Below are 72,089 nucleotides of genomic sequence, written 5' to 3' on the forward strand. Positions count from 1 at the left end.
GGCTTTGATTAATGAAAGAGAAAGGGTAGAGCTCAAATGCTATGGGCAAGGAAAAAGCTAGTCCTTGGGTGATTTGGGAACATGTTTTAGTCACCTAACTTCAAGGTAACATAATTATAACTTCACCATATTGTAAAATATGTAAAATTAACTTCAATTCTACTAATCCACATTAAATTTCATTGTTCTAAAATTTGGAAATAATATTTCCAATCTTTATCTATCATCCTTCAATTTTTTGTAAAATTCCAGTTCGATCCGATTATCTGATTTTTTGTAAAATTCCAGTTCGATCCGATTATCTGATTTTCTTTTAGACTTTACTGTTTTATAGCTTTTAACAAAAAATTCATATCAAAATTTTGATTCCCACAAAAACGTCATTCCTGAGGTTGAACTATTCATTTACGAGGTCAAAATACCTAACTTTTAAAAATTACCCTTTTGGTCCCTAAACTTGTCAAACTTTCTATTTTGGCCATTAAACTTTCAAAATTTATGTTCTGGTCACTAACCAAAATTTGGGGTATTACAATTCTTCCCCCTTAACCTAATGTAGATAGATGAAAATATTTATGAGAACACAAGGTACGTGAGTAGAACATAAGGTGCACACAGGGCACATCACGGTGTCAATCTTAATTGAAACATATAATGCACTCCAAGTGCAATCATAACATGAGTACCAACGGTGCAGATCATAATATACACAAATGTACCATAACTTAACTGGAAAGTACTCAACTTAATGGCATGCCAAATGTACCTACAACTCTCAATGCAACATACAATGGGCTTATATATCATAATAGAATCATTAATTAATCAACGTTTGAAAATCATAAACCTTAAAAATTCATCATCATAAAATTATTACTTGGGAATTTCATACCCTAAATCACTCATAAAACTTATTGAAAATATTATAGAAATCATCCATAATTAAAAGTTATAAATCATATTTGAAAATAAAATGAGGTTGACTTATCACAAGTCATCCTCGATCATAATAATTAAATAAATAAATTGCACTGACATTATTACTTTTTATACAAGTAAAAATATAAGCATCACTAAACTTTAAGCTAGATTCTTTGCTTTTGATTCACTTCTATCACGAAATTTAGCACAATTTCATATTCTAGTTGTTTGCAATACCTTCAAAGAAATATTATTTTGTATTAATCTACACACTTAAATATTATTATTCTTTTACCACTGGAAACTATACTCGAATAAAAATCTAACCATATAAGGCACTTCTTTTAGTTCAACTTATACAATTTATAGTGATTTTTCAAAGTTAACTTATAGAAGCTGTTTTGAGCAGAATCTGCTGCCCTGTTTTCTGACCTATCCTCGATTAAAAATTCATATTTTTTTGTATACTCATTGAAATCGATATCCATTTATTTTAGACAAAACTAGTCTCATATAAAAATCCAACGGTACAAAAATCATCATCTAATCATTTCTATAGAATTTATGGTGAATTTCTAAACTTACTGTTCTGATCACAAATCTAGGCAGATTTCACCAATTTGCATTTTCAGATTGTTCACTAATTCTATTAGCTTACCAAATGCACATATATACATAAATAACAAAGTCACACAAAATTTGAAGTCGCTTTTTACCATAGCAACTCCGTCATTAATCGCAAGCCAATGTTTGCTCGATAACATAAATACAAATTAAATTTGCACTCACTTGGTGTCCTTAGCTTGTAAACCTTACTAGCACTTCATATTACGTCCTTAAGCTTCTATGTAGCTTTAACATTGTTTGATCATGATTTCAATCATAATCTAAATGAACACCATTTACAAAACATGTACATTTCGAACCATATGTTATAATCTTACTAACATAGGCACACAATAGAAAATAAATTTCTAAAAACCTTTCGATGCTCATTCTATACGAATTTCATCACATCATCAATGTTGACCTTAATACTTCAAATTGACCAATAAATCCCTTTTTATCCAAATTCACCCAAACTTCACATAATATTCTTCAACTTTCCATTTATGAATTCTTTTATAATTCATATCAACTTTCCATTTTATTCCAAATAGTCATTTTCCTTTTAGCTTCAATTCAAGTTTCAAACAACTTAATTAAAATTTCAGCATCTAATTTTCAGCCCAATACCTCAACATCTCCACTATTACCACTTAAGTCACTAACTTTCTCAATATTTTCCATTTAGCACTCATACTTCGCCAACTTTCCAAAATAGTTAAATTTCACATTCTAACATCAAATTCAATATTTTAACTTTCAATTCCAGCATAGTACATCATCTTTTTAACATTTTCACATAAACCCATAATTTTCCATAATTGTCGAATAGGTCCCCCAACTTTCATAAAATTAAAAAAAATGGTCAAATTAACTTTCTAAAGCTTGTAGAACCTTTCAAACATCATTTCTAAGCCAATGGAACTTTTTCACAATTTTCTCCCAATTAATTCCTTAGGGTCAAATATAATAGTGGTTAGGGTTCTTGATTTTCACTTTATTCAAACATGGATTCCACCTCTAAACAACATTTCAAGGCTTCTATAATCAAATCTCTAACATAATTTAACCAAATCACTATTTTATCAAAACCCTAGGTCACGACCAAATGGAATTTCACCCAATTTCAAGTAGTTTTAATCATCATACAAGCTTTAGAATTAATCTCCAACATAAAAAGCATAAAACTCTTTCATCAAATCCTCAAAATCAACAAATCCTACATAAACCCTAATTTCCAAACTCATCATATAAGCATGATCTCCATGTAATATTTATATCAAATGATGGAGAATCTCAAGGCGTTAATTCTCTATCTAATAGCTTAATCCAAAAATCAATCGAATAAGCTTAAAAATGGACTTGAAAATTCTTACCTTAATAGCCATGGTTGTTCACGTTTGGGGCTGGAAGAAGCTGAAATTTTATGATTTTTCTTCAATTAAAACATAATACACTTGGTTTAATCTAATATAAATGAATTTAAAATTTTATCTGTGTGAAATTATCATTTTACCCTTAATAAAATATGATAATTTCAACTCGACATTGGAATATATTCCATTTTAATATTCCAAAGTCAAATATGACCAAATAAAAATCAACTTTCCACCTTTGTCCTTGCAAATTTTAAAAAACTACAATTTAGTCACTAAATTCTCCAATTAGCTAAATATGTAAAATCGACTTCAATTCCAATGATCCACATTAAATTTCACTTTTCCAAAATTTGGAAATAATATTTCCAACCTTTATCTATCATTCTTCAAATTTTCTTAAAATTTTTAATCTGATTATCCGATTTTCTTTCAGACTTTACTACTTTATAGCTTTTATACAAATTCTGGATCAAAATTCTGATTCCCACAAAAACGTCATTCTTGAGGTTGAACTATTCATTTACGGGGTTAAAATACCTAACTTTTAAAAATGACCCTTTTGGTCTCTGAATTTTTCCAACTTTTTACTTTGGCCACTAAACTTTCAAAATTTATGTTTTGGTCACTAACCAAAATTTGGGGTATTACAATTCTTCCCCTTTAAGAAACATTCGTCCTTGAATTTTTAACACATATCTAATGTAGATAGATGAAAATACTATTTTTCATACCTTGTGCTCTTTTCTTTTTAAATCTAAACAAAATTTTTGTCCATCAACAGTTATCTTGAGATTATCTTAAATAATCTTTACCCAAAAAATTACATTCCATTGTAATTCATTCCCATCCCTTTCCCATTCCCACTAAGGGATGGAAATCGCTTACAACAATCCAGAAGACACTTAATGCTCTACTTTAACTTATTGACATGACATGCATTTAAACAAACTTGGTCATAACTCTTTTCATGCCTACCGCTAGTATCGACTCTTTCCTCGATACTACAGACATCCATTAACTCCGGGGTCTTTGGTTTCACCTTTTTCTACTTATCATGTCTTTTACAAGCACTTTTCATCATTTCTTTGAAGATCCTTTATTAAATCTAACAACATAGGTTTTAACTTTAATTCTGCAATCAAAGCATTGTCTTTCTTTAAAGACAATCACATATTCAAACTCTCATAACAGAAATGTCTTTCATCTTTATTGTATCATTTACCATATTAACCTTTCCTGGTGGTAATCGATAAGCACATCATCGTTCTTTAAGGAATTCAATCAATTCCTTTATTTTCAATTTTTCAAGTTAACACATACTTTTGTCTTTTGATATCAATATAAAATAACATCACTCACCGACGGTATATCTATGAAATCAACATAACTCATGCTAACTCAAGATCATGAGTCATATAATTTCTTCCTTGATTCTTAATTTCTATAAAGCATAAGTTATAACTTGTCCTTTTGTATAAACACATCCCAAATCATTACGAAACACATCATTATAGATCACATAGTCTTTTCTAGATTGGATTACATATCTTGAAATTTTCTTGTCACCTCTTAATCTAATTGAATAAGACATCTTTTCTCAATAGCTTGATCAGAGGGGAGACAATCATCGAAAAGTTTTTTTTACGAACCTTCAATAATAACCAACAAGTCCCAAGAATTTCTAATCTCAGAATCACTCTTTGGAATTTATCATTCGACTATGGTTTGTACTTTCCTAAAGTCTATTATTATCCCCTCAGATAAAAACACATACAATTCTTTCTCTCTAAGAGTTGTGAGAATCATGCAAAAATGTGCACCGTATTCTTCTTTAGTCTTAAAATAGACCATATTATCATCGATGACCACTACCATCAATTAGTCATAGTATAACTGAAATACTCAATTTATCAAAACCATAAACGTTGTAGGAACGTTCGTTAAATCAAACGGCTTTACCATAAACTTGTAGCATTCATATTGAGTCCTGAAAGCTTTCTTAGGATGTTCTTCTTCCTAAATCTTTAGCTGATAATATCTAGATCGGAGATTAAATCTTGGAAAACATCAATGCACCTTTTAACTGATTAAAAGATCATTAATCCTCGGAAAAAGATACTTATTTTGATTGATAATACCCCATTCATAATTGCATAGACTATCTTTCTTTTTCACAATTAACACTAGTACATCCTAAATAACACGCTTGATTCTGTAAGTACTCGATCTTAACAATTCTAATAATTACACCTTTAATTTTCTGGTCTCAATCAGAGTCATTCAATACGAAGCTATAGAAATAAATGCAGTACCTGGTAACATCTCTATTTTATATTTTATACCTTAATTTGGAGGTAATCCAAGTAACTCTTCTAGAAACATATCTGAATAGTCTTAAATATTTGGAATCTCTCTTGACCTAACCTTAAAATTCTACATATCCTTCACAATGATTAAGAAGACTTAACAACTTTATAACAACAACAACTTGACAGTTACTGCTAAAATCACAATGGTACGAAGAGAATTCAATATATTATGAAACAAAGTATTCAATATTATAAATTTAATTGAAGCAAAGTTATCGTAAATTAAATAAACTAACAGAAAGTTGCTTTCAACTAATGTTTCCTAAATAACAATAAGAGATTTCAAGGAATTGAAACAATGTTAGGGATTCCATACGCATAATTAAAATATGCATAATCACTAAAACTTATTCGTGGATTGAACTACCCTATATAAAAATTTGAATCAGCAGCATGCGATGAAATTAAAGCAAAGTAGAGAGAAATTTATCGCAAAGTGAAGGAAGATTATTGCATAGTTTTACTCGAAGTTTTAATCTCCTAAATTGTTAATCCTAAAACCAATTGATTCTCAATGATTTAATATGATTTGACGATGATACCACTTATTGGAATCAAACCATAATAAATATGAAAATTAACTAGGATCTAATCATGTCAAATTATCAAGAATAAAATATTAGATGCCGAAGTGTACCTAAATTAATTGATAGGTTGAAATCATTGAATATTTATTCAGTTGTAATCTTCCAAGAAGATAGAATTCTCTTGAATATAAACTCTATGATTAGATAAGAGAAAATACAATATTATATATTTCTTGGGGACCATAACCCCTTTATATAGTTGATTTAATTGTCGGTTATCGATTGTACTTATAACTCTGTCTCTCATCAAATTATAAATACAACTTTAATTGTATTTACATTTTTATTTCCATGATACTTTTAATATCTTATGATTTTATAACATAACTGATCACTTAATTTATGTCATATTTTATGATAACAATATAAATTATAAATTTGTGATCATAATTATGGATTTTAATCTAATTTAATCCAATAGTTAGGGACACAATAGAGTCCTTACCTATAAAGATATATAACAATTACGAGAGATCTCATTTTTCAAGTATTCAAGTGTTGTTAGCTAAGGGATCGATCTTTCGAGGGAAGAGATCAATTCTTTTTGAAAAAGGATCAATCATTCGCGAGAAGTAATCAATCTTTATGAGTAGTGGATCGGTCCAATGGTTATTATGATCATAAGGATCTATCTATTTGTGAAGATATCAATCATTTGAGCAAAAAATCTTAGAAAACTCAACTTTTAAAAACGATTGTGCAATTATTTAAAAAAAGTCTGATTAAGTTAAAAAAAAATATTTAAAATGCATTTTATAAGTTAATTTGTAATTTGAATTATTTTTAAAGAATTTTAATAAATTTGATTAAGTCCAAAATCAATTTTATAATTATTTATTATATTTGTATCTGTTCTAAATACTTTCAACCATTTGATAACGACCACTCAATCACCCTGCTATAGTTGGTAGTGCTCGAACCCGTGATCTCTAGGAACAACAACAATTTTATTAACCACTTAGGTAAGTTGGTTACAATGAGTTGCTTACAACGAGTTGAGTATATCAATCTCAATCAAAAGCTTTATATGTATAAGATTTTTTGTCTCAAATAATTTTTTAAAGATACATTTTCAATAAATAGTTAAATTATATTTTAAGATATTATTTAAAAAACAATATAAGAATACTCTATGACGATATTATTTATAGGTTTATAATTTGAGTAGTTAATCACTCAATTATATTCTCAATCTTATTTTGATCTTTGAAATTTAATTTTTTTAATTTAATCATTCAACTTTCAAATTATTTCTATTTTAATCATTCTGATTTATGTTATTAATATTTTTATATGATATGATATTTATATACCATGTAAGATTAAAAGTTAACTGATATGTGGTTAAGGAAATTTAACTATTTCGAGTTTAAATTTGATTTTTTTATATAATATTTTGTTCAACATATCATAAAATTAAATATTATTTAATGATTTTATTTTCAGATTGAGTTGATATCATTTGATTGAGTCCTACTAAACTTAGTGGTGTAAATAAATATAGATATAGATTATAAATTCAATAACAATGAAGTACAATGACCATATTATCCCCCTAAAGGGCACTTGTCAATGTTTTGATATTTAGCAAAGTTGTAAATACAATTGAAGAGTTAACATCTAACCATGGTTAAGATTCTCAACCAATTATAACGTTCCAAGCAAAGTAATAAACCCCAATTGACGAGTTAAAACTTAACCATGGTTAATATTTCAAACCAATTATTAAAATCAAAAAGATGGTTAGGGCTAACAAGAGAAAAATTGCAAACGAAAAAAAAACACAAAGAAGAGACCCGTACCCCTAAATCTCTATTTGTCAAGGTGAAAAATAAAAGCTTTTTTATGGCTTTTGGTTATTAGAGGAAGTGACTGTCCAGATTTTGGGTTTTCTTTTTAAAAGGATTTAATAGAGAAAAGAGTGGTATCAAGGGAAACGAAAATTGGCGATGGAGGTATGTCCATGCTGTCTCTCTGATACAAAAGAATGTCCAATCTACTAGCACTGTTTTTATTGTAAGGTATAAATTTCACTCTCTTCTTCATAAGTTAATCACTTTAAGTAGTAAAAATTCTGGGTCTTGATTGTTGAATCGCGATCCCTCTTTGTTTGGTTTGAATATATATATTTTGTTTGCATAGGCCGAGTTAGAAGCTTGATTAGAACTTAGATCCATGGATATTGCTTTCGTGTTTATTTGGATTAGTTTGATTCTTAAAACGTTTCTTTATTCCCACTCGATGCATCATTGTCTACGATAATTGCTGGATAATTCATGTAGGAGAAAGTTCTAATGTTTTTTTACCCTGTTGTTGCTTTGCATTTTAAATGTTCGATGAATTACGTGACTGTGCACTGTTTGCACTTCAATTTGCTTTCCCTTTTTCTGAAAAATCCCCCTTTTTAATGTTTTTCTGCAGTGTGTTTTCCGTTAAGCTTTGGACTTTTTCATTTTTTTAAAGTACGTGAAGAAATCAGAATTTGAGGACTTGACAAGTGTAGGGTGGCTGAGATATTTGAGATTTCTCCGCTGGCGACTCTTTCATTGTAGAGCGACACTGAGAAAGGGAAATGGAGTGCAATAAGGATGAGGCCACTAGAGCTAGAGAGCTTGCTGAGAAGAAATTCACTGCAAAGGATATTAACGGGGCAAAGAAATTCGCTTTGAAAGCCCAGAATTTGTATCCTGGTCTTGAGGGTATTCCCCACATGATAGCCACTCTCAATGTTTATATTGCGGCGGAGAACAAAATCAATGGGGAAGCTGATTGGTATGGCATACTCGATGTGAATCCACTAGCTGATGATGAAGCAGTGAGGAAACAATATAGGAAGCTGGCTCTAATGCTGCACCCCGACAAAAACAAGTCTATAGGAGCTGAAGGGGCGTTTAAACTTATTTCTGAGGCTTGGAGTTTGTTGTCTGATAAGGCTAGGAGAGTAGCATATGATAAGAGGAGGGGTGGGAAAGTAACGCAAACGGTTCCAGCACCTTGTGGGAACTCGAAGGCTTCAAAAGCGACAAATGGTTTTTACAATGCCGCCAAAACAAGCACTTCAAGTGTGAAAACTTCCAAGAGTAGTAACCCTCATGGGGGTCGGTCTTCAGCCCCTTCTGTCCGCTCGTCAAATACTGCTGGTCAGTCGTCAAACCCTGCATCTTTCCATACGGCAAAACCAAATACCTTCTGGACTATCTGTCATCGATGCAAGATGCATTATGAGTATCTTAGAGTGTATCTTAATCATAACCTTTTGTGCCCCAACTGCCATGAGCCATTTTTGGCTGTAGAAACCGCTCCCCCAACTACATCTACCCCAACCCCTTGGACATTCTCACAGCAGCGGCAGAATTCAAATAGTCAAGCAGGTAACAAAAGCTCAAGTAATATGGGAAGAAGCCATTCCTCCTCTTATAATGCTGCGGGATTCACCACTCACGATTCATATAATCAAAGCAACTTCCAATGGGGTCCCTTCTCTAAGACCGGTGGTACTTCAACTGCAGCTCAAGCAGCAAGTGTGGTTCAACAGGCATATGAGAAAGTGAGGAGAGAGCGGGAGGAAGCACAGGCAGCAACCAAAAGGGAAGAGGCCATGCGGAAAAAGCATCATGGCTCTAAAAGGGCAGGCAGTGCTTCAAGTGGATATACTAATGCTGCAAAGAGAAGGAGAGGCATGGAAGATGGTAGTGCTGGCGCCCATAGAACTAATATTACCAATCAAATGGGTGTAGGAAATGGTGGTCCAGCTAATCTATCAGGATCTAATTTAGGCAGTTTAGAAACGGGGATTAATGGAACCAATAAGTACAACAATACAAGAGATATGTCCCAGGTAGAAACTCAAAGTATGTTGATATATAAGGCTAAGAGAGAAATACAAAAGAAATTGAATGAATGGAATTCATCACCGGCAGATAAGACTAAATCCAAAGATGTTAGAGGCAATGGAAATGCAAATGAGAAAGAGGACAAATCTTTGGTAAACAATGATGCATGGAATCAGAAAAAGGCTGTTGGTTTAGATGCAGAAACCTTGGAAGCAATGTCCATAAATGTCCCGGATCCAGATTTTCATGATTTTGACAAGGATCGAACCGAAAGATCTTTTGAAAATAACCAGGTATGGGCTGCATATGATGACGATGATGGGATGCCTCGATATTATGCCATGATCCATAGTGTGATTTCTCAAGATCCATTCAAGATTAGGATCAGCTGGCTTAATTCAAAAACTAACAGTGAATTCAGTCCACTTGACTGGGTAGGTTCTGGTTTCTCAAAAACATGTGGGGAGTTTAGAATAGGTAGGCATGAGATTAACAGCTCGCTGAATTCTTTTTCACACAAAGTTAGGTGGACTAAGGGGATGCGTGGAGCCATTTGTATATATCCAAGAAAGGGTGACGTTTGGGCTATCTATAGGAACTGGTCTCCTGACTGGAATGAATTAACAACCAATGATGTAATACACAAGTATGATATGGTAGAAGTACTTGATGACTACAATGAAGAACTAGGTGTCACAGTTATTCCCCTTGTTAAGGTTGCTGGTTTCAAGACGGTCTTTCACCGTCATCTCGATCACAAAAAAATCAGGAGGATTCCTAGAGATGAGACGTTTTGTTTCTCTCATCAAGTTCCTTCATACTTGCTTACTGGTCAAGAAGCTTTCAATGCTCCAAAGGGTTGCCGGGAGCTAGACCCAGCTGCTACACCGGTGGAACTACTTCAGGTAATTATGGATGTTAAGGATGAAGAGATTCTGGAAAATGGTAAGACAATTAATGAAGAAAATGTTGTGGATGTCGAAAAAGCCAACGATGAAGAGATGGTTGACTGTGAAAAAGCAAAGAAAGAAGAGGACAGTGGTTCTAAAGCTGGTGAAGAAATAGAAGTTTTAGCCGATGTTGGAAATACTTGAGAAGAAGTTTATACAATGGAGCTATTTATACAATGGAGTTATTCTGAGCAAGGCTGATTAAGTGAGTTTAAAAGTAGCTGGTTTGATATGAACAAGATTATATGGACTGGCAGTATAACTGGGTGGAATGGATGTAACAGATTGGTCGTCGAATGTTGTACTACATGAGGCTTTTACCTTGCGATGATCTACAAGATGAAATTCAACGAGTAGCTGAACAAAGTTTTGGGGGCATCCTGTTCATCGTGAAAGCTCATTTTGGTGCTAGTTCTGCTAAATGGAACTTTTCCGGGTTTTGAAAGCAGCAAGCTACAGATGCTCTTTTTCATTCTTGTGACCCTTTTCTCTATCACAGCTCTTCAACATGCAGGTCGTTGGCACACCTACTGTTTCAATTTTAGTGTTTTCCCTTTTTCCTCAGTTCTCTATCCTTTAGCGTTTAACAGTTGAGAGTTCATGGTTTTTTATGCTTGGCTGTAGAGTTGTACCGTTAGCTGAGATTAGAGATTAAATAACAGTGCAGATTGTGTGTTGGTACAGTTAATGCTTGAATATATTTGTAGTGATGATTTACTTCTTCGCACTCCCATCTTTGTTTCCAATATTAGGCTTTGGATTTTGTGTTCTGTTGAGGGGATCCGCCTCCTGTGAGTTTTATGTTAGGCAGTCGATAACAGACCCCTCAATTGGTTTGATATTATGTTCTGAGTGTGTAGTGTTCGGGTTCTTTTTATTAAGTAGAGAGGTATTATATTTCCAAGCAAATGTCGGGATTCGAAATCACACAAGATGATTAATGAATCTGTGAATGTTTGGTTTTTACCTCCGACATTTCATTTTTTAGGGTACCCTTGGAGGTGTTGAACCATTCAAAAATTTTGTTGCAAGAAACATATCACATGGAATCAAAAATCTGAAAAGTAAACTATTTTTTTTTTGACAAAGCCAATAAAGCCCTTGTTAAAAACTTCTTCTAAACTAACAAAGCCGATAAAGCCCTTGTTAAAAACTTCTTCTAAACCTAACAAGGGGAAAATTTTCGAGGAATTTCGAACTTTCATGTAAAGTGTTTAAAGTATGACCTGTCAATTGATCGTAGAATTTCATAATTGATTAAATGTATCATTTTTCAATCGATTGTAGAACTTCATAATAGTTCAAATATTGTATTTTTGAAGTGTATGTACTTGATTTTAACCCTATAATTTTACCTATAATCTTATCTCTTGAACACCTTATTATCCTTTTTTTACTCTATTTTTTGCAAATAATTAATTGTATGAAGTTTGAGATTCATTGATAATAGTGTAAAGTTTAGATCTAGAGAGAATAAGAGTAAGAAACGTAGAAAAAGAAAGTTTATAATTTTATATTATATAAAATCTAATTGTTATAATTAATTAATTATATAATTTAATTGTTAAATTTTAAGGGTAAAGTACATAAATGGTCCCTTGACTATAGGACATTACTTTATTGAGTCCCCGGATTATTAAAAGTTTCAAAATGATCTCTCGACCATAGGTCGTTGCTTTGTTGAGTCCCTCAACTATTAAAAGTTACAAAATGATCATCCGATTGTTTATTATGTTCCAAACTCGTCCTTCTCCATTAAAAATTGACGACGGTCTGAGTTGGATTTTAACATGCAAATTGAGATATTATAATATCTTATCTTAGAAGCTCAAAAGATTAATGTATCTTAGTCAACATGTTAACGTCTAACTCAGACGATCGTCAAACTTTTAATAGGAAAGGACGAGTTTGAAACATAATGAATAGTCAGGTGACCATTTTGTAACTTTTAATAGTCTAGGAACTCAACAAAGCAATATCCTATAGTCAATGGACTATTTTATAAATTTTAATGATTGAGGGACTCAACAAATCAACATCTTATAGCCGAGGGACCATTTGTGTTCTTTACCCAAGTTTCAAAATATGTGGACCTTTTAATGAATAAATTATTATACATCGTACTTTATTTAAGATTTAACCTTTTATAGAAGATAAAATGGACAGAGAGAAGTCTTAAGGCGGAAACGTCTACGTATCCATTAAACCAATTAAACCGCGCCACGTGTATCAAAGAGTTTCGGGACCAATCAGAACGAAGCCGGTGACGCAACTTCCGCGTAACCTCCAACTATAACTTATTTATCAGTTTTCATCGCCATATAAAGCGGGTGAATCAGCTGACATTTTCTATCATATCCGGAGATTTCTCGAGAAACTGAGAGATCGAGAGAGAAAATAATTCGCAGGGAATTAGGATAGCTTTAAATTTTCCTGCGTGTTATCGCTCTCGATTCATCTCCGGTTACCTGATCTATTCGTCACCATGGTGAGTTATTAATTTTAAAGAATTGTTAATTTGTTTGTTTTATTCAACTGTTTTAAGATTTTGTTTTTCCTATTCGTTCCATCATTATTGTCTGTTAAATATTATTCTTGATCTGCTTGTATCTGAATCGTTCCGATCTACGTTTTTTTGTTTGTTGTATTCTGTTCATTTCGAACCTGCCTGAAAAATCGACTGTATATTTCTTAGAGATCATAGATCTAAATTTACCACATTTACATGCCGTACGATTTGATAGTTTACTGTTTCGAAATCATTTCGATTAACTTAAAGTTTTTTGGTGTAAAATTTAGTTGCATTTTCTCTTTGTCTGAATATTGTATAAATGTTTAGATCCATTGCGACATTAGGCCCGTGCAGACCCTAACCCTATAGTTCCAAAAGATGTTTATTTTGTATTTACCAATTTTAAACTGTGGCTTCTACTTTCTGGTTTGGGCAGACAACATCAAGGCGTCTTGCAGAGAGGAAGGTGGAGAAGTTCCAAAAGAACATAACAAAGAGAGGAGCTGTGGCTGAGACTACTACAAAGAAGGGGAATGATTATCCTGTCGGCCCCGTCCTGCTTGGGTTCTTCATTTTCGTCGTCATTGGATCCTGTAAGAATTCTTTGCCGTTGAATTTATGTATTCGATATCTCTCTAATATAACAAATAACAGCAGCGTACGAACTTTTTTATACTAGTACGTTCAGAACGTCCAAGATGAGTTCTTGATCTTCGTTGATTTGTGCCTGCGTTCCTACGAATTATGTGCACTGTGCCGTGCTTGATGAACTGATCGAGTTCTTTTCATTCACTGTAACAGCTCTCTTCCAGATTATCAGGACTGCGACCGGTGGAGGCATGGCATAAATCTGCACAAGCAAATGTTGAGAAATTGCAGAGACTGTGCTCCTTTTCTGTTAGTTTTGTAGGGAATTGACGATACATTTACTAGAAATATGTTTATGTTGTGAAGTGTTCGAAATTTGAATAAATTAAACTCCTCCCGTTCCGTGGCTTTTCATTCTTTATATGCTACTTTTTGCCTACTTCATTCATGTGTGAATAGGATGGACTAAAATTCTTAAGCATCTTATAACAGTTGGCTGCTCATAGTCTGAGTTAAGTTGATAAAACTTTAACTAGATTCTTGTCAGGTCTGATCGGGAAAAAATTATCCGGTATTAAGTCGCATTGGGTTGAATTGAATTTGAAAATATTTTTTCCGACAACGGGTGGTTTACCTGATCTTTGGACACTTTAAATAGCTGAGTCGCTTTTTGTGTGTTGCACGTTCCGATCTAGGCTTGTTGGACCCGTTTGTTGACTCTGTGTCGTTTCCTTTGTTGCTAGACTCCCCTAGTTGGGATCGACTTGTCTATTCTCTGGTTCGAGGGATGCAAGGAACCAATTAGTAGCAGTATGTATCCCTGTTATTGTCTATTTTGTTGATGATCAACAAAAGATTTCTAATTAGTATATTAATTCACCTTATTTAAGCAGTCCTTTGTTGTATGTAACCAATCGGTTCATTTGACTCGACCTCAAGTGTAACATGAGCAAACCTTCGTTTCCCGAGCAAGTCATTCGAATGTGCTTCCCCGTCAAATTCTAAGCATCATACGTTTGGCACTGTGTCAGCCTCCTTCCACAAGAGCGTCAACTTCTGCAGCTCCCATATGCACACACAAATTTAGAAATTTAAAAATAGTCTAAAATTTTGATACTCATTTTTTAAGATAAAATGAATATATAAATTTTTGTTTTCTTTTTTTCTCATTCCTTAAATATATTAAACCAAATTTATTAATTTTTTTAAAAATAATGGAAATGCATTCAGCTCCCTAAATTCTATGCATCGCCCCGGACTTGGCTCCCTAGAAGACTTAATGCATCGGCCCGATGCGTTGACGTCAAGAATTCCATCACACCATACATTTGTTGGAAGGGAATTGACAAGACGTTGAGTACTTGACATAAAATGAATGATACGGATTTTAAAATAGTCAAAGTCTCGTTTTCAATTTCAAAGTTCGTTTACAATTTCAAAGTTAAAGTTTGGTGCTGGACGGATTGCTTGGCAAAATGGCTAAGTAAATGATGTGGGATTTTTTTTTATTATAATTCAATACGGTTATTATTTTCTCATTTAGGGTGAATTGTATAGTATTAATTCAAAGACGTCAGGTGCTTCACGTGTCTTTAAGTTAAATATAAAGACTCCACAACTGCATGACTCCTTCAGAAAAATGAAGAAAATTTTACGACTGCCTAGTGTCTTTAGACAAATGGAGAAAACTTCAAGAATATACGGCGTCTTTAACGAATAAGAAGCCATAGTTTAGAAAAAAAATACAATGAATACCTTATATGTGAAAATCATTTTTTCCACAACTCTATATGGGCGAGGAAGCCAGATTGCTTAGTGTTTCCTTGGGACCGTAATATGAAACAACCAACTCTCACCAAAAGAAGCAAATATAAATAATATAACATCCATATTCTTGCATTTTAATTGTTTATTTCTTACTTATAATCCCATGCACTATTCATGATTACCGGTTTATCTCTGCAATTCCACAATCCATTATAAAGCAAAGGCCGTGCCACTAGTCTTTAAATTCATTCCCTGCAATTCTTCGTATCAACTATGCAAACTCCGATGCACCTTTCCGAAGATGACGATGAACATGTTTTCCATAGCAAATACCAACCGGTTTCAGTTCCGGATAACTTGACGTTGCCAGAATTTGTTCTACAGGATGCTGAGTTATACGCCGACAAGGTGATAGTAACGAATGGTCCAAACTATGAAAAGGTGATGAAATCAAATGCCTGCAGGCTCCTTAAAGACTATGAAATCTAACAATGGCAAACATTATACTATATTTGGCATTACAAGTGAAAGATCAAGAGCCACCTGTCGTCGTGCTAGGTGAGGAGCGGATTGAAGGCGCCACGAATTGGTACGAGCTGCTGGAAACAGGGGATCGTGCCGGTACAGGCACCTGGTTTACAAGTGATCTATGTGCCCTTCCATTCTCATCGGGCACCACAGGGATTTCAAAGGGTGTAATGCTAACTCATAGGAACTTAGTGGCAAACTTATGTTCTCTCTCTTCAGTGTCGGAACCGAAATTATCGGTGAAGTCACCACATTAGGCCTAATTTCGTTCTTCTACATGTACGGTATCGTTGGAATTTGTTGCGCCACACTTAGGAACAAAGGGAAAGTGGTGGTCATGAATAGGTTCAATCTCCGGACTTTCCTTAATGCACTGATCACACACGAGGTTACATTCGCCCCTACTGTGCCACCAATAATTCTGGCCCTTGTTAAGAACCCCATAGTCGATGAATTTGATCTCAGTAAGTCCAAGAGGTGAGACCAATGTTCCCTTTTAGTAGTTCATGATTTGGCTTTTATAGTATACTACATGCTTATATATATGTGTTTTAACATTGTTTGCTACAAGACATGTGGACTAACCGAGCATAGCTGCATCACACTCACCCATGGCAACCCCATGAAAGACAATCACACTGCAAAGAAAAGCTCAGTTGGGTTTATCCTTCCTAATCTCGAGCTCAAGTTCATCGATCCCGATTCCGGTCGATCTCTTCCAAAGAATACCCCGGGTGAATTGTGTGTTAGAAGCCAATGCATAATGCAAGGTGCAATAACATCATTTGAAAACAAATTCAATTGACACTTAAATTTACTCTTGATTTTTAAGCTTACAGGCTACTACAAGAACAACTAGGAGACTGATCGATCCATCGACGAGAATGGATGGCTACACACCGGTGACATTGCTTATATAGAAGAAGATAGAGATATCTTTATCGTCGATCGCATCAAAGAGTTAATCAAGTATAAGGGTTTTCAAGTTGCTCGGGCGGAGCTAGAGGCCATCCTCCTTACACGTGGATGCAGCTGTGGTGCCTTAAGTACAAGCTATTTTTCTCAACACTCGTATCCAAGACACAGAAATATGATCATATCCGTGTCTATCACATGTACTCACTCTCGATCAATGCAAGTTGCCCGACAAAGAAGCAGGGGAAATACCGGCAGCGTGCCTCGTGATAAACCCGGATTCGAAAGAAACCGAAAGGGACATCATGGACTATGTGGCCTCCAATGTGGCACACTACAAGAAAGTGAGGGTCCTGTAATTTGTGGACACCATCCCAAAATCACCATCGGGGAAGATCATGAGAAGGCTTTTGAAAGACAAGATGATGGAAAATATGGGCAAAAACATTTCCAACACCTAAATTCAACATTTGCCAAAAAAAACTATATAATATATTTCTAAACTTAATATTTACTCATTGCTAAGAAAAAAATATTTAGTCTCCTAATCATGATTTATAATAGCAAACTACATTATCATTAGCATCTGTTTCTGGTTGGCAAAATCATGATTAACATTCTAAAATAATAATATAAACAAGTGGATAAGTTGGTAGAGCACAAGACTCTTAATCTTGGGGTCGTGGGATCGAGTCCCAAAGGACATTTCATAATTCGGAGGTCTCCTACGGAAGCTGTTCTCAACCTGACATTGGGGGCAGCCTACTATCCTACCTCCTCTTATCTCATTACATATGGGAATAAGGGTCAGCTAATTTTATCTGTTTCTGCTTGGCAAAATCATGATTAACATTCTAAAATAATAATATAAACAAGTGGATAAGTGAATTAATTTAATGTTTTGATGCAAGTGTGATTATTATATTTATTATTAATTATTATAATCCAAAAACTGGAACTCAATTTATTTTTCTTAATTATTCTTATTGCTAGGTTGTGCCATGCATATAAAAACAAACGCAGAATAATTATTAATTAACTCCTAATTGTTCTTGAGTTTAATCACTTTTTATTAGTAATTGAATTTTGAATTTTTATTAATTCGATTTAATACAGTTTTAATCAAAATTTGCCAATTTAATTTTAGCTGTAAAAAGTAATTTTTTTTTATTAATCTCAAATTTCAAGTCTAACGTCTCCAGGGCCGGTTGGCTACCCCTTCCGTCCAAAAGAATAGCCTCAATTTTGTTCACTGTTTCTATTTTATTCCTTTTTTTTATTAATTTATACTTTATTTCCTAAAATAATAAAAAATAACAATATTAGTCTATTGCTATTTCAAAATAAGATTTATTTTAAAGTAGGTATATAAAATATATCATCAATTTATTTAAATATTTACATAAAATTAAAAGAGTTTTACACAATATAAATGAATTGTATCCCTTAAATAAACATATAATATAATAAATATTTACTTTTTATAGAAGAAACTAATTTTATTTAAAATAGGAAATATTTCAAATTACAATAAAGATTTATAATTACAATAAAGATTTACAATCACAATCGTAAATTAAGCACATAATTAGGAAAATTTTCTATAATCATTGAAACAAAACTAGTAACTTAAGATCACATAAGGATCATACAAGGAAATATTAAATCTAACCAAGAAGCTCGAGCAAAGATAGATATAAACAAATTTGATCGCATCGGTAAACGAACCACAAAAGGCAATCAAATTATTGAAAGACCACCGACAAACCGCAAATCATACTCGAGCGACGTGAAAAGCTATCCACGAACACAAATCGAGTATCCAAATCCAATCTGAGGTTTCAAAGCAGAGAATATCACAAGATATTAAATAAGCGTCATTTTGATTAATCGTGGTAATGTCAAATCAACTCTTAGAAAGAAATAAATAAAAACGGCCAAAGAATCGAAATAATATCAAAAAGTATAAAAACACGTGCCATAAAGGCATATGAAAACGTGCAACACATACAGACTTACTGAAAAAAAAAATAAAAAAAAATAAAATATTAATATGATATGATATAAAAAAGAAAACGAAAATAAAGAGTATCAGTGGTCGACAACCAACATTAAAATTAGTGTCACTCTATTAACAAAGATAAAAAAAATAGATGAACGACTCATGAACGAGAAAAAAATTAGATTTTTTGGGTTTTTCAAGATGTAATAACTTAATCTTGATTCTATTAAACATTTATTTTTAAATTAGGTTTTAAGACAAAAATAACATGACATGATACAAAAATCATGTAATAAAACATTTACTTTTTAATAAAATTTCCAAAATATTAATAAAAAATCATATTCTCATTAGTTTAAATAAATCATAATTTTTAAAATTATACTTCATATATCAGATTTTAATTTTGCATTTTATGTTTTAAACTCGAATTTATAAAATTACAAAAGAAAAATCGATGTTAATTTATTTTGTTTAGTTTTCTAAATAAAACGTCACGTGATATTTTATGAATACTTCCCATGGTATTTTCTGTTCATGCTACATTATTTTTGACACATGAATATTACAATAGATTAATTATGATAATTTTTAAATATACTAAAAACAGTAATAATGAGGTGAGAAAATACTTTTTTATCAAAATATCATTCATTAAAAAATATTTTTCATTTTGATATATATTTTCAATTATTTTTTATATTAATACATTTTTATATCACATAAGGCAAAGATAATTTTTACAGAAACTACTTTCAAGAAAATGTTTTTTTATACGAATTATATTTTGTTGATGTGACATATTTAGCAGATAACTTTTAGAATTAGTTTTATGTTCTAACATTTAATAAATATGTGTTTATAATTTTATATTTAAATATTTTAAAATTCTAATATCTAAATAGTATGTAATTTGAGTAATTAATGAGGATTTTCAAATTTCATATTATTTTTTAAATGATCTGTAGGGATTATAAGGTAATATTTGTTTCATTTATTTTGAGTAATCTAGGGTAATTAAAAGTGACATTATATATTCTATAGACTCTTAATCATTTAACAACGAACATTCAAATACCCTACAATTACTTAATTCGTACATTTTTTTGTTCATAATTTTAACCGATTTCTTTTTTTTCATTTTAATCTAACATATTTTTGTACTTCATTATTGGAGAAAAAAATTATCTATCTCCTTTTGTTAACCTAGATTTCCTTTCAATATTCTTGTGACGCCTTATTCTTTTGCTGCGTCACTAATCTTAATGTTAGTTACTAACCGCCTATGATTATTAGTTATATTATTATTTTATAATATGTCTTGTTTTTCCTTTTTTCTGATGTTTTTTTTTAATTTTAAATAAGAATTTATGCCGTTGTTGTTTTTTCTGCTCTTGTAGCATGTGTTTTCTATACTTTTATGGCATTATCCTTATGACTTTTGGTACGTTTTTCACATACATTTGCGGTTATTTTGGTACTCGTACAAAGACCCTTACAACATTTGTTTTTTGATTAGTTTATCGGTGGTTAAATTATCAGATTTCCTTTTTGATAAAATGTTGTTTTTTTATATAATCATAATTGTGTAGCGAACTAGTCTCTCAGATAGTTTATGTAACGACCCGAATTCTGGGTTAGTAGTTTGGGTCAACCCGAGACTCAAAGTTTGAGCCCAAAAGACCTTATATAATTATTGGACCAAGTTTAGTATTAGTGGGCTTGGTTTGGGCCTAAGAGTTTTAATGTTTGGGATGAGAATTTTATGAAATAAAAAGTAGAGGGACTAAAAGTGTAGTTTACCTATAATTCAAATCGAAAGCTAAAAACCCCTTCATTTTATATGATTTACGTGAACCATCTTCACCGTTTTTCTCACCAAAAACTCATCATCTTCTTCTTCATCATTTCTCTTTTCTTCTCTCTCCCAAGTGAAAATTTAAGGATTCAAGTTAGTTTACTTTAAACCAAGGTAAGAATGTTTCCCTTACCCTTCAAGCTTCAAATTAAGCTTCACATTGCAAGTTTTAGAATTAGTTTTCAAAAGTGGTAGTGAGAGGTTCATGAGAATCTATGATTTTTAGCTCATTTTTGGGTGGATTTGAGTTATAGGGAGTTTATTTAGATTGTATTCAACCCCTAGATGAATTAGTAATCATTTTTGCTCACTTTTGTTTAGTGAAAGAGGTAGGAGAAAGCTAAAGAGCAAGAGGTAAAGAAAAGTTGAACATTGGGCGAGTTGGGAGAGTTCTAACCATCAAAGAAGCAAGATAATGCATTCACAACTCTTCTATACCATTAGTGGGTTATTAAAAGTGCAAGATAGCATAATGGTTGAGATGAAAGCATGATGTGCATTCTCATGGTAGTTTTCATGTTTTAGAGTTTTAAACATGTTAAAACCTTATTTATGCTTCTTTGTAACTACACAATACGTTAATAATGATTGGGGACCTCATTAAGGTCTTTGGAATTGAGAAATAGGTTTATTTCGTGTTAAAACCATGCATTATCCAGTTGGGGTCTCAATACTGAAGGGTCAGTATCAAGATTGTTCTTCATTTATGTTGAAAACATTTTGATGTTTCGATATAACAAATTAAGTTAAATGAATTTTAAGATTTTAAAAAAGATTTTCTAAGTATATTCGATGTAATTATTCGAATATCAAAATATTACTCCAAGTCTTTCAAAGTTCATTTTAATCCTTACTAAAGTGTAAAATTGTGTTTTATACTTAAACTATTTTAAAACAATTTTACAAAGTATTTCGAGCCTTAATCGAGCCAAAAATATTTTTTTAAAGGGTTTCAAGAAAAATCAGATTGTCTAGGGGGTACAGATTCTCCCCCCTAGGGGGTACCGATTCCCCCTGTCTAACGGTCAAAAACATATTGCACTTAGGGAACCGATTCCCCATGAGGGGGTACAGATTCCCCCCACGCTTCAAGCTATTTTATTAATTGTTTCTCATCCCCAAATGGCTCCAAAACATCCCCAACGACTATATACAACTTCAAACACATTCCAAGTTATAAATACAAGCTAAGGACACTTGAAGAAGCAAGAGAACAACTATCCAAGCAATCAAACACAAGAGAAGAGTTTTTCAATCTTATTTCATCTTTCTCTTGTAAATATTTTGTTCTTGTGAGCTCAATCTTGTAAACACCTACCTTAGAGAGGTTTTCTTGTTTACATCTTTTATCCTTTTGTAAAGGGGAAAGGTTCTAGCTTAGCCCGTGTAAAAGCTAGGGAAAGGTTCTAGCTTAGCCTGGAAAAACTAGGGAGTTTGTAAGGTTACTATTTATCTTCAAAAGAAAGAACAAATTAGTGAAGTTGTTGGAAAATCCTTGGTGAGGAGCTAAGGTAGTGGACGCAGACTTTGTTTGAGAAAGTCGAACCACTATAAATCGCTGTGCAATTCTCTATCTTTCAATCTCCTTACTCCCTAAACACAAAACCGTTCCGACCCCTCTTTGCAAACCGTTCCGGTTATCGATTTGAGCTTCCGAAAATCCTAACAATTGATATCAGAGCCTAACTCGTTAAGAAGGTTTGACCACCTTGAGACAATCCTAGAAGAAGCTCTACCAATTCCCGACGCAACCGACAAAGAAATGACTTTTTCCTCCGGTGCTTATTATCTTGAAGAATATCCTATTATGGATTCACAATCGGTCAACAAGCCACCTTTCTTCAATGGAGAAAATTATGCACATTGGAAGAATAAGATAATGTACTTCATTCAATCATACAATCTAGGAGCTTAGTACTCAATCATGGACGGTTACTCCTCTCCACCCGGCAAGTACAACGATTGGAGTAGAGAAGAGCAGAAAAATTTTCAGCTTAATTATAAGGCTATACATATTCTATTTTGTGCTTTAGGCCTAAATGAATATGGAAGAGTCTCATCTTGTTCCAGTGCCAAAGAGATTTGGGATAAGCTCCAAGTCACTTATGAAGGAACCGACGAAGTGAGGGAATCAAAGAAAAGTCTTCTCAACCATAGCTACGAGAACTTCAAGATAAAACCCGATGAAGACATCAAAGCTATGACGGATAGATTTTCCATGATTGTCAACGGTCTCAAGGGATATGGAGAAGTAATCCCAAATGAGAAGCTTATGAGGAAGATGATTTACTCTCTTCCAAAGGAGTGGCAATCAAAGAAGAATGGCCATTATCGAAGCAAGAAACCTAAAGTCTCTCACTCTCGATGAGCTAATTGGTTCCCTTCTCACTCATGAGATGATGGTGAAGGAAGATGAAGAAAGGGAAGAGAAGAAAAACAAGAAGAAGTAGAAGAAGAAGAAGAATGAGAACGTAGGCATCAATGAAAGCTATCAAGATTCAAGTGATGAGGTGGATGATGAACAAAAAGAAGATATGGTCAAGCTCTTGAAGGAACTCACGAGATTCATGATTTCCAAGGAAGTGAAACATGAATCAACCAAGAAGAAGAGTCCCCCGGTATGTTTTGATTGTCAAAGAAAGGGGCATGTCATGTATGAATGTCCTCTTCTAAAGAAAAAGGGGAAGAAAGCATTTGTTGCATCTTGGAGTGATGAAGATGATTCCAATGATGAAGATGAAGTAGTCAACCTATGCCTCATGACCACTCAAGAAGAATTCGAGGTATCTTCTAACTCAAATAAATTTAATTCATTTGCTTTTGATGAGTTACAATATGCTTATAATAGGTTGTATTTGGGATTTGAGACCATGAATTCCAAATATACGAAATTAATTTCAAAACTCAAAAATAAAGATAATTTGATTTTGAAAGAAAAAGTTGATTTTGAAAATCAAAATGAAATTTTGAAAAATAATTTAGAGCTTTCAAAAATCAAAATAAATTATTTAGAAAAAGAAAATTTTGAGTTAGGTGTTAAGTTTGAAAGCTTAATAAAAGAAAAAAGAATTAATTTCTAAAAACAACCTATTATGTTTAAATATGGCAAAATGCTCACATTGCCATTATCATGGTCATATGGAACATACTTATCCTTTGAAGAAAGGAAAACATTTTAAAATTAGGCAAGTATGGGTTCCAAAAGGAACAAGGGGCATTGTAACTAACGTTCAAGGATCCAAAGCAATTTGGATACCAAAATCTACTTAAATGTCTCTTGTAGGTGTGTGGAAGTAATTGTGATGAAAATGATGATATTCAAGAAGCTCTAGCCACACATGAAAAAGGAATGAGTAACCTCTAAGCTTAATACTTTTAATTTTGGATTATTTGGTTGCTCATTTGATTTTAAGCATGCATGAGTTTTTGTTTTAAATGATTATGCATCATTGTTTTAATCTCATGTATGTTGAAAAGATGATTATGATGAACATTTTAAAGTTGTAATGATTTTTCATAATTTTTAGTTCATCATAATAAAATTTTGGTCAAAATTTGTTTTAATGCAAATGATATCTCTCTAACAATTGATATCAACTTTTCAAATACTTTGATTTTATAAATCTTTAAAATGTTTTGACCTAAATTTGATTGTTTATGCATGTGGTTTAAATAAAAATGATATCTCTCTAATAATTGATATCAAAATTTTTCAAATGCATAACATTTTTAGAAAATTTTATGCATATGATCTTAAATTCAACAATTGGTATTGCATAAAGTATTTTAGTCTTGGATATATTGAATTTCATATGCTACTAACATGTTTGTTATTTTTTGTTGAAATTCAATTTTGTTTAAGTGTCAAGATCCTAAAAGCAAAATTTTATATGGAATACATTTATTGAGGGGGAGCTTTGATTTTTTCAAATGATTTTTAAAATGTCAAATTTACTACTTACTCTCCAACGTTATTTTGAACTTCAAAGATTAGAGTCTTTTTTATTTAACAAAAAGGGGGAGAAGTGTTAAATAAGTGTTAAGGTGTTAAAGGGGAGAAGTGTTAAAGTAAGGGGGAGTAATTTCAAACTTTATTTCAAAATCTTAAAATTACTCAAATGTTTTGTTATATCAAAAAGGGTGAGATTGTTGAAAACATTTTGATGTTTCGATATAATAAATTAAGTTAAATGAATTTTAAGATTTTACAAAAGATTTTCTAAGTATATTCGATGTAATTATTCGAATATCAAAATATTACTCAAAGTCTTTCAAAGTGCATTTTAATCCTTACTAAAGTGTAAAATTGTGTTTTATACTTAAACTATTTTTAAAACAATTTTACAAAGTATTTCGAGCCTTAATCGAGCCAAAAATATTTTCTTTTTAAAATGTTTCAAGAAAAATCAAATTGTCCAGGGGGTACAGATTCCCCCCAGAGGGTACCGATTCCCCCCCCAGGGGTACCGATTCCCCCCTGTCTAACGGTCAAAAACAGATTGCACTTAGGGAACCGATTCCCCATGAGGGGGTACCGATTCCCCCCACGCTCCAAGTTGTTTTATTAATTGTTTCTCATCCCCAAATGGCTCCAAAACATCCCCAACGACTATATACGACTTCAAACACATTCCAAGTTATAAATACAAGCTAAGGACACTTGAAGAAGCAAGAGAACAATTATTCAAGTAATCAAACACAAAAGAAGAGTTTTTTAATCTTATTTCATCTTTCTCTTGTAAATATTTTGTTCTTGTGAGCTCAATCTTGTAAACACCTACCTTAGAGAGGTTTTCTTGTTTACATCTTTTATCATTTTGTAAAGGGGAAATATTCTAGCTTAGCCTGTGTAAAAGCTAGGGAAAGGTTCTAGTTTAGCCCGGAAAAACTAGGGAGTTTGTAAGGTTACTCTTTATCCTCAAAAGAAAGAACAAATTAGTGAATTTGTTGGAAAATCCTTGGTGAGGAGCTAAGCTAGTGGACGTAGACTTTGTTTGAGAAAGTCGAACCACTATAAATCGATGTGCAATTCTCTATCTTTCAATCTCTTTACTCCCTAAACACAAAACCGTTCCGACCCCTCTTTGCAAACAGTTCCGGTTGTCGATTTGAGCTTCCGAAAATCCTAACAATTTATGGGCAAATTCATAAATTCAAGAGTATTGATACCGGGGTCATTGTCTCGAGACTCCCAAGCTTGGTCTCGAGACCGAAATTCTAGTAGGCTTTTTTAGTATCAATACTTATATAGAGTATCGATACTGAGTCAAGGGTATCGATATTGAAGGACGGGTATCAATACCAACAGTCTGTTTTGGACAAGAAAGTATGATTTCAAGGGATTAGACTCTAGGTATCCCAACACTTGAGTATATCTTCAAATAAGACTACAAGTGAGAACATTAATGATGTTTAATCACATTTAGAAACAATATTAATTAGGTCGACATAAAACTAGCCTTGATTGATGCTCAGGAAACGATTAAGACACATGAGTTCTTTCAGCAAGATTATAGTGTCGAAGTATAGAATCGGTCCAGATATATCCTTAAGTAGTGCGCGAGGCGTAAGGTCCAACACTCAAGGAGTGAGCTAGTCGAGGGTGTTGACTGGTGTATGAATTTCGGGCAACATCATCGATAGACTAGAGGGGTGTGTGAGCTCCGAGATGCAGAACTCTCAGTCGCACCATAATGTCTACCATAGAGTAGAGAATGTAGTATATGAGTACTCAATATTGCAGTTTACCAGTTAGCTTAAGTATGATATGAACACTTTTAGTATGACTTAGTTGTTAGTGTGGCACTGGGCTAATTAGCTCAGCGTTTGGAATTTGTTTCCTTACACATGTTAGTCGAGGAGCTGTCAGATGACCCTTTTTGCCAACAGTTATCCAGACTATACTAGTGCAGAGTACGTCTCAAGTTCATATTTAGAGGGCATGTATATTTGTAAACCCCGTATTATATATTCGAGTCGTAACTTATTTTAAACGATGGTCTGTATTATTTGAATTATTATTTTTTTAGAGCTCCTAATGTAAACTATTCCATTTATATTTTGTTTGAATTATCTTAGCATGAGTATCTACAAAGAGCATTTTAAAATAAAGAAAAATTTAAAGAAAAAAAAATTGGTTAACCACTTCAGTGATTCTGTGTGGCGTCCTTATCGATCGATTGTGTGGCATACTGGTTTATGGTATTACAATTTAGTTCATTTATCACTTCGTAGAGTGTCTCGTTCAACAAATATAAAGAGTTTTATGAATGTTACTAGATTCTTTTGATGCTGGTCTTCATTATCAATGAAATATTTTATTTTACTTCATATCATTGAGTTTATTTTTGTATGAGTGTTTTTTGTGTGATAATTGTCCTTATTTTCTCTTTAGGTTTAGGCTCTCTATAATTTTAATTCATTAATTTATTGTTATTAATAAAATCCAGTCATTGTTCACGAAATAAATATGTGCTCGCACCTCCACAATAGAGGTACAAGTCACGTCGTTAAATAAGTGTCTCACGTAATAAGTCAGGGTTGACGTTAGATCAAGTCGAATCAAATTAAATTAAAAAAAATTAAGTTATTTAAGTTGATGAGTCTTATTTTATAACTCGAAATTAATTTAAAATTTTTTCGAGTCAAGTCGAGTCGGTTTTTCGAGTTCTATTTAAACTTAATTGTGAATATTTATAATATTATAATATTATTTGATTTCAATTTAAGTGACTTTTTATAACCATATATACTATATAAATATATTTCTTCATCTTTTTATATGTGATATACACATATTATACAAAGTCCAAGGACTCGACTCAAACTTAAAAATAAATCCACTAATTATTAAAATTTTCAAGTTATTCAAGTTGCATTTTACAACTCGATTTGAACTTGAAATTTTTTGAGTCGAGTCGAGTTTATGAAATTGTAACTCGAAGTCAATTCAAGTTGAGTTTTTTCAAGTCGAATAGAGTAAAAAAATTGATTTTTTGAGTCGAGTCGAGTTTTTTTTACCCTTAGTCTTTATTATACATGACAATAAAATTTTGAATCTAAAATATATATTATTTTTATACTAATTTTTATTATTTAAATGTATAAATTTGTTATATATTTTTATTAAAATTTAACTAATAATTATTCTAAAATATTTTTAAAATTTAATCTAATACAATCTTATCATCGTTTTGTTATATTACGATCAAATATTTGATTTATTTACCTTTTTTAAAAAATACATTAAGATTACATATATCACAATTTAAACTCTGTTAAAAAATTATTATTCCTAAGATAATGTAATAATAAAAGGGTTAATAGGTTTATACAAAAAAATAAAAAAGATAAAAGGGGAATTATTACTTTGAGAAAGGCCAGGCTTTTCATTTGTTTTGCCCCCACTCTCCATCTCTTTCGGTGTTTGTCCCCTGCATTTACAGTCTCTGAAAGGCTCTGACTCGGTCTCAGGCTCAGATTCAGCCGTGTGAGCTGTGCTCTTTCTCCTTTCCTTTTCAGCATCTTTAATTTTTCTCCTTCCCTTCTGACCCCCATCGGTAAGCAACAATCTCACTTCGCTTTCCCTTTTTTTCCCTATATATATTTTTTGCACTTTGTTTTCACTAAACGCCGTTAAACAAAAGAAGGAAAGATGAAATAGAGATTTCTTTTTTGATTAATAAAGAGAGCAATCATGAGGTGCTGGAGTTTCCAAAAACAGGGAAATTGTTTTTGTTTTTGCGGCTGAGATTGAAACATCATTTTCTTCATATGTTCTACTTTTATGTGAGCTTGTATCAACTTTAGAGAGAGAAAAAGGGTGGATTTTTGAAGTTTTTCCCGCTCTTGCTTCGTTTTTGTTCCTTCCCTTTTCTTGTTTTCTGGGGGAAATGGAAGAAAAATAGTAACTTTTTTTGGGGGGTTAAACTTAATAGGCATCTTTTATTCTCACCTTATATTTCTGGAATGAAACCTAAGTGGAGTTTATCAACTCTTTAAAAGGAATAACTATATGATAAATAATATGCAAAGGAGACCAAATTATGTTATTTGGTTCTAATGTTTCACTGTGGGGTTAAGTAAATAAAAAAGGGTTGTTGTGGTAGCTGTGAGGTGTTTGAATTTATGGCAGATTAGGGTTTCATTGAATTTTGCTTTGTGCAGTAGTTGATAGGTTGTTGTAGGTCACATCCAGGGACCTACTTTGTAAAGATTGCCCAGATAATTCAACGCGAATTATTGAATGAGTTCGAGTTGTCTTCGAGTAGCTCACTCGGTTAAAACGTGATATTTGTGGAATTTCGGTGGTCGATAGGCAAGTTAAATTATTCCTAGAGTTTTGGTAGTTGAATTTACTGCGGATGTTGGTGGTTTATGGATCAGTTCAGTAGTATGTTTTTACTCTCGGTTGATGTGATGCCATCCATACATTAGTACAAGAATCATATCGAGATTTCTTCAACAAAAAAAAGAATCATATCGAGAGATCGGTCGGCATTATGGTGTCTACATGTTTGTGTTAGCAATAATGTAGTAGAAGACAAGCTGTACTACTATTCTTATTCATTTTCCAATGTCTAATATATGACCTTTTTCTTTTTATCTTTGCTTAAGTTGTCTAGTCTACTTCTGAACGATCGAGATCGATATCTGCGTAGAAGTTTTGCTCTGCTTGAGGAATGATTGTTTGTTTAGTTGAACCTCTGTGCTATTCAAGTTTTGATTGTTTTGTTTGGTGGGTTTAACAATTTTCTAATTTGTACCACTCTAGGTTTGAGAAACAGAGAGGATTGGCTTTGATGCTGTGAGATTTAGAGGTACGTTTTGGACTCGTTATTGCAGGATTTGCTTTTCGGTTGTTTTACATGCTATGTATGATGTATCGATATAGTTTCCCAGAATAGTCTGCTTTATATATAAGGTTATTGAATTTAGCATGATTGAAATTCTTTTTGTTTCAATTCCTTTATGAATTGAGCAAGCCTCGAGGTTATATTTCAGAATTTGGTGACGAATTGCTTTGCTTTTATGTGAAGGATATTGTTCGAATTATTCTATGAGTTCTATGTCTCTGATGGAGTGGAACACTAAAACCCCGTTGCAATGGGAGTGGGAAAACCTAATGATGTTAAATGCGACACCGACTGAACTTCCAAGGAAGCTAATACCGGTGGAGTGGGATATTGATGGAGAGGAAGGAATGGACTCTGGATCTCTCTATTCTTCTGGTGCTGCTGCTGGAGGTAGTGGTGTTTCTGGCTCGGATTTGGGCCGTGCTTCTTCGTCTAAAAGTTTAAAATCGGCATCCATTAATTCTTCATCTTTTGGAGAGGTAAAAGCGACCAGATTTACTTTGGAGGCTTTTGAAGCTATCCCAGATAATGTTAGCAAAAAGAAAAAGGCCTCCAAGGTTGAGCACTCTGGTAGCTTCCCAATATTTGAAGCTTCAGTCGGCTCTGGTGAGCCATTACTCAGTTTAAAGCTCGGTAAGCAAACATACTCTGAGGACGTTTTTTCAGGTAGCAATGCGAAGCCTTCATCTTATTCTGCAACACATGCACCATCTCCTACCCCAGAAAAGAGATCCAAACTCAATTGTCAGCGTACACATCTTTGTTGCCAAGTTGAAGGCTGTAACCTCAACCTTTCTTCAGCTAAGGATTACCATCGGAAACACCGAATCTGTGAAAGTCATTCAAAGAGCCCTAAGGTCATTATAGGTGGTCTGGAACGTCGGTTCTGCCAGCAGTGTAGCAGGTAAATTTTGTTGATAGTAGTGATTTGATTCTTTATTGCTGAACTTGTCTCATTATGAATGTTGAAATCATAATTGGTATTCATGATGTCAAAGGTTCCATGGCCTGTCGGAGTTTGATGAAAAGAAGAGAAGCTGCCGCCGGCGTCTTTCTGACCACAATGCAAGGCGGCGCAAACCACAGACAGAAGCAGTCCACTTCAGTGCTGCAGGGCCTTTATCTGCAGAATATGGTACTGGTTTCATATTCAAATCTGATATGGTTTTTTATTAGATAATTTGGTTGAAAATAATTATGCCGATTATATCGTATGACTTAAGTTGTGTCGCTGACTGTGCAGATGGAAAACAACTGATTAGTTTTTCCTGGAATAAAGTGCCATTTATTCATAATGCTAGACCGAATGAAAATTTTATGTGGGAAGGAACATTCGACTCCCGGTCCTCTCAATTGAAAGGTTATGCAACTACGAAAGCCGGAAATGTCAATGTGCAGCTGCAACTGCCAGGCAATCAGCCACTGAATTCCATTGCAACACAATGTCATGATTCCACCGGCACCGCCGAGGTTCTCAACCAAGGTTTGTTTTGTTTTTCTTACCAGGAAAGGAGATTTCATCAAAATTGCTTTTAAATGACTAGTAACATAACAGCATGCCCTCGAGTTCGCGATGCTGCTCGTAGTTCAACTGATTTACAAGCTTATACAAGTTTTGTGAACTCTTGGTAGGTATAGAAGAATCCACATCTGCTTCGAATATGGGTACGACGCAAGATCTTCATCGTGCTCTCTCTCTTCTGTCAAATGAGCGCTGGACTTCCTGTGAGCCGCCGAAACGCGGTTCACTTTCCTACCCCATGCATGTTAATGGTACCAGCATGTCTCAGCCCACAACAAATGCAATTTCAGAGAGTTTCTCTTTCCCACATGCCTTGTCTGAAAACTGGCAGATGGAACAACAAAGGACGGCTCAACCCCTAGTGCAGACAAGCTTGCACGGCGATGGCGACAACCATTTTCAAGAGTTCCAGCTCCTTAGGGCTCCATATGATGGCTTTTATTCCCATCAGATTAATTAACTGCCACAGATTTCAAATCCCAAATTTCAACCGGGCAGGGCTCACGTGTAGAAGAAAAAGTCTTTGCTAGTGTAGGACATGCTATCCCCATATTTTGGAATTCTTGTTTCTATTTTATTTATATCTAAAGTCAAAATAACTCTAATTATTGCGTGCAAGAACGAATTGCTTTAATGTCATTTTGGAGTAGGGGACGGGGATGATTTAAGTTAAATATTGCTGCAAATGTTGAATACTTTGATCTTCCAAAAATGAATTAGTGCAACATTAGTTCTATCTGATTGGTTCCTTAAATACTACAAACATTTCCGTAATGTCACAAATAAACGTCAATTTTTGCTAAATTATGGTGACGCGTGAAAATATCATATTTGGTTATTGGGCGCCTAAATTTAAAACCGATAAAATCAAATGTCGAAAGAATTCATATTTCTAAGTGCTTTTGCATTGACATCACAAAATAAAATCCTTGAATGCAGGTTCTTTGAATTAAAGATTGCCAAGTGTATCGATCAATTACTGAAGAATATTGAATTAAAGATTACCAAGTGTATTCCTAGACTAAGGTGAGGAGCATTTGAATATAGATTCTTTGACATATATGCATGCTATGATCATGACTAATCAAAATCTTAATAGACATGCATATCAAGATCTTATCTGTCATTGTCATAAATATTCAGATCTCAAAGAATCCACATTCGAATAGCAACTCAGTTCAGGAATATACTTGATATGTGAATAGCCATTGAATGACGGATCTTACCTTGCAATGGATAAACACCATAATGACTAGTAGTATATAACTGATACAAGATTCATGACTCATCTACGAGACTCATATTTGTGAATTATCTCCTCTCAAAGAGCACGAGTTTCAAACAGAATATGCCAACTATTATAGGGAGGGGTCCTCAAACAAAACCCTACACAGCATACAAATCATACCAATGTCATGACCAACCAACCGACTGGGTATTCTAATTTCCCAGTGCCATATCACATGAATTTACGCTGGTCTTGTCCTCTTAGGACACTCATTGGTCCTTCGAGGCTGTCCCCGGAAAGTATGACTCTCCATATTCAAACCCTATAACTTCTATATATAGGAGTCCAATTTGTTACTATAACCATTCCATCTCGGTGGACTTGACTGGCAGCTAATTCAATCTAGAATGACCAAAAAATATTGAAATCGAAACCAACAAGAAACCAGAAATTTATCAAGATCAAACGGAACCACCCTCAAATGATAAAGGAAGAATGCATACTTTCATAGAGCACAGTTCACCACAGTATCTTTTACACACATGAAAGTATATAACGTACCAACAAGACACTAAGCTTAACCAAGAAGATCATGAATCTTTAATCTCAACAAATTACATAACTCAACTTTAACTATTAACAAATGAAGTCATTTACACTAACAAATTATGTTAAATCAACATTCACACTTCACGCTTGTTTACATACCAGAAAACTAATATCTATTTAGCACTTTAAACAACAAAATTTTTAGGCTTTTCTCATACTAAATAGTTTTTCAATCGTGGAAGAATGAAATTGTAACTAATTGAATCAATTTTTTCAACATTTGTAAATTATTCTTCACCACTCTTTCAATCTCTTGAAGATCTTCAAGGGGCACTGAAATAATGATACTTCTTGTACCCAAAATGAGAAAAATTACAATTTTTCAAATCTTTGAATCAAGTTTCCCTCTCAGAAACTGAAAACAAATTGCAGTATCTCAGATCAATCACAGAATTGACAAAGTGAAGAAAAGTTTGTCTTTCTTCTCTACCTAATTTAACTGGAAAATGAAATACTAACAATTGAAAAAAAAATCTAATTGAAATACAAAACCAAAGTTACAATTGCAGCATAACTCATAAGGTACCGTTTGAAAATTAGTAGTAATAATAATCAAGTGTGAGTGGTGAAGAATAAAATAGAAAGAACTAAGAAATTGATTCAATTGATTATGATTTCACTCTTAAACAATTGAAAGACTATTTTTTTTAGTAATTTATTGTGAGAAAAGCTTAATTTTTTTAATTTAAAATGCCAACTATATATTAATTTCTTGACATGTGAAGTAGGAGTTTTGGTTCTTTTTCATTTGAAAAATTTAATAGTGTTTGTATAAATGACATGATTTGTTAATCCTTAAAGTTTCCATCAAAGATTTATGATCTATTTGAAAGTTGTGACTAAAAGTTGAATGATATATAATGTAACTTACCCTCACAAGCAAAACAAACAATAGTGCATAAACCACTGAAATTTTCCTACTTCTGGCTAAGCCAGACGATAGATCTAATTATCTATTGGAAGTTGAGCACTTCCATGCTCCTAATAGAAGATTTTGGTTGGCATAATGACAACCAACACAGACAATACAGAACTTAATGAAACCAAGAAATGTGCAACTTGCAGTGTTTTTACCGACTACCAATATATCTAAGTTGACAGTAACATGCTCACTAGAATAGCTGAGTTGATTGCAAAATACAAAACCAACCTGTAAACATTTTCCAGATTAAGATGGCTGACACATAATGCACCAACGATCCACAAAGACCACAAGTACCATAGCATAATACAAAAAATGGACACTGATCATGAGAACGAATAGTAACTTTACAACAGCTGCAAAACGAGGACGACAAGACAGACTTTACAACCGCTGCAAAACGAGGACGACAAGACTGTCTTTCAGACACCCATATTGAGCAATGGTGGACGATAACTCTGGATGTTCTCAACCCTCAAACATGTCCTAGTACTCACTGGAACAGTAGACAAAATTGCAAATCAACGGAAAGGACAAAAAGAAACTTCAGTCAAACAATAAACTTCAAGAATCTCTTTACTATAGAAAGGCAAAAAACTATAGTAAAAACAACAGTTCAAAATACACTCAGATAACCTGAAAGAATCTTTAACTGGGAATAGTTTGAAGTATTGAAAGCATATTGAATTCTTAACATGTACAAATGTGGTCACCAGAAACAATAACTTCAAATAAGAAACTAGATGAAAAAGAAAATGCATCAGATCACGAACCTGATCATTCTCGTTTGCAATTGGTGTGGGGGACTTCTTTGATTCGGCTGGTTTCTCAGCTCCACAATTTTGTCTGTTGCATTTAGTCCTGAATGGATAGTTAATATTGCTACATTTCTCACACTTCCAGCTTCCCTCTGGCATCTTTTGTTCTGAAAAGCACGAAATACATATGCATAAAATTTCATGCATATGACAACATAATGCTTTCAAATTTAGAACTTACTTGAACTTTTATTTGATTCTGGAGTCTGCATTCACAAAAGAAAATTGTCATAAATCAAAAATTGATTCATAATCAAAGAAAAATTATGCAGAATTTCATGTATTTTTAGTCTTCAAAGTACCAAAAGAAAACAAAAGAGCAGCTATATTGCATCATTATTAAATATAAAATTGACAAAAACCTGAGATCTAGGCTTCGGTGTATTGCATTTCCGCATGTTACAGACAGTTCTGAAAGAGAAGTTAACGTTCCCACAGTTTGGGCATTTCCAATCATCATCACGAGTAGCATCTGGCAAGGATTCAAATAGAATCAAATTACTGCATAAAAAATTGTTGTAATGTGCAGATAATAACTTTTGAGCAATAACAGTATAGGTGACATACTTGCACCTTTTTTGTGAAATTTATCATCTGGAAAAAATCCTGGCCTTGGTCCCTGTAGGATAAAAGTGTAATTATATCATAATAAACCGGAACTCATATATAAGGTACTCTAGTCCCATCAAAACGCAAAATATTAGGTGGTAGAATATTCAAATTCTGAACCAATCCAGAGAATTCCTATTGGATGGAAATCCATGCTTTGGCTGACTGCTTCTAAACGAAAATGCACGTAAGGATGCATGCTCAATACAGAATTGTTAACTGCCTAGACATTAACTAAATCAAGAACACAATCCCAATTTCCCAAGCCTAGAAAACATGCGATTAAATCACAGAGAAGTGATACAATATATTATTAGGCTAGCAATCTAAATTTCACATTCCTAACATATAATGATCCCAAACTAGCATTAAGCATCTCAACATACCATTGGAGGAGGGGCCACTGGCAACCCCATTCCATACCGGTCCATCAAAGGGGGCACGCCATACATCCCACCTGGAAAAAAATTATCTTTTTTTTTTTAAAAAAAATTATCTTTTTTTTTAAAAAAAAAACTAGCACCTTCCTGATATGATATATAAGTATCATGCTTAAGTTCAATCAACTACGTGTCTGGGTGGTTGGGATGCAGACAAGTAATTATGATCAATGCATGTTCTTCGTTATCATTTTAACTTGCAAGCGTAAATATGGAAAAAAACAATAAAGCAGGAAAAGTAATCACAATTATAAACCGCAGAGGAGGTTACCAAGACCATTCCCTATCATTGACCCAGTAGAATAAGGGGGTGGTCCAGCAGGCACATGCAGCTGCCGGTAGGGACTGCCACCAGAAAGACGATTACCATAATTGTAATGATAAGCCGATCCTCCAGAAAAAGGAGCTTCATAAGGAGGAACAGGGGAACCATTGAAAAGGGAAGAACCATATGGTGGTACACCGAGATACACCGAAGATGGTCCAAAACCTACATAAGGAGCAGAGGACGAGTAACTCTGTGGCGCTTGGAGAGGCTTGCCTGCAGATTTCTGCAAGGGAAAATTCACCAACTATATCTTTAAAAAAAATAATGGGATTAAAGAATTACAAAGGGTTAGTTTCTAAAGAGAGACACTAGAAACGGTCTATACCAACTCTATTACCAATGGAATCTTTTTTCCCAAAAAAAGGAATTTAGAGGGACTAAAACGAAGCAAACATTGGGAATTACATAATATATTCTGGTCTTTTTTCCTTTAAACCAGCTGAAAACCAAGTATTAAATTCATTAAAATAACTTACCAAGCCATACATTTCTAAAAATCTGCTCTTCTATTACTAATACTGTTAAAAACAATTTCAGTCTGAACATCAGTAATTAGTAAAACCAATTCCAATCCGAACATTAATCATTAAAACCTATCAGCCTTTTTGCAATTAAAAAATCGACAACTTTAAAAACTAGGGAACATTTTGAACACCAACATTGGGTAATAAACATAAAGACTTACTGAATTATGAACAGATGGCCTGGGTTGAGTGCAATTGCGCATATTGCAAGTAGTTCTAAATGAAAAATTGACATTCCCACAACTAGGACATGTCCAATCATCTTCCCTTCGACTACCTACAAATTTAACCACAAAAATTCAACATTTTCAAGATTAAACATCGAAAAGTGCACAAAATAACATAAAAATCAATACACATACCATCGGTTCTAGCACGCTTCGCTGCAGAAGAGTTTCTATTATCAACCTGAACCAAAGTTAATCACCGCAAAGATGTTCATAAAGCAATACTGAGAAAAAATTACAAAATTTATTCCCACTGACCAATAATAAATTGGAGAATTGAGCAAAAAAGAAACGATTCGGAAAAAATGAAAAAAAAAAAAACTAGATTGACTACAGGGAATTGATGTTCAAGATAATTCTATTATTAGATGTATTGAAGTTTGACGCAGGATTCTATAACGAGGGGAAAATGAGAGAATTGGAAGGGAAGAGTACCTCAGACATTGAGGCGGCGGCGATAGAGGCAGATTCGACTGTTTCTGTGTTAAGATTCGAAAGAAGAGGGAAAAGGGAACTGAGGGGGATTTGCCCTACCTGCGATAAAAGTAAGGTGAAACTGAAATTTTTATTTAGGCTAAAGGTCCCTATACTATATCTAAAAAGTTATTTTAGTCTCTATTATATTTCAAAAAATATCCAATCATAAATGGACGCGTGGAAGGAAAAGTATCAACATCATCGTAGATCATTCATATTTACTCTTTTTCAAAATTATATTGAATAAATTACTTTCCTTTTTCAAGAGTGATCAATGTGTTGAATTTCAAAATTAACATGGACTTAAAAGGACTTTAAAAACAATCTTTAAGTCAACCAATTATAGCTTAAAATTTTGAACTAAAATATTCATGCTTCAAACATACATGATCTAAATATTCCTTTTACAGTAAAGGACTAAAATGAACATTTAAGTTTAATAGCAGGACTAAAATATTTCTTTTTGTAATAGATAGATTAAAACAAACTTTCTGATATAATAAAAGAACTTCTAATGCATTTTAACCATGTTATTTATGATAACTAACCGCAGCTACCCGTTCGGATTTCAGACGCCGTTAAGGTGGATACATATGGGTCCCAAAATTCGGACTCTCGGACCTTTGCCCCCCAAAAAAAGAGTAAAATACATAAATAGCTTTAGATTATAAGGTGTTTTTTTTTTTTGTTAAGTCTATTGATTACAAAAAGTTAAAAATGGTCTTTTAATTATATGACGATGTTTTGTTGAATCATTAAACTATTAAAAGTTATAAAATTATCACCCGATTATTCATATGTTCTAAACTTATTTATTTTCATTAAAATATTTGAGACCATCTGAGCTAGACATTAACATATTAACTATGATATAATAAAATATAATTTCAGAACTGTTTGAGCTATATTTTATTAATTGACTCTTCTTTACATTGTACCATCAAGCTAGTACTTGAAATATTATGTCATCAAGCCAATAATTGAAAGTAACAACAGTTCTGGTAGACATCATTAAAATATAATTTTATCATATTTAAGTCAGTAGGTTAATGTCAAACTCATATAACATTCATCTTTTTAATGGAAAAAAAGATTAGTTTGAACCATATGAATAGTCAAATGATTATTTTATAACTTTTAATAGTCAAGATACTTAACAAAGTATCGTCCTATTACGAAAGTACTATTTTGCAAATTTAATATTGAAAGAATTAACAAAACAACACCTTATAATTGAGGACTACTTGTATACCTTAGAAAAGAAAGGAAAACTTAATTTTAAATTAACACGTCACTTAGATCACCTTTGTTATGATCGTTCAACTTTCACAGTCTCAAATTTGTCCCAACAGGTTGACAAATTATTTGATGAATCTGGCTCACCACGTCATCTACGGTCCTAGTCAATGAGATCCACAAATTTTAAAATAACTTTCAAATAACTACTCATTTCGTATTTAAATGTAAGAAACAGATGAAGATTCACCTTAGAAAAATATAAGATGCACAAATATTATTAATTAGAACTATGAATAACATGGTGAACCAGGTCTATCGATAATTTTTCTGGCTGTTGGTTAGCGAGTTAGATATTATCCGCACGTGCAAATGTATTGACCATGTTGCTTCTGAAATAAGCTAATATGCAACATCTTGAGGGACATATATATCTTTTTTTTTAAAATAACCATATTATTTCAGTTATCGATAGCCGTATCAATAAACGTCTTATCAAGTACAGACTTAACAAATACAATCGTGACTATCAAAAATAAAATATACTAATGATCGCTTAGAGATAGCCTAATAAACAAAACCATTAACAAGTGAAGCAACGACAAACATAAACTGAATACACCAACGACTTCGAACATCAAACATGGAGGAGAGAAACTTGAAGAATAATCAAAATGGCTAACAGAAAAAGCAATATGCCCTTAACAACAATCACATCCGACACATATATACGATAACCAACCGTGACGTACAAAAATAAAATGTGTTGTACAAACGAACAGAGGAACTGACATCGGGAAAATAATCAATTATGTATTCAGGGAAAATAAAAGACAGAGAAGAAGACCGGTAAAAACAAACCTGCACCGAGAGTCTAAAAACCTTGGTAGCCATGATACCTTTTACAAGAAAAAGAGCCACTAGAAATTATTATTGTAAAAATGATAAAATATAACTAAAAATGACAAGGTGGTCCGTTGCCATGAATGAGGAGAATTTGAAAACCGCCCAGGAACTTTATTTTAACACCCCAAATCTTGGGTTAGAAGTATTAGACTAACCCGAGATGGGCATTGGTTTAATTCATTAGCTTGTAGGAAGTCTTGACCCAAATTAAAGAGGATTTGGGCTTGAGGTAAGCCCAATAGTGAATAAAAATGGTGTTTTTAATCTGTAGTCAAAATTGGAAGGACAAAGGAAGCAATTATATCCTTGTTCAAAAATAAAGTTGAAATCCTTTAACTGAATTTGATTTCATGTATGTTTTCTCTTCCTCATTTTCTCAACTCTCCTTTGTCATTTTCTTCTTCCAAGGTTTCACCTACCTTCTTAGAAAACTTGAGCAAAGATGGGAGCTTTAGTTTATCTCTAGTTTATCTCTTTAAACCAAGGTAAGAACCACGTTCTACTTTCCCAAACTTTATTTCAAGTCCACTCTTGCAAGGTTTGATGATGGAAGGCAAAAAGGGGTTATGATGGGGTTTAAGAAATTCGCACGCTAAGAATGAATAAGAATAGTTGTGGTGTTCACTATAAATAATAATTTAAGATAATAAGATTATTTTAAATTATATTATAAAAGATTGTTTATTATTCGAATTTAAAAAAGTTAAATGCATAATCTTTTAATGGAATATTTTGTTATTATTATTATTATTATTTCTTTATTTTATTTAGAAATAATATTAAATAAATGATAGTTAAATAATATTAGGATTTGGATGCATTTTAATTTCTTATATGGTAAGAGATCTGATTATAATATTATTTATTTAAAAATGTTTTAGATAAATAATAATTATGTTATTATTTAATTTAAAAAACATATGATTAATTTAAAAATATTATATATATATATATGCGCGCTTAGGGTAAGGGGCTAATCTTCTTAAGTCACCAAAATTCAAAACCACATAAATATAGTTTTCAGAAAACTGGAACTAGCATTCCGTTAATCGTTATTGATTCAATCGCATGTGCATACTTGTATAGAGTAGTCATATTTTAGAAAGACAACACTTTAAAGATAAAAAAAACTAGAGACAAGACAAGGACTTCCAAACTAGACTGTAGTTAGTATGATATACATGAGATCTTAGAATTGATCGAGGTATTATTTAATTTAAAAAACATATGATTAATTTAAAATATTATATATATATATATATATATATATATATATATATATGTGAGTGCGCGCGTGCGCGCTCTTAGGGTAAGAGGTTAATCTTCTTAAGCGTCAAAATTCAAAACCACATAAATATAGTTTTCAGAAAACTGGAATTAGCATTTCGTTAATCGTTCTTGATTCAATCGCATGTGCATACTTGTATAGGTAGTCATATTTCAGAAAGACAACACTTTAAAGATAAAAAACTAGAGACAAGACAAAGATTTCCGAACTAGAGATTACGGTAATCTAATTACTTATTTTACTGTAAAGTATAATATGCATAAGATCTTAGGATTGATCGAGGTATTTTTAAATTTTAGTTGTGTTATCCTTGCCTCGATTTCCAAAAGTGGTATCATGAGCCTCTTGCATGTTCATATTAATTGTATGTATCGTGTATTGTAGGTATCTAATTTTGTCCAGGTCTTTCTAATTATTATTATTATTTTTAGTTATTATTTTTATATTAACTATTAAATATATATACTAAAATAAAATATTAATATTTTTATGTTTCTATTATTACATCCCAAAACTAAATACAACAATGACCCCCAAATACGTTACAAGACTCGTCATGCCCAAAATGCTGAGAACCCACGTGAAAGAACCCATCAGAACATAGGGTTTCATATTGTTCTATCAGCCATCAAAGCTATCAGTCGTTGGATATGGGATGATCCAAAAACCATATTAGAAGATGAATAGAGTTTCATACTTACCTCTTAGTCGTCGCATTACGACAGTGGTCAGATCTAGGATGATCCAACGACCCATGATCAAGAAATCCTAGGCATTTATCTTTAACTCAAGGAGCCTCAGCCGCTGTCGGGAAGGATTCCAACCGTTTGATCTTTCGCGCGTGAGATGCATGCGTACACTTGCTCTCATGTGTCTCATCAACAACAACCAATTTCATATCCTTTTTTTGGGTTCAAATACAAAATCAGAACACATAGCAAGGCAAATAATATCTCGCACCTCAAAGATTGAAATTGAAAAATGCATGGTTGTGTTTCAATGAGTTGATAGAGATCAATATCATTTGTTTAGTCATTTTAATTGGGTATCGAGAAAATGAAGATAGAGTGATATAAGGTTGACATTTTCTATATCTTATATCCTATCAAGATATCGCAAGATAAAATGATTATTATATTAGATACAATAAGGTCGTCTCAAATCATAAGCTTTTCATTTAACTTGATAGTCATAATGTCTTGCAAGAGGCCACTTATGACTTGTATGATCAAATGTGATTATTATCTACTGCTAAAATTAACTGAACCTATAAGGTAGCACAATAAGAATGTATAAGAATGATCGAGATTTTTACTATAGATGTTAATTTAAGATAATGAGATTATTTTAAATTATATTATAAAAGATTATTTTATTATTTAAATTTAAATAAATTAAATTTGTATTCCTTTGATAGAATATTTTATTTATTATTATTTCTTTATTTTATTTAGAAATAATATTAAATAAATGATATAGTTAAATAATATTAGGATTTGGATGAATTTGAATTTTTTATGAGATAACATAACTGCTTTATATTATTATTTATTTAAAAGTGTTTTATATAACTAATAATTATTTTATTATTTGATTTTAAATGGTTTTAATTAGATATGATAAAAAAACAGAGGTTTAGTTTTAAACCTAATTAATTCATATATATGTAATATATGCTTAGGGTAAGAGGCTAATCTTCTTCTACCGTCAAAATCCAAAATCACATAAATATAGTTTTCAGAAAACTGGAACTAGCATTTCGTTAATCGTTCTTGATTCAATCGCACGTGGATACTTGTAGAGGGTGGTCGTCTTTTGGAAAGATAACACTTTAAAGATTGAAAGAAAATTAGAGAAAACACAAAAGGATTTTCGAACCAGAGATTAAGGTAATCTCATGATATTATTTTACTATAGTTAGTATGATATGCATGATATCCTATGATTGATCGAGGTATTTTTAAATTTTTGTTGCGTAATTCTTGCCTCGAATAGAAAGCCGAATCAACCACAAAGGATCACATGAAGATGCTCAGAGGAACTATTGCTGAAAATATTAAGATAATATCTTGTCGTGAGGAACTGATACCTGAGGTAATAATTCATGAAGCAAACAGGGAGAAAGTCAATCATGTGACGATCACAATACTGGAAAAGGGACATAGCTCAAAAAAGGGAAGGTAAAGGCAAGAATAAGGTGGAGAATGTCCAAACCGTAAGGATAAATAAAGAAGGCACCAAGAGAGGAACGAGAATCGGAAAGCAACATGAATTAGATATCCGAACAAGCCTAAGATAACGAATTGAGTGGACTCAGTATCCAAACGGTTGGATGCATTAATGTCTCCAAACAATAACTTTATAGGATCAGGAATCGGCGAACTCGAAAAAATAAGAAAGGTTTAGGGATAGAGGAATTTGGCCATGAGAGTCAAGAAAATGAACTATTGCTAAATGGTATGGTGGAGGTCGAGGTGCAAGATAGGACATGCTTGTAATTTAGGGTATCAGGGTTCAGATTAGGAAACACACTTACAATGATCAAGGTACTATTTTAAAATTCCTAAAGGGTGGTTAGCCCTTCTTTTAGAAGAATCTTCAAAGATATGGTCCGTATAAATAAACCACAAGTAGTGGCACTATCAGAAACCAAAATCAGCAAAAATGCAGTCGAGAAAGTAATCAAGAAACTAGGCTTCAAAAACTCTCTCCGAGTGGAACCAAAAGGGTTTAGTGGCGACATCTGGATCCTTTGGGAGGAAGACATAGATATGGACATACAACAAGTAGCCAACCAGTTTGTACATGGTCGCTGTAGACCAAAAGAAAACAGTAAATGGGTAGTCTTCACTGTAGTATATGCAAGCCCTCAAGTGGGAATAAGAAAGCTACTCTGGGACAAGCTTAAGCAATTAGATCCTGGAATTAACGAAGCTTGGATCTTAGGAGGGGATTTCAATGCAATCTGAAGAGGAGACAAAAGAAGGGGAGGAGCTCCGCAGGGACACGAGATTAGCAAAGCCTTCGTTGACTTTGTCTTTGATCTAGGGCTACAAGATATTCGATTCATAGGTCTAAAATTCACATAGAGACTTGGTAATTTATATAAGAGACCCGACAAATGTTTGGCCAATGAAGGATGGCTCAGACAATATCCAGATTCATTAGTAACGAACTTAGAGAAGATGGGATCTAACCACCGTCCTTCAATCATACAGACAAAAACGGGAAAGAACAAGCAAATAAACCGCTTATTTCGTTTCATGGATGCACGAAATGATCATCCCTAATTCAAATAATTCTTGGAAAATAACTGGAATAGGGAGAAGGATGTGATCGCAAATGTGGAAATTTTTAAAACAAGATAGCAATCTGGAACCAAGAAATCTTTAGACACGTCGGCAATAAAAAAAAAAGAAGCTTCTTGCAAGGTTAAAAGGCATAGAGAGATCATTAGACAAGGCACATTCAAATTTTTTAGTAGAGCTCGAAAAACAACTAAGATTGGAACTTGATATAGTTGGAACAAGAAGAAAAGTTTTGGTTCCAAAAGGCAAAAAATAAATGGATTCTTCGTGGAGACTAGAACACAAAATCTTCCACACATTCACCATGAGCAGGAGAAGGAAAAATACGATAGTGGTGCTTAAAATAGTGGAAGATACTTGGTGTTCAGATTAGGAGAAGTTGAAAGCAATGGCTATTGATTTTTACCAAAAACTATTTACAAGCTTGGGTTCTGACGGATATACGAATGAAGTGCGAGTAGAATTCTCGATCAGCGAATCAAGCAAGATGAAAGCAATGGTACTGCCAGTCACCAACGAGGAAATCAGAAGAGTAGTCATAGAGATGAATCCTTGGAAGGCTTCGGGGGCAGATGGAATGCATGTTATTTTCTACCAATGGAACTGGCAGCCTGTGGGGAACTCGGTATGACAACTAGTCAGGAAGTTTTTTTATGAAGCATTCCTAGATGATAGCCTAAATCACATCTTGCTACCTAAAGTTAGATCAGTGGAACACTTAAGCCAGTTTCGACCAATAAACTTATGTGGAGTATTGTACAAGATTATAACAAAAATCATGATCAATCAGATCTTAACCATATCTGCCAGACTAGATTTTTCACGCGCAAGCTAGTTTTGTTTCGAGTTGCTCAATAAAAAAATATCAGTATCACACAGGAAGTGGTACACTCCATGCGAAAGAAAATAGAAAAGTGAGGATGGATGAACATAAAAATTAACCTTGAAAAAGTGTACGGTCGTATTAAATGGTCCTTTCTCGAGGACACACTTCTAGACAAAAGGATCCCACAGAAGATAAGTAGAATGATCAAGCGACTCAACAACAGAGCACTTTAAATCAAAACGATCATTTATCACCAATGCTGGATCCTAAAAAAAATTGAGGGTGGGCACCTATCTATATTAACAATACAAAAAAATTAATATAAAAATACTAATAATATTTTAATTATAATACGAATCCTTAAACAAAAAATATAGCTAAAAAATAAATTTTATAGTTGTTCCTTTCTAAGTCTCATTGTAACATATATTTCTCGTATGTCTCGTACACGAGTCACAGATGTCATATGACTTTTAAAACATTTGCGTACTTGAAAACCAGTAAATTTTTGTTTCTTTAAATAAACGGTTTAATAATATAGTTTATAAAACGTTCTTCAACTACTATTATATAAAATAACGTTTAAAAATCCATCAAACAATAGTTTAAGTTCAAACGTAATGTAATACTACAACCAAATACCAAGTATCTTATCAGAGCATCACAACATATATAAGTACATGCCAACTAGTAATATCAAAATAAATATCTAGAGTTGTTATATTGTTACTGATGAGGCAAACCTTGACAGATGATATCAGCTGCACTCCTCACTATGATCCGTACACTAAACCTACGCGTGAAAATCATCACACACTAAACATTCACTTCGTGAGACATAATAAAACAAATAAGACATTTCAAAAACATGAGTAACTCATTATAAGATCAAAAATACAATTTATCGTATAAAATACATAAACGCATAAAAGCTGACTTGATAAGCCAAGTTTCCGTCAAATAAACTGCGAAATAATATTTAGTATGCCCAACATAGCTATCAATTAATATATTCAAAAGTATTCATTCATAGCCCAATGTATGTCAAATGAGAATGCAAGGTACATGAGTTGCACATAAGTGCTAAACGAAAGTATAGGTACTGTAGTAACAACGACACTATACTAATATATCGAAATGGTAATTCACAAAATCATTATGAATATCATGCATGCACACATAGTGCTGAAAGTACACAAAGGTACTGATAGGAAAATGCAACATATGTATTCAACAAAATCGATCGATAATCATCATACTCCAAGTATGTTAAAATGCACCTATGACTCTCAATGCACATACAATAGACCTTTAAATCAAATTCGCAGATTAAACATTTATTATGAAACATCAATAGTTGTAAAAAGAAATATAAAAGTTCATCCATCTATTTTAAGGCAGTTCATACCTTAAAATTATTCGTAAAATCATTTTCATAAACTTTATAAAAATATTCAAAATAAGGTAAAACATGTTTTATAAAAATATTTGAGGATGACTCATCGCAAGCCGTTCTCATATCATATAAGTACATAATAAATGCACTCACCTGATATGCCTTACTATTGAAATTCGATTATTCTTGAACTTTTTCCTTGTCTTTCGCTTTGCTCGTATCACGAGTTCAATCACAATCTACACGAGGATCCATACAAAGCATATACAAATATAAAATACATGTTAGTATTCTTACTAACATTTAATACATAATAATAATACTCCAAAAGTACTATATTTTCGAATTCTTCTAAAAATCATCTTAACTTTTCTTTTTATTCATATTGGGCTCTTGTCATTAATTCTTCAATTCAAGGCCCAAATAAGCCCAATAATTTCAGAATTAAACTTTCAGCCCAAATACCTCAACAATTTCATATTTACCATTTAATCCACTAACTTTCTCAATGTTTACCATTTAGCACTCAAACTGTCAACTTTCCAAAATGGCTAAATTTCACATTCTAACTTTAATTTCAGTCTCCAAATAGTAATTTTCAGTATAGTACAACAAATATTAAACAATTATACAACAACCCACAACTTTTCATAATTATTGATTTGGTCCCCTAACTTTCACAAAATTACATATTGGCCCAAAAAAATTTGTTAAGGATTGTAGAATCTTTCTAATACCATTTATAAGCCACATGAAATTTTTAAAAAAATTTCCCCATCATCTTTCTCAAGGTCAAATGGTTTATGTACCCAAGACTAAGGTTTTCATGATTTTACTCGATTTTGATTCGATTCAAGCATGAAATTAACCTCGATTCAACCTTATAGAATCCCTACAATCAAGTCCCTAATCAAATTTATCATAATATAAACTTCCTCCATGATTAGGGATAGGTCGAATTCAACATGAGCTTATATAACCATGTGCAAGTGGTTTTAATCATCAATCATGCTTGTATATGATTATACAACCTCAAAAATAGCAAAATCCTTCATCAATTCCATAAACCCTAATGTGAACACAAACCCTAAAATTTGGGATCTTTCAACACAACCAAGATTAGCATGTAATATTGGTACCAAATAATAGCATTTTTCACGTATAACAATTTTCTATTTCACGGTATAATCCAAACTCCAAAGCAAATTGCTCAAAATGAGAAAGAAATTTTCTCTTACCTTGCTAAAAGGTGCATGGACAAGGGGTTGAAAATGGCTAAGTTTTCATAAAATTTCTAATGGATTTCATGTTAATTTAACCTTTATTTAAGCATAAATTATTAAAATATTCATTAAATGAGAAATGTCCATTTTTCCATTAATGAAACTTGATATTTAAAATAATACCAATCCACATAACCTTATCATCTTTCAAAAGTCAAAGATGAACAAAATATTTTACCCTTTTCCAATTTTACCAAGAACTTCCCAAAAGTTGTAATCTTGCCACTTTAATCAAACAGTCCAAATTAAACATGGAAATAAATCTTCAAATCCAATAACACATTATTTCCATCATTTCAACATGTGGAAATAATATTTTAAGCCTAATTTATCATCCTTAAATTTTTTCCAAAAATTTATATTCGATCTTATTACCTATTTCTTAACGGACTTTAACCATTTCTAGTTTTCAACATAAATTTCGGATCAAGAATCCGATTTGAATAAAACTCCACTCTCAAGAGTAAACTATACACTTATGGAACAATTTTTTGGGGAAAATTACTACTTAGGTCCCTAAACTTTTCCCAATTTTATACTGTGGCCATTAAATTTTCAAAACTTACATTTTGGTCACTAACCAAAAATTTTGGGTATTACACTCATGTTCTAATATTTTTGTATTATATTTTCATTGTCTACATTATCAATATATATTTCTCCATAAAAGTAACTAAACAATCATTAAGACAAACATCTCTCACACGGTTGCGTATTCAATTCTTTATAAAGTGCGTCGTAAATAATGTTCTTTCCATTGTTACGGTTGCAATGGTAACACCAATGCTAACTTCAAAAGTAAATACAAAAGTGGTACACAAGATTCTTCATCGTCTCAACCATTTTTTCAGATAAATCAAAAAGTCCTTATAGATCACAAAATCATTCATCTGAACGAACATCGACAATATAATTCTCAAGCTGAAAGTCACGCAATATAAGATCTCCTATAGAAAATTCACAAGGATAAAATTGGGCAAGATGAATCAACTTTTTCTTATCAAAAGAAAGATACAAGTCTCTTGGATTCAACCAAGCCACACAAAGAAGTAACTTTGGACTTGTCTAAAAAAACGATTATTAAGCTCTTGAAGTTGTCTATCGATCACCTAATAAAATAATTCAACCTAAAAATGATGCAAATTTGAAACTACACGAGATTTTCTTCTAGATCTCCCTAGAACATCAAATATTTTCCATCTGTGGAACCTCGATGTTATTCTTTTCATAAACAAATAAACCTCTTCATATAAAGATTGTCATCCCACGACTCTCATCATTTGTAATCGTTGCTTGGACACATTAACTAATTGCATAGCATTCACAATGTCTGGATCACTCCGATGTAATGCTTGAGATAATTCACTTGTAACTCCCAAGATATTTTTCATCAAATGCAAATTAAACACAAACTCGAAATATTGTAAAGAACTCTATAACATACAAGCTTCAACTCTTTACTATGAGTGATTTCCATCTTTCTCAACAATTTCAAGAACATCTATCACAGAAGAAAACATAGTAATCAAGATAACAATGATCTTATAATGTGAACCCCGGTGAGTATATCCAGCTCTATTTATAACATTTTCTTGATTTAATCCAGGGCTACTGAAGATTTTGCCATTTTGTAAAGCTTCTCTTACCTTAATCACTTGGCTAGATTAAAGAATTTCTTTTCTCTTACATAAAGCACCAACCACGTTAACCACACTAGCAACCAAATTAAAAAGAAATGCAACTTCAACATGTTTTTTAGCAACAACAACAAGTGCTAATTGAAGTTGATGTGCAAAGGAATGAAGATAAAAAGCATTCATTATCTCTTAGAATCAAACTTTTAAGCCCATTAAAATATTCTTGGATATTACTTTCCTCGTGATAACCTTGTCCTCTTACTCTTGAAAAGCATAATCCATGAGTTGCAAACACACCTTCGAGAGCATTCAAAAGTAAAACAACAGTAGTATTAGAAACATGAACAAGACATAAAAATCGTTTGACAATTCTTCCTTTGTTATCTACGTAGCATATAACAATAGTTAATTTCTCTTTAATAGATATGTCACGAGACTCATCGACCAAAATACTAAAAAATTCATTTCCAAGCCCATCAATTATTGTACAAGTAGTCTCACTAGCAGCTGCACTAACAAGATCTTTTTGTATAGTCTGTAACACTAGCTTAAGATTGTCACGAGCATTTGGAAAACTTTATTAACAATTTCATTATAAGAAGAAAGAAACCACTAGAGCTCTAGAAAGTTACATTGGTTACAAGAATCATCAGACTCATCATGTCCGCGAAAAGCAAATTCGTGACATAAAAGAAATCGAATGTAATCAACTGTAGCTATAAGATGAGTCCGATATTCTTTTTTGGCTTGATTAGATTGCTTGGTAATGACAACATCATCATGTTGTTTCTAATTCATTAGAGGTTCATATTTTCTTAAAGCTACATTGTGAGCAGTATTAGGACCTCCAACATAAAGTTGAAACCTGCTTTATCTTTCAAATTCTTAAATCCATCAACAAGTGTTTCACCTCCCCCTTATTCTCCTTTAGATTTAGGTCTCATAAGGTAACATTATAAACAAAATGTTGCATCTTTGGTTACACTATATTCTAACCAACTTTTATGATCTTCGAACCACTTAGGATAGAAACTTCGTAATTTATCATTATACCTCTTCTTATGAAACTTGTGTTTTTTAGGTTGGCAAGGACCTTTCAACAAATAAGCCCTTCTAATTTATTCATGATGATTAGGATGATATTCTATAATCTTTGGTCTTTTTTCAGGATCTCTTTGAAGATTTTTCAGGTAAACTTCTAGGAACCTTTTTTTGTCGAACTTGAATCATCCATTGTTGTCTTTCTTTTAAAATATTTTTTCATACCTAAATTAAAAATAATTAATTAAATTATAACATAAGAAAAGGAAAATATAATATAAATAAGAAAGAATTTTATTTATTAGTTTATATATTCATGATTTCATTTCCATTAGAGGATAAAATTACTCCACTGTTTTTGTTTGGTACTAATATTATTTCATGATTTTTATCTTCATGTTTGGTATATAACATAAAAAACATAAAATTCAATGTGATATGATTTTAATTATTGGATTAATATATATTTTCCATCTCTATTTCCACATACATAAATGTTTATATTTATTTGGTATTATATTATTTCCATGATAATATATATAATATAAAATGATAAAGATTTTATTTATTAATATAACCAATAATACATATAGCTCATTTGCAAATTGCATAAACGTTTGGAACATTAATTTCTATATAATCAATAGCTTTTATTCTTTCCATAGTTAAGACTCATTTATTTATGAATTAATTATTAATATAAATAATTATCATTTATCGTATAGAATATAGAATAGATAGTTAAGATTCAATTTTTTTCCATAGCTTTTATTTCTTCCATAGTTAAGACTCATTTATTTCTTTCCATAGCTTTCATTTATTTCCATAGCCATGTCATTTTCAAGGGTAATTATATTGTACGGCAACCTAATATAAGGCTAAGTAAATGCGCAATCGCAATTGCTAATATTTTTTACATTTCCGGTAGAACGCTACCTAAAATGTTAATCTCGTTACGTAAAATGTTACTTTCTCCATAATATTTCCGGTTGCAACCGGAAACGTTAAAAAGATTAACATTTTAGGTAACGAAATTAACATTTTAGGTAACGAAATTAACATTTTAGGTAGCGCAACCGAAACGTTAAAAAGATTAACATTATAGGTAACGAAATTAACATTTTAGGTAACAAAATAACATTTTAGGTAGTGTCTACCAAAAATGTTAAAACGAAATTAATATTTCCGGTAGTGTCTTTCCTTAGCTTTATTATAATGTCTTTCCTTAGACATCCCATTTTCAACCCACAAGCAACAACAATACTTGTCAAAATTGTACAATGTACATAGCCACCCAACGGTAATGTTTATGTTTGGTGTTAATATTATCTCCATGATTCCATCTTCTTATTTGGTATTATTATGTTAAATTTAATCAATAATTAAAATGAATATTTTTAAATGGTAATCATTAATCTATATGGTATTTAATTGAAAATATATTAAAAGAAATGAACAATTTTAAATTCCTCTAAGTTAAATGTGGATCAAATTAGAAGAATGAAGAATTACAGGGTTCAATTATTGGTAATTTTCATAAGTTGAGGAGCTAATTGAAAGGAATCAAAAAGTGGCATGGTCTCGCAGATAGTTTACCCTTAAATAAGCAAAGGCGCGAATCTAAAGAAGCCTACGGGTCGGATCAGGTCAACTATTTGGGTAACTATTTAGTTTAAAATTTGACCTAAAATTCTTTATAGACCATTTAGATTTCTCAACAGCCTTGTGCACTATAAAAATCCTCTGAAGTTGCTAAGCATGGTTATATGATCAGCTGTGACGGTCGCCGTTTGCCGACACCAATCTCTACCGTCGGCCACCGCTGGTGATGACCAAAAAACTAAAACAATATTTTTCTTTTTCGTTTTTTTCGAGTTACAACCAAATTTGAAATATGTTTTTTCAAAAAATATATATAGAGTTGCATAGATCTAATTTTAAAAACTATGGGTGTTACTATTAAAAGCTCGAAGATTCGATGTCTAATCGAGATGGTCTCAGTTTCTCCTTGCCTATTTGCCGTCGCAGTATTGCTCGCCGTACGGATTCGCGGCTGGAGATGTTGTTCACCGGAAAATCTAAAAAAAAGTTTGGCCTTTCAACTCTTTGCCCATTTCCTTCAAATTTACCCATTTTTTTAGTTTCTACTGTTATAGTTAATTCATTTTCTTTTTGCAGAGTTTTTGTCTCCAAAATTCAAATGATGAATTAGTAGTAATTTTTTGTGGATATGCTTGTTGTAGGTGAGACGTGTTTGTGTTTCAGAAATGAAAATGAGATATGGGAATAGGTCTAGTGGATTTTGGGGTGGGTAGACCCGATTTCGAATTGAACTTTTCAGGTTAACCTAATTAAAATAGGATAAAGTATAGTAATGGTCACTGAACATTTGAAGCTTGCATTTAGGTCCCCCAACTTTTAAAACATGCAATACAGTTCCCCAATATTTATTCCATTTGCAATATGGTCCCTCAACTTAAACCATAATTAGAAAATTAGGGTAAATTATATAAACGGTCATTGAACTTTTTAGGCACTTGAATTTAGGTCTCACAACTTTTAAAACTTGCAAAATAGTCCTCAATTTCATTTTAAACCCCAATTTCCAAAGTAATTCAATTTTCATTCTAAACCCTAAATTCTAAAATAATTCAATTAAATTTTAAACCCCAAATTCTAAAATACTTCAATTTAAGGTTTAGAATATAATTGAATTATTTTGGAATTTAGGGTTTAGAATGAAATTAAGGTGTTTTGAAATTTTGAACATGAATTTACTATTTGACAATATTTATTTCAATATAAATTTGAGGTTTGTTTAACTGTTTATATCAATTTTGAATAACATATGCATTGATTAAATCCCGAATAGCAAAATGGAAGCACTCTATTCGGTATTCAACTTCCCATAAACTATGCTCATTTCTTCAACTTTTGACTATATGAAATTCAGAACACTTATTTGGAGCATTATGATTTAAGTACCACTATGTTCTTGCATGCTATTTTTTTATCAGATTTGAGTACATAACCCTTCAGTGCTTTACAGTGCGATCATTTATGATTCACCTGAATTTGCTCATACAGTGATCATTTCTGATTTAGTAGAATCAATGGTTTAGAATGAAATTGAATTACTTTGGAAATTGGGGTTTATAATGAAATTGAGGTATGTTTTGCAAGTTTTAAAAGTTGGGAGACCTAAATTCAAGTGTCTAAAAAGTTCAATGACCGTTTATATAATTTACCCTAATTTTCTAACAGTGGTTTAAGTTGGGGGACCATATTGCAAACGGAATAAATGTTGAGGGATTGTATTGCAAGTTTTAAAAGTTGAGGGACCTAAATGCAAGCTTCAGAAATATTCAGTAACCATTACTATACTTTACCCTTAAAAATAAAATTTTTGGGTAACCCGAGTGGAAAAATGTATCGGGTCCGGGTGTAGAGAGAATTTGTGTCCAAAATTTAGATTTAAAATTTCCATTTATTTGAGCATGGTGAATGAATCTTTGGGCCTGAAAAATAGCTTGTGATGGGTTTTTGGTAGTCTTAAATAATTCAGGATGGACACAAATTTGTTTTAGGGTGGTCACATATTAAATATATATATCTAACAACTAAATTTTAAGTTACATTCCCACCGTGACCCATGTAGATATTCACCACTGTTTTACAACCTATTTGTTATGTGCATGGAAAGGCTATCTCAAATAATTAACCGTGAAGTGCACAAAAGGTTGTGAAACCATTCAAAGCATCTAAAGATGGCCTAGTGATCTCATATGTTCTTCGCCGATGACATGATTCTATTCGTTGGGGGCATCAATCGATCAATGCGAGGTAACTAAAAATGTGTTCGAGAAGTTTTGTATAGCTTCCAGAGAAAATTAATGTTGAGAAAACAAACATCTTGTTCTCAAAAAATGTACCAAAATGAAAACGAAGAAGAATTAGTTGAGAATTCGGATTTAATGAGGTAAAATGCTTGGTCAATTATCTAGATGTGGCAATAATCCATGAAAAGGTGACAAGAACCATTGTATAGTTACCTAGTGAAAAAGGTTAAAGGAAAGCTGACTGGGTGGAAGGTAAAGCAATTATGGCTAGCCGAACGAATCACTTTAGTTAAGGTTGTATTGTTGTGAGCATCATTTTTTCTATATTACCCAAACCCAACGAGCCTCAAGCCCTAAACCAAAGTAAAACACAACAAAAAAAAAACCAACCCGAAGCCCAAAAATCATAACCTGGCCCGTAACCCTAGTCTAACCTAAACCCTAGAGTAACCGCCCCCAACCCCTATTAGCAGCTGCTACTCTCTGCCCCAACTGAAGGATAGCCACTTCAGCACGCCACGCATCACCAACACTCCACCACATCAGAAGCAACAGAAAAAAGACAAGAAATTATCATTTTTCTTTTCCTTTGTAACGGGTATAAAGACCCAGGCAAAAAACCAGAAAAACTCTCTAGTCCAACTCACTGTGATCGTTTTTTTCCGAAGCAATAAACCACAAGAATTTCAAGGTTTTTTATTTTTTATTTTCGAAGTATTTCAGTTCCTGTTTTTATTCATTTTGGCTTTTATTTTTCGTACTTTTTAGCTTCGTTATATATATATATATATATAAGTAATAGTAGTATTGAGGGAAAACCCATTTTAGATCTTGAACATAAAATGGAAAACCAAGCATGCATGTAATCCTTTAGCCTAAAAATCAAACATTTTGCAAGAAAATAAAAGAGGCTAGATCGTAGTCGTACCCGAGTTGGGGAAGCGTCGTCGAAGTCCGGGATAGCCGAATAGTTTTGAACCATTTTCGACTAATTTTAGGGGTTTTGATATTTTAAGTCCTAAAATAGGCTTTAGAGGGCTAGATCTAGGTTTGGTGAATTTTTTAAATGTTTTGGTGTTTCTGACCGCCATGTGAGGCGGCCAGTGCAACAGTCAGACTGCGGTTGGAGGAGGTTCGGGGCAATAGTGGAGAGTGTTTTAAGTTTTTTTTTTTTTGGTTTTTTTTAAAACTAAGGCTAAAATGAAAAAAAGAAAGAAATAGTTCGTATATATAGAAGAAAATTAAGGTAAAATCATGTTTAGCCCCCCAAACTTCTAGAGCATTTTTGTAGTTTGGTACTTGAAGGGGGCCAAAACTGATATTTTTCCTTTTTATGTGTGTGCCTATATATTTTTGGGTTATTCTCTCTTTAGTCCCTAATATTTTAGCATATTTTTGCATTCTGGTCCTACAGGGTTTGAAACTGTAATTTTCCCTTTTTCTTATATTTTGGTAAAAATTCTTTTTAGTCCATAATATTTACTCATGTTTTTGCATTTTAGTCATGTGTAGAGTGACCTTTTAATTTTTTTAAATTTGCGTGGATTGATTTTGTAATTTATCCTTTTAATTTAAAATATAATTTTTAAGCTTAAATAAAATGAATAATTGCTCTTAGGTCCCTTTAGTTTATGAGTGTTTTTGTATTTTGGTCTCTAATTTGTTTATTTTTATTTTATTTGGATTTAGCCTTCCAATTTCGATTTGTTTTAATTTAGTCCTATTTTATGTTTAATTTATTCCCTTTTAATAGACTAATTTAGATAATAATTAGGTTTTTTCCGGTTTATTACTCAGTCCTCAACTTAGAAATTGTCGATTTAGGTCATTATTTTTTTAAGTCTTTTAGAACTTGGTATTTTAGACATTGACCTTTTAGTTCCGAATTTCGATTAGAGCTTTAATATTGACATAATTAATAGGTTAAATAGAACTTCCATTTAGGTTAGATTTCAATTAGTCTTTTAATTTAAGGAATAATACGAGTGACCCTCGCCTAAATGCTCGAGGGACCATCTCGGTTATTCGATTCAATAATTGGTTTAAAAATCAAATAGTGTTAATATTAGAACCTACACTTTTAGGTTTGTGCCTTTAGGTTCTTTAACTTTCATAATTCGACACTTTAGGACAAAGAGAGCCTTAAATTACTCTTAGTTAATTAGGACGAATAAAAAATGTTTGATTGCATTTTTAAACCGAAGACAATTTTTACTTATTAGGGAATTAATGGCATATCCCCTGCAAGTATGCTCAGGGGTGACTACCGGTGATTCTCGAAATAAGTCGACATTCTTTTCAAAGACCGCATCATGATTTCTAAAATCGAGGCAATATTCGGTTATCGAGTACAATAGTTGATCTCCCGCATTTATGCTAGGGGCGAATGCTATCGGCTTTAATAAACGAATACTCTTTTCAACTTTGTATTTGTAATGATTTTCAAATTAAATAAATATCGAACTCAAAAAATTTCTATTCTAAAAGTAAGGTAATCAATTAGGTACCAATTTTTGGGCGCTTATGGGGTGCTAATCCTTCCCCACGCGTAACTGACTCCTGAATATGATTTTTGGATTTTCGTAGACCTTAAAACTCAGTATTTTGACAAATATAAAATGTTTTATTAAAATCACCCGATTTTTATGGTGTTCAAATCGCACCTTAAATGATTGGTGGCGACTCCTCAAATTTCGAAATTCCTTTTCAAAAGAGAAAACCCCGAGTATGTATCGATCTTTCCCCGCCCGAGCGAAAAATGATGTCGACAGTTGTCCACAATGCCATCATATACTATGCAATCCACTTCTCTGCCCAATGGCATTTGTTTAAAAATGGAACGAATTATCAGGAGTTTTTTATGGTACAATCGGGGGGAAATGAGGAACCAACCTTGTGAACTGGAACACCATATGCAAACCAACACTGAAATGAGGCGTTGGACTGAGGAAACTTACCCAACAGAATGAGTCACTCCTCATGAAAGTAGCTTTCCAACTTCTTAAAAATAAGGAAAAGCTATGGGTACAACTTCAGAGATCAAAATATAAATGGAAGGACAATATAACAAAAAAGCATAAAGAGAACAAACTGCTCAAATCTTTGGAGAGAATTGGATAAAGTCTGGGAGGAAATACAAATTGGGATAATGTGCAATATAGGCAACGGTCAGGTAACAAAATTTTGGAGAGACCCTTGGCTGCATGAGACTGGATCGTTGTGCAACCATGTTATAGGTATTACAGTACAACATGGGATTAAACTCAGGCACGCCAATGGTGGATAAAGCAGACGAATGGAAGTGGAATGAAATCAAGCCTTTCCTTCCACACTCAATACATGCAAAGTTAGCAGCGATCAAACCACCGCTAGTTACATTCTGAGATGACTTCATAGGCTGGAAATGGAACACAGATAGAAAATTCTCAATTAAATTCGCTTACAAAGTCCGTACAAACCAAAGAGGGATTGAAGAGGAAAAGATTTGGAAGGTGATCACAGAATATACAGGGATACAAAGGATCAATACTTTCACATGGCTAATGGCGAGAGAAGCAATTTTGACCAATGGTGAGAAAGAAGACACATAGCGATCGATGCTAGTTGTGCAAGCTGCAGTTATAGATGGGAGGACTTGGACCACGTGTTGTGATAGTGCCCAATGGCACGCTCGATATGGACGATGCTTGTAAAAAAGAATAAATAGATAGAATTCTTCTCAACAAATATAAAGGACTCAATATACTAAAACCTGGCCAACCCAACATACTTTGCTAGAGAATGGGAATCATGGGACATATTTTTTTGGTAGATGTGTTTAAAAATATCTGATCCGATTGATCCGATCAATTGACTTGATGATTCGAACACAAAATATCATGTAGTTTTCTAAAAAAATTACCCGATCAGGTAGGGTACCTGACCAATGATTTTTTCTAGGTAATTGAGTAAGGTCTTGGTCAAACTTTTATATAGTTTTAAATTATACTTTTATTTTAAGTTTCTTAATATTTTACCTTGAAATTAAATATAAATCCTTAAATTCTTTATAGGTTTCTATTATGAACTTTTTAAGTTTTAATTTTTTTTAAAAAAAATATTAATTTGTCAATATGAGATTCGAAGGAAAAAATCAATATCGATATTAATTTTTTTAATTTTTTTTGGAAATAAACTTATATATAAATACCCTTGAAACTAACTTTAAATCGTTTATTTTGTGTATGGGTTATGCATTATGAAATTTTAAATTTTATGTGTTTCATATGTGATTTTTTTAAGAAAAACTTAAAAATTAAAAATATATATTAATCAGGTACCCGACTAACGGGTCAGACTTAATGGGTCGAGAAACGGACCGACAATATACTAGTCGAAGAACTGGGTACCTAGTACTTCGGGTACCCAAAAATGCGAGTACTTCGATTTTTAACACCCCTACTTTTGGAGCCATTATTTGGAATTTATGGCTTAAAAGGAACAAACGAACTTTTAACCCAGATAACGGTTGCTTCATCACTATCATAAGAAACTCTTCAAATTTCCTGCTTTTTCTCTCTCCAATATCTAAAATTCAATTCCAAAATCTCTACCCACCATTAAACTCATGGAAATTTTTCTTATTTCCCAGAAGAAAATAAACTGTTATTACATCAAAGCTTCTAAACCTTCTCTTATCAATGGCAACATGATTTTTTTCTTCAATTTAAATAGGGTCAAATCACAATTGAATAATGCATCACTCAAAAATTTTATCCTTAACCAATTGAAGTTTATAAAAAGATTGAGACTTTAAGGGTTTTAGATCGGGAAATATGTTGTGGGCGGTGGTGAATTAACGGTGTTCCACCTATGAAGAGGCCTCAATCTACTATTTTGCCTAGGGCCCAATAAGACCAGGACCGGGGCTGTCCAGATGTTTCACAAAGATTGGGAATCCAGATGAGCCATTACCGGTATGGCCGAAATGAACCTAGCAGGAATTGGCCCCCAACACCGCCTGAAGACATAACCCATTATTAAACAAACCGCAAGCTATTGATTTTCAAGCCCAAGACCCATCGCAGTACAAGATAACTTTTAACCCAGCTGAAGTATCTTTGCAACACAAGCTATCTATTATTCGAATTTTAAAAAATATAATAGTCCTTCAATTAATTATTTATTAATAATAATTTTATAAATTACGAAATTATTCAAATTATCAACTAATATAATTCTTTTTGCAATATAAATAGTCTTACAATGCAATTTATATTTTAAATTTATTGAATTAATAAGTTTGATTGGAATACAATAATTAATTTTTTTGATAAATCTGAGATAAGTACAAGGCAATATCTGTTCAAAGATAATTTTCAACCTCTTGACAGTAAACTCTCATACCCTTGGCATTCATGGAACTCGAACCCGAGTCCTCAAGGAACAACAACAAATCATTTATCTCGGAGGTTATTTGGTTCATGCAAAATATAATAATTAAATGAAATAATTATGAGGACAAAACGTGCATAAAATATATATAAATAAATGTATACAAATTTATTGAATTAATAAGTTTGCTTGGAATACAATAATTAAATGAAATAATTATTTCAGGGTACAAAAATTCTAAAAATACAATAATAAACAAACATAATCTTGAAATCATTTGAATCAATAGTATAAATATATGTAAGGATGGACCGAAGGGGTGGGTGGGAGCATCGCCCCCTGAAATTTTAAAATTACCATATATTTTAAATTTTTTTTTATGTATTTCCTATTGAAAATTTGTTTCACCCCATATAATTTTAGTTCGTCCCTTAGATTTTAGTTCATCACCTTAAGTTTAAGTTTGCCCCCCTAACATAAAATCCCGAGTCCGTCCTTGGGTATATGATACATGGTGAGCAACAAGTCAATTTTAAAATTATTCAAAAAAAACTAAGTTGATATTTAAAATAAGTAAATGAATAAATAGAGCCCATATATGGTGAATAACCCTAATGACCTAATTTAAACTCTACATGGGCCAATGTGAATTGGTCCAGAATTATAAAAATGAAACTGAGCCTGGATTTCAGATTGGACTTAATTCCGAGGCAAGTTTGGATCTTGACAACCGAAATCAATTTAAAATTATTTTTTTAAAATGGTACGGGTAATTATAAAATAGTATTTATTCCACGCTTTATTAATGCACACACTATAAATACAAGTGTTCGAATCCAGAACTTTTAAGGAGAATAATCTTCTCTTTTACCACTTAGACCACTTGATGAGTCTAATTTTAAAATTTGTAATTTCATTTTCAAAATCGATCCTCTAGATGAATTATTTCATAGACACTTCTCAATACACTATCTACAATTATTATCATTTTTTGATAAATTATTATTTATATAATTTGAATATAAATTATCTTTTATTTACTCTTATTTAATAAAAAATAATATTATATCATTAAAGATTAAAATTTATTTGAATAATTATATTTATACAACATCTAAACAACTTGCATCCTTGAATCTCTCTACTCGAAAGAAATTGCTGGAGTTTATGTCCTCTGAATTATTTTAGTAAAAATAATTACGAAGTAAAACTCAATCGCCATTCGATTGCATAGTAAACATTAAAGTTCATTACACGAAATAGAGTTGTACAATGACTTGTCCAAATAAAGGTGAAGATACTCATTTTTTTCATTTAAATATTATTTATATTATTATAATAATAATAATAATTATTATTATTATTATTATTATTATTTTATTATTAATAAATATTATTACAGGCCCAAATCAGACTGGACCGGCCCAGTTACAAAGGACCCAACTGGCCCAAACCTATTAGGAAACCCTAAACCCAATTTAGGGTTTGTATCATTCATCCCAGCCGCCGCAGATCCTCATCCGTTGGATCTAATATGATCCAACGACCCTGACGCAGTCCAGCAAAGAAACCCTAGGGTATCATAACCCTAGGGCCACGCGGCCGCCGCCGTTGGTTCCAGAAGGCCACACGTCCGTTGCCTACGCTCCACCAGTGCCACGAAGCCGCCTCGAAGAAGCCTCCAGAAGCTCTGCTGCCTGGCAACGGTGGTCGGAGCCTGGCAACGGTGGTCGGAGCTCGGAAGCGGTGGCTGACCGGTGCCGTTTCTCTCGTTTTAGAGAGAAGCCAGAGAGAACTCTGGCTCTCTCAGTTTTGAGAGAGAAGAGAAAGGAAGAAATGAGAGAGCTGGCCCGAAGGGCCAGCCGTTTCGGGTATTTATACCCTTTCCCAAACGACACCGTTTTGGGAAGGGTATATCTGTAATTTCGTGCATGGCTAAACCCTTTCCATAGCCATCCAAGTTTTATAATTATTCATTTTAGTCACTGAAACTAACTTCTGAACATTCTAATTAAGTCTTCGAATTTTATTTTATTATGTTTTAGTCCTTACCAGTATTAAATAATATATTTAGGATAAATATCACATTTAGTCCCTAATAATTTTAATATTTCTATTTTAATCACCGATTAAATAATTAATGGCTAATTACACTACTAGTATTTATATTTTATGATAATTCTAACCATGTCTCTTAAATATTATATTTTATAATTTGATCATAAATTTTATATAATCTTAATTTTAACCATAAGTTTTATTATTTTTACATTTTAAGTTCATATTTATGAATATGATCCAATAGTTTTTAATATTATACTTTTAATTTCTTTCATTTTAATTATTATTATTATTACTTTTGATATATGTTTAAATTATTATCTTCATGATTATTTTATTATTATTAAGTTATATAAATATATATATATTTATTTATTTATTCTATTTGTTTATTAAATAAAAATCCTATTTATAATTTAATTTTATAAATTATTTTTAAGAAAAATAAACATATTTTGATATGTATTTATTTTTTAATATCTAAGAAAAGAGTTGTCTTAAAATACCTAGAAGTCATTTTCTGATATTCTTAAATAAATAAATGTCCTATTTTTATAAATCATATTTAATATATTTTAATTATTTTAGATAAATGTTTTATTAACATTTATTTATTTATTAATATTAAGAATGAGCTGTCTTAAAGCAACTAGAAGCCCTTTTCTGATATTTCTAAGTAAATAAATATCTTATTTATAAAATAAAGATATATAATATATTTCTTAAAATTATAGTAATAAATTTAAATTAAATAGGATTATAAATTAAATATATCTTTGAATTTTTTTCTAATAATAGAGACAATTTATAATTAAAAAGTACCAATTTTGGGCGTTGTAGGGGTGCTAGTCCTTCCCTAAACGTAACCGACCACGAATCCCTTTTTATTATTAAAAAGAATGAATTTTTGGTTAAAACGCAGATCAGTTTATCTTTTAATCGATGTTTTGTTAAAAACACTTTTAAAGGATGATTTTTAGGTATTCGACCTACCTGATCCAAAAGGCCGATGGCGACTCTCAAATTATTTTAAAAACCATTTATTCACATCACTTTTCCTGCCAAGTAAAAAATTCGTGCCTGGGCGAAAACTGGTTACGACAGCTTGGCGACTCTGCTGGGGACCTGTCAAACTTTAAAATCAATTGTAAATTGTCTCTATCAGTTGGAAATTAAAAATTCATATATTTAATTTTTAATTCTTTTCTTTCAAATTTTTTATTACTTATTATTTTTATATTATTTATTTATTTATTTATTTTATTCAAGTATTAATTATTTTATTTATCTGTTAGAGGTTTGAACATTTCTCCTCACACACAACACTTGCATTGCATAACATAAAGCTCTATAATTGAGTTTGTCCCTTTTAAGTGGGAGTGGAAGCGACGTCTTCGTGAGAATTTATTCTCCGTGTTAGACATAGCAAGTAACTTTCGGGGTTCATATGCTCTATGTCTTCGTGAGAATTTATTCTCCGTGTTAGTCATAGAGAAATGTATCCCCTCGAATTGAACTCAGTCCGTTTAAGTCTGTAATGGACTAGGATTGAGGGTTTGATAGCCCAAGGGGGCACTAACAAGGACAGTTTGAGTACCTTTACTCCTAGAACTGAAAACCTGCATATAATAAACCCAAGAAACTCTCCCGATCTGAAACTATGCCGAAATTTTGTCAGTAGGTATACACAAAGGAGAAATAAGCTCTAGCTTTTAATTTCCTTTTCTTTTTCCTGAATAAATGCATGCGAACTAGAAATCGTGCAGTTATGTTAAATTTTCCAAACAAAGCATGGAACTAGAAAGCATGAGGTTAAGATTTATACATTGATAGATAGATTTTACTAACTATTCTATTTTTTCTTATTTTTTCATGCATGTTACATTGCTCTAATCTGTTCATATTGATTTCTTTTGTTTGCATTGCATGATCATGGCATAACCAAAAGGTGTTGACTTGAAAGACTGTTCATCAAATTAGAAAGAAATCGTAAATGGACAAAAAGTTTTATGATCAACCAAAATATGATGCGGCCAAGAAAAGACATCCTGAAGAAACTACGAGAATCGAGGGAAGTTCTGAACACAGAGAACCGTTTATATTAATACCAAAAGTAATCCATAAAGATTCTGCCAGATTGATACCAAAAGCAGTCTATGGTAAGAGTATCAATCAGGACATTCAGAGTAGTGGAGATTTTTATGAAGCTCAAGCATGTTATTTGAAGGACTTGAACGACCAAAACGAGAAATTGAGCACAGAAATGAAAACCATGCATGAAGATTTTCAGAAGATCAGTCAAACCTTTCAAAATGCTGGCCTAGGAAGTACCCCAGAAGAATGGATAACAGGGGTCACCAAGCTGAAAAAGAACTGCAACATATATGAAGATCTTGTTCAAGAACTTCTTGGACAGAAAGGTTCTCTTACAAGGGAAAATGAGCAACTCCGAGAAGTGACACAGAAGATGAAAGAGAATGTCTTAGAAGAAGTTGCAGTCCAGACAAGTAATATATCCCTTAAGCTGATAGACTAATTTGGTTTTGGAGAAGTTAGGAATAAAATATATCCCTATATATAAAGTTTTGTTTGATATACCGAAACTTTTGCGTTCAATGAAATCTGTTCTAAGATGATCACTCTTGAGTAACACCTTTTCATACATGCATTTGTATTTTGCATTTTTACGTTTGTATTTACATTTACATTTTTAAACTTACATCATGCATTAAAACATGTTTAATTAAATAATAATGTTTATATCAAAGAAAAAGGGCAGTCTTAATACAACTCGATGTCCTATTCTGGTATTTTAAATAATTTACATTTACATTTTTATATTCACATATTTACATTTGCATTTGGCATCTTTGCATTTTTTATGTCATAATACATTAAAACATTCATTCATTAAAATAAGGATTTCAAACGAAGTGATCTTGGTTTTTCCTTGAAGCAAGAACGCTCAGCACGACACAAGAAAAATGTCTAAAGAAACTGAGGATAGGCTAGCCAAATTTGAGATAAAGCAGAAAGAAATACAAAATGAATTAAGGAGCAAGTTGGCACAAATTGAAGCTAATATCACAAATTCTCATATCGATCTACTGAACAATATGAAAGAAATGATTGAGAAACACCAGACAGCTGGAAAGAGTCTTGTTGAAAACCCCACAAATTCTTTGGGTGTTACACCTGTTCATATTCCTGAGTTCACCTCTGTACCCCAGGAAATTCAGTTACCAATTTACTTTGCTGTTAAGAACTCAACATATCAAGCTGGAGCATCGTTCCCCACTGATTTTCCTACTACTTCTGAGTTGAAGCCTGATGAATTTTGTATTAATAATGAGGTCCTTGACCTAAATAAATCAGTTGAGAAGGAAAAACTCACTCAACGACTGGAAAATATAGAAGAGGTGATAAAATCTATAGAGACAGTTGAGTCATTTTATGGGTTTGATGCCAAAGAACTAAGTTTGGTCCCTGGCCTGGTTATTCCACCAAAGTTCAAGGTTCCAGATTTTGAGAAGTATAATGGGACCACATACCCTTCATATCATATCACTATGTATTGTCGTCGTATGACTGGCTATATAGAGAATGAAAAGTTGTTGATCCACTGTTTCCAAGACAGTTTATCTGGGTCTGCATCCAGATGGTATAATCAGCTAAAATGTACTCAAATAAATTCTTGGAGGGATTTAGCTCAAGATTTTTTGGGTCAATACAAGCATATGACTGATATGGCCCCTGATCGAACAATGTTGCAAAGAATGAATATGAAGTGCAATGAAAGCTTTCGACAATATTCACAACGATGGAAAGACGTTGCTTCTCAAGTACATCCACCATTGACTGAAAAAGAGTTCACTACTTTGTTCATCAGCACATTAAAATTTCCTTATGTTAATCACATGATAGGGGTTGTCCCTAATAATTTTTTTGACATCATCATAAGTGGAGAAATCATCGAAATGGCTATCAAGAATGGCAAGATAAGAGGCTCTGACAATACTAAAGTCAAGAAAGAAGCTGGGGTTAATACAGTGAGGTCTTATTCAGTTAAACATGGTGCCAAACCTTATAGAGTGATCAAAAAGAAAAAGAATGTGCAGGGATTTCAATTTCCTCCTTTCCACTGTTCGAGTGAAAAATTACATCCAAAAATGCTCTCAGCCAGATCAATTACTCCACAACTTGATCAATCACAGTGGCCTCCAAACGAGAATTGGACCTATAAGGAAGTTCCTTGGATAAATCAGACCGGAATTCCAAATTGTTCAGCTAAGGTTCCTGGTAACCTTAAGGGAAATTTCCAAGACCCTTTAGAGCAAGCAATTCAAAAATGCAAGATAAAAGAAGGGGTTAAGGTTCAATGTTCAGAAACCGTTGTTGCAACAGAAACTAATGTAACCAAATCCTACGAAGAATATCGGGCACAAGAAAATGGGAAAAGAAATCAAAAGGCTCCCATAGATGTAATTCGAGATTGGCCTATAGGTCTAAGAAAGAATGAGGCAGATATAACCCAGAAGACACTTCAGATACATACATCAGATTTTCCGAAAACCAATAAGGTAAATGACAGCTTAAGAAATCTAGTTAATATTACCCCAGTTATAGCTGAAATGAGTATTCAGAACCCCCTCGATAACATGAGAGCATTCATTCGTTCAGAACGATCAAAGAAAGTGATAGCCTCGCGAGCGAGAAAAACTCTGAAGGTGTTTCAAGAATCTATCTCAGACCTGTACCCTCATTTGGTTAAAGGTCAATACATTACACCAAGATTGGTGAAGGTGTCACCAAAGCCATATGCCCATTGCTATGATCAAAATAGCTTCTGTAATTTTCACTTGGGAGTATCTGGACATTCAACAGGGAATTGTTGGTCACTGTTAAAGGAAATGGAGACGCTCGTTGACAAGGGAGTCTTGACACAAGAAATGATCAAGAAATGGGGGGCAAATAAGGATAAAAATCCTGGGCCAAGTACACACCCAACAATAGAGGAGTAATGATGCATAAACAAGTGGAAATGTTATCTACCACTGTAGTACTTTCTATTTTCAGCATCTTGTTTGAATATGTTTTTTGTTCCTTTCTCCGTCTTTTGTGCAATAAATAAATATGTGTTTCTTTTATGGTTATGAGCAAGGAGTCAAATTTTAATCTTGAGATTATTGAGTATCAAGTAGATTAAATATTCTTTTAATTTTTCAAGAGTTATAGATCTATTTTAATCTTGAGATTATTGAGTATCAAGTAGATTAAATATTCTTTTAATTTTTCAAGAGTTATAGATCTATTGGCAAGTGGTAAAATTATATCTTCAATATCCCATCCAATGCCAATTACTCGACCCTTACCAAAACCAAATCTTGACACTACATTTATCTGAGACTCTGAAGAAATGTCTCTACCTGTTTTTGAGACACCAACTCTAGATGTTTACCTTATCGGATAGAGTTGATTGATGATATTACCTTCCACTATATACATGACTTTAAGAGTCACACATTTATCCTTTCAAACACAAAACCATCATAAACCAAAAAACCTCAAATAAACCAAACTTCCAATCACCCGTGAATTTTACTGCAAGAAGAGACAAGATAAGGCATCATTGACCAACTCATTGATGATAATTTCGAGTGATTAGGGCATACTTAAAGAAGAAGGGGAAAGTGATTGATTGAAATAAATATATCATGTATTAACTACATTTTTCATGTAAGTAAAATTAATCTTGAATATTCATCCCCCTGGAGATACCTCTTTTTACAAGGACTTCTATGTATGAAATGACTAAACTTCGAGCATAGATCAAGCACGCCAGCTCAGTGTCATATCACCCAAAGATGAATGGGGCATTTGCAGGAGCAAATAAAAACATTAAGAGGATCATTACAAAGACCACTGAAGCTTACAAGGATTAGCATGAGAAGCTACCTTTTGCCTTATATGCATATTGAATTACTGTGCGAACATTTACTGGGGCAACATTTTATTGTTTAGTCTATAGGATGAAAGCAATATTACCAATTGAAGTTGAGATCCCATTATTTTGTATCCTAAAGGAGGACAAATTGGAGAATACTGAATGTATCTAAGCTCGATTTAATCAATTAAACCTTATTGATGAGAATCAATTGAAAGCTATTTACCATGAGCAAATGCATTAGAAACGGACAAGAAAATACATCCAAGAGAATTCCAAGAGGATGATCTAGTGCTGAAAAAGATTTTACCTATACATAAAGATTTCCGGGGAAAATGGATGCCTAATTGGGAAGAGCCATACGTTGTAAAAAAGACTTTTTTCGGAGAAGCGTTGATCTTGGCAGAAATGGATGGGAAAGTTCTGAGAAACCAAATAAACTTAGATTTTGTCAAGAAATATTATACTTGAAGAAGGAAAATGACAAAAAGGAAAAAGAGGTATTCAAAACAGTTGAAGTCTTATACTCATCCAGCAAAGAAAGAAAAAAGAAAAATCCAGCAAAGAAAGAAAAAAAAAGATGAAAAAGGAAAAATGAGGAAAAAGAAAAAAAAAAGGAAAAAAGAAGAAGGGGAGAAATTGAATCAAGATGGGTGACTCCAGGGAGCCTCAAGTTACAAGATGGATCAAGTACAATTAATTCAGATTCAACAAGAAGAGAAAGAAATAATAAAGATATGAGAAAATGAAAATGAACCCAAAATTCGGTAGTCTAGAGGGATCCAGATGATAGAAAAATCCCCAGCAAGGCAGATCCAAGTCAAGCAAAGCAAAATTGAAGGCATCCAATTAAGAGAGAATATCTTCAGAATTCATTCCGCCTCTCAAGATTGATTTTTATTTGCAAAAATTGGTTTTTAAAATCTTTAATGCATGATATAAAACTGATAAAAGGGGGTTCAAGATGTAAATTTTTAAATAACATCTTGAAACTAAAGGAGGATTCGTGTTGAAAACCTGAAAAGGTGGCTCGAATATTGAATGGTGCAATAACGACATAAGAGACGATTTTAAGCTCTTAAAAGAAGCACCACACATCTCAAAAACGTTCCTGAGATTCTGAAAACGAGAAGCATCTCTACAAGATGAGCATAACAATCATTTCTTCAAGTTAGTGGAAGCCCGAAGAGACATACTGAACCAACTTGAAAAAACCTACTTTACCAGAACTAACCTACACCTCAAATCAGTCAATAATTTTAACACTTGCCATAGGACTATGATTTTTGATTGATTTAAAAGTGTAGTTGATTCATTTGATATTCATTAAACTCAAGGTTTATGATTCGATTATATTGTGAACCTGAAAGGGGTAATACTTTGCAAAATTCTTTCAATAAAGAAAGGAGAAAAAAAACATTTTCAAACAGGACAGTCTTAAATGAGGAAGGTCCTTGAAGCAATTGTTGCTTATTCTACCTCTGTGGTAGAAAAAAAAGAATGAACGAGGCCAGAATAATGAAGCACTTCACATTTTTGAAGGCAAGTGGTCCAAGAAGCCAGAAAGTCTGGAGAATTGAAATTGTGACACTCTCCTGTGACATTATTAGCAATCCATCAAGAAATATTATCACTTATCTCATGCTGAGGGCAATAAGCATCACCAGACAAATTATTTTCCCCAGCCATCAATTCATGTTCTCTAGAAGATTACATCATAGAACCATGAACAAGTCACTACCTGCACTCTGGTTATACCGTGATGTTGGCTCAAGTCTTGATACATCATTGCTACTTCTTCCATGCCGATCACTTTCTTTGTCAAGATGATATCCATTATGTCCTTCAGAAGATTGCTGAATTTGAATTTAAGGACTTATGGCACATAATAAGACATTGGAATAAATTCTACATTTGTATGCCGTATAGGATTCCAAAAGTTGAGATAACCAGTTTTACCATCAACTAAACCTTTCCATGGTTAGGGAAGAGTATGATATGACAGTGTGTATTTTGGAGCAGCAGAAGAGATAGTTGTCGTAGCAGTCATTGCAAGAAAATGCACCAACAAAAATCTTCTATTTCATCCTGATGATGTTTATTTCTTCCAGTAAGGTTGTTACGCTGGATGCCACCGACAACAAGGTCGAATTCGGCAAATCTACTCATCAATTGCTCCAACTGATCATCATTCAGTTCTTGCACATCTATTTTCAAAGATATGCCAAGACAGTAGAAGACGGCCTCTGCTTTACTGATCCCAGAAAAAAAAAGAGATAGGATATGGATATCACTGGAGAACTTGTCTCTAGCAGATCCTCATGTATGGTTTTTAGGGAAACCTAGAAGCATTTCCACCTCATCAGATTCAAGTGGAGTAACTTTATTCCTTCCAACCCATACCAAATTCCATTTTCAGCACTCATCAAGAACATACTTTTGGACACTCGAAGATGGCTCATCGTCATAAGCTTCAAGAGCCTTGCAGATCATTTCTGTCAATTTGGCACTTCCTGTACATGTTTATAAACAGTTCAACTTTGTTCTTGGATCCCAGGAAGGCCATCATTTCTTTGTCAATAGAAAAATATCATGTATAGTGCGTGGAGAAAACATGATAAGAGAAAATCTGTTATCAATTGGCAGATTATGAATATAGCCCTTTACAGTGTAGTAGCATGAAAATGCTTCGAATCTACAAATTCTGGCTCTACATCGAATAAGTATTGTGATATTCCAGTCCAAACATTAACTGAAGCAAGTGCCATGTGCTCATAGTAGAAATAAGAAGACCCAATAGCATCTTCTGGAAGAGTTCTTTGAGTTATCTGATCTGGTTTGGTATGAACCCCAAAAACCAATCATTGGATTTGAAAGATGAATTTGCTCATAGTAGAAATAAGGAGACCCAATAGCATCTTCTGGAAATGTTCTTTGAGTTATCTGATCTGGTTCGGTAGGAACCACAGAACCAATCATTGGAATTAAAAGATGAACTGCATGATCATCTTCATTAAGAAGCTTCTTTTCAAGCTTCTTCTGCTTATTCATTTCCCAAAAATCATTGCCCGAGTTTCACCTTTTCTTGTAATTGGGATCATTGCATAATGGCTTCCTATCTTCTACCATAAGAAGTGCGTCAGTAGCCTTAGCCAGTTGATCATCACATATAAAAATCTATCAATTCTGCAATTGATGAATCTGGACCATATCTCTCCATGGTTATTAAAGTCTCAGCCTCTGAGAATCCCATTTTTGTCAAGTATAACAGTTTATCCTCCTCATCAGAATCAGAATTCAGGATTTCCTCGATATCAGAAGAACTATCAATATCTGTGAAATCATCCTGAAAGATCACTCCCATAATCAGATGAGTTGTTATCAGAATCAACATGTTGCATGGGTGTGGATTTTTCAAGAGCCTGTACCACTGTATATGTAGTCTTGCTATTGCATCAGATTACTGTTTGCATAAATTGGTTTCTCTCCCACAGAAAAGTATATTTCAGAGATGGCCTTCACTGAAAGATGATAAGCCACTGTGTCAGCCCGGAACGGATTACCAAGCTATTTTTACTACTCTGTCTGATTAAATCCCTCTAGATACAGAAAATGGTCACCTCATTCAGAAGAGGCACATATCTCAGATGTTTCTGTCAAAATGATTGATTGCTTCTTAAGTCTGTGACAACGTGAAGAGAATTCCTCCAGTTACTTGACAACACTGCTGTTTAGTGACACCATAATGAGAGCATTCAAGATAAACAGATTTGGGGCACGAATAAATCCATATGTACACATAACAATGCATTGTCAAAATTGGACCTCATAGGGATCATGAGATTCAAGTCAAACAGACATTGAAAATAAACTAGAATTAGAATGTTGGGGGCATTTTGAAGGCCCAAGTCAGACAGATCCATGTGGGACATCTTGAGGGCCAATTTCAACCAGAAATAGAATATTGGGGCATTTTGAAGGCTCACAACAATATGAATATTTGGGCACTCTTAGAGGCTCATCTCAACAAGAAATAATGTTGAGCACACTTTTAACATCTGTATAAGCAATTGTTGGGGCATTTTAAAGGTTCCTTCAGACAGATCCATATGGTGCATTTTGAAGGCTCAGATTAACAAGAAGCAAATGTTGGGGCATGCTGAAAGCCTTTCAATCAGAATGAAGAATATTGATGTATTTTGAACACTTGTATTAGCCAATGTTGGGGCATGCTGAAGGCCCACAACATCATGTGTCAAGATCATTGACTTGAACAAATATTTCCAAAGAGACAGAAAGATATGAAGAATGAAAATGATAAAACAGTGGCAGTCGAGCTGACTATACAAAATTGCTTCATTCATCAGGCAGTTACATTATGATCATGTTGTTGAACAAATATATACTCAGCAAGTATGGTTTCAAATACTCAATCTTTTTAACCATGTGTCACATGATAGCGTGTTCCTTGTTAAGCTACATCACAATCGCATGAATAAAGATGGTCCCCCAGGCAGACTACTCGATCCAGGGTTCAGTTCCTGAAGATCTCAGCTTTGAATTTCGCATTATCCGTG

General features: G+C 32.8%; 4 protein-coding genes and 1 pseudogene across 9 annotated transcripts; 4 read left to right on the forward strand and 1 right to left on the reverse strand.

Moving 5' to 3' along the window:
• Positions 1–7,640: 7,640 nt before the first annotated feature.
• LOC120204724 lies at positions 7,641–11,324 on the forward strand. 2 transcript variants are annotated; one of them, XM_039204755.1, is made up of 3 exons: positions 7,641–7,883; positions 8,284–10,744; positions 10,838–11,324. In XM_039204755.1, exons 2-3 carry the CDS (start codon positions 8,435–8,437, stop codon positions 10,844–10,846), a joined length of 2,319 nt encoding a protein of 772 aa, XP_039060686.1. In that variant the 5' UTR covers positions 7,641–7,883; positions 8,284–8,434; the 3' UTR covers positions 10,847–11,324. The 2 variants fall into 2 exon arrangements, with proteins under 2 accessions (XP_039060686.1, XP_039060687.1); XM_039204756.1 differs by having other exon boundaries at positions 7,641–7,817.
• Positions 11,325–12,970: 1,646 nt separating this feature from the next.
• LOC120204725 (stress-associated endoplasmic reticulum protein 2-like) lies at positions 12,971–14,159 on the forward strand. The gene is made up of 3 exons (XM_039204757.1): positions 12,971–13,133; positions 13,594–13,750; positions 13,959–14,159. Exons 1-3 carry the CDS (start codon positions 13,131–13,133, stop codon positions 14,003–14,005), a joined length of 207 nt encoding a protein of 68 aa, XP_039060688.1. The 5' UTR covers positions 12,971–13,130; the 3' UTR covers positions 14,006–14,159.
• A 1,844-nt stretch (positions 14,160–16,003) lies between these two features.
• On the forward strand, positions 16,004–17,440 carry LOC120204716 (annotated as a pseudogene).
• Positions 17,441–28,355: 10,915 nt separating this feature from the next.
• On the forward strand, positions 28,356–31,833 carry LOC120204726 (squamosa promoter-binding-like protein 2). 2 transcript variants are annotated; one of them, XM_039204759.1, is made up of 6 exons: positions 28,356–28,374; positions 29,589–29,634; positions 29,854–30,574; positions 30,669–30,805; positions 30,914–31,153; positions 31,303–31,833. In XM_039204759.1, the coding sequence occupies exons 3-6, from the start codon at positions 29,874–29,876 to the stop codon at positions 31,650–31,652; spliced, it is 1,428 nt and encodes a 475-aa protein (XP_039060690.1). In that variant the 5' UTR covers positions 28,356–28,374; positions 29,589–29,634; positions 29,854–29,873; the 3' UTR covers positions 31,653–31,833. The 2 variants fall into 2 exon arrangements, with proteins under 2 accessions (XP_039060690.1, XP_039060689.1); XM_039204758.1 differs by lacking the exon at positions 28,356–28,374 and adding an exon at positions 29,484–29,502.
• Positions 31,834–34,072: 2,239 nt separating this feature from the next.
• Positions 34,073–47,869, reverse strand: LOC120204710 (ranBP2-type zinc finger protein At1g67325-like). Of its 4 annotated transcripts, XM_039204742.1 has the most exons (10): positions 37,333–37,437; positions 37,033–37,078; positions 36,832–36,947; positions 36,090–36,369; positions 35,765–35,835; positions 35,337–35,388; positions 35,132–35,241; positions 34,951–34,975; positions 34,725–34,876; positions 34,073–34,447 (listed from the first exon to the last, which is right to left on the reverse strand). In XM_039204742.1, the coding sequence occupies exons 1-10, from the start codon at positions 37,339–37,341 to the stop codon at positions 34,445–34,447; spliced, it is 864 nt and encodes a 287-aa protein (XP_039060673.1). In that variant the 5' UTR covers positions 37,342–37,437; the 3' UTR covers positions 34,073–34,444. The 4 variants fall into 4 exon arrangements, with proteins under 4 accessions (XP_039060673.1, XP_039060672.1, XP_039060671.1 ...); XM_039204741.1 differs by lacking the exons at positions 34,073–34,447; positions 37,033–37,078; positions 37,333–37,437 and adding exons at positions 41,307–41,318; positions 47,855–47,869 and having other exon boundaries at positions 34,460–34,876; positions 36,832–36,975; XM_039204740.1 differs by lacking the exon at positions 34,073–34,447 and having other exon boundaries at positions 34,460–34,876; positions 35,343–35,388.
• Positions 47,870–72,089: the final 24,220 nt, after the last annotated feature.

Source organism: Hibiscus syriacus, unplaced genomic scaffold, assembly GCF_006381635.1.
Source record: "Hibiscus syriacus cultivar Baekdansim isolate YM2019G1 unplaced genomic scaffold, ASM638163v2 tig00011547_pilon, whole genome shotgun sequence".
NCBI lineage: Eukaryota > Viridiplantae > Streptophyta > Magnoliopsida > Malvales > Malvaceae > Hibiscus > Hibiscus syriacus.

What these genes read in the sequence shown, in the direction of transcription:
- LOC120204724 (XM_039204755.1), top strand. Translation starts at nt 8,435, where the DNA reads ATGGAGTGCAATAAGGATGAGGCCACTAGAGCTAGAGAGCTTGCTGAG.
- LOC120204725 (XM_039204757.1), top strand. An exon ending in TTTCGTCGTCATTGGATCCT is followed by an intron (nt 13,751 to 13,958) that starts GTAAGAATTCTT and finishes TCACTGTAACAG; the next exon opens with CTCTCTTCCAGATTATCAGG.
- LOC120204726 (XM_039204759.1), top strand. Translation starts at nt 29,874, where the DNA reads ATGAGTTCTATGTCTCTGATGGAGTGGAACACTAAAACCCCGTTGCAA. An exon ending in TTCTGCCAGCAGTGTAGCAG is followed by an intron (nt 30,575 to 30,668) that starts GTAAATTTTGTT and finishes ATGATGTCAAAG; the next exon opens with GTTCCATGGCCTGTCGGAGT. An exon ending in CGCCGAGGTTCTCAACCAAG is followed by an intron (nt 31,154 to 31,302) that starts GTTTGTTTTGTT and finishes AACTCTTGGTAG; the next exon opens with GTATAGAAGAATCCACATCT.
- LOC120204710 (XM_039204739.1), bottom strand. An exon ending in ATTTCACAAAAAAGGTGCAA is followed by an intron (nt 35,242 to 35,336) that starts GTATGTCACCTA and finishes AATCCTTGCCAG; the next exon opens with ATGCTACTCGTGATGATGAT. An exon ending in CACCGAAGCCTAGATCTCAG is followed by an intron (nt 34,976 to 35,131) that starts GTTTTTGTCAAT and finishes TTGTGAATGCAG; the next exon opens with ACTCCAGAATCAAATAAAAG.